This window comes from Sparus aurata, chromosome 6 (assembly GCF_900880675.1).
Source record: "Sparus aurata chromosome 6, fSpaAur1.1, whole genome shotgun sequence".
Classification (NCBI taxonomy): domain Eukaryota; kingdom Metazoa; phylum Chordata; class Actinopteri; order Spariformes; family Sparidae; genus Sparus; species Sparus aurata.
In genome coordinates, this window is record NC_044192.1 from 18,573,642 (window position 1) to 18,645,730 (window position 72,089).

Genomic DNA, 72,089 nt, shown 5'->3' on the forward strand with positions numbered 1-72,089 from the left:
TTAACGACAATGATGAGTTTGCATTTCTGCGCAGTCCACTCTGCAAAACCCGACGACAGGTACAGCAGGAACTTTAATGGCTCTCACCTTTAAGTGTCTTCGCATATTTACCTGTTGTGCTGACATCCTCGAGAACTTCAGAGCAGTTCATCTACTGTCATTATGGACCTACAGCTCAGTACATTACAGCCCGGTCGAGTTTAAAAAAAAAAAAAATTAATTAAGCCCCGAATTAGCGGGGAAACGACTTTATACACACGTTTCCTGCTCGACTTTGTCACCGCGACGAGTCAAACGCCATGTTTGTTTACGTCGTCGTCGCTCTCACCTGTCGCGAAAAGTTTCCTCCTAGCAGGAAACGTCACGTGACATTTAGTCGTGCGTCACGTGGTCCGTTCGAGACGCATTTATACATAAAAAAAAAAATAAAAAAAAAAACCCCAAAACATTTTGACATCAAGTGGAAATACGCTGTTTAACAGTTGCATTTTAAGTTCGACTATTTTTGCCGGGAGAAGAGTTAGTCGTAGTAGATCATCCCCTTGGAAATATTCCCAGGAAGTATTTCTACAGTTGTTCTGGAGGGTAAACCACCAATGTTACGGATTAAAGTGTGTTCACATGTCTCGGGGAGGAGTTCTGCATGTGGTGGCAAAAGAGGAAGCTGCATGTGTGGAAACAGAGGAAGCAGCATGTAATCTGATCTCTCTCGCCTTCAGTGATGCCCCACGGTGGCTAAGTTGCATTGTGGGAAATGTAGTCACAAAGTTTTGAAAAGCAGGTCCCTGTAAACCATTGTGAATCTGGAACAGTGTTAGACTGGATAGTGACAGCCTGGAGACAAATGATCAAAATTGATGCGGAAGAACCATAAATATTGCCTTTTTGATTCCAAATGTTTCCTCTTGAGCCACATAAGGCTTTACACAACTTTTTAATTTTAATTTTGTAACATAAACAGTGTTCCTCCCAAATACCTGCAAACACTTTAATATTGTGCTTTAAGAGAAACATTAAGATCTTGTTTAAAAATCAAGACTGATGCACAGCTAGCTAAGCATATGATGGCTGCTTAGCTAGCTGGCTGGCTACTATAGCTTATACTGTGTGTCTTCCTCAGGGAAAAAAAATATAAAAACAGTTTTTGTGGCATTAAGTTAATTCAAATGTTTTTTTTTTTAAATAATATTTTTGGGTCTAAATCTTCATTTGTATCTCCCAGATCTTGTTTGGGTAAGTCATGGCTTTCATTGTTATTAACAAAAATGCTTGAGCTCCTGTTTGTTCAACACTGCATGTAATAACACACTCAATGAGTTATTAACTATATTTCTTTGACAGTTCATATAACATAATTGCGTACACCCTCCACATATCAGTGTTTGATGAAATAGCCCACCCTCTGAGCTGAGCAGTCTGCTGGCTGAATGCTCAGTCCAATGATCCAGTTGGTGAACTGTTTGATTAAAACAAGTGGGATTCACAGTGTGACGAATGATTTTCTTTTTCTTCGTTTGTTTCATTTTTGTCTGCCACTGTGAAGCAACAGCTCCTCTCAGGCTGAAAAGGATGAATCAATCTCATATCACCTGCTCATCAGGTGTGATGAGTGTTTTGGCATGACTGATGGAGAGACCTGCCAGCCCCGCGAGCTGCCCGTCTGTCGATACTGACGGTTATATTTGCAGGCCCGGCTACGGCTTAAACTGTGAATACAGTTAGGTTGTCAAATTAGATACAATGCTACTGTAGAACAAGATAACGACGCTATACATCTTTTTCCAAACCATGAAAAATGAAAGAAGAAGTACTGGCCACACAAAACAAGGAACATTTTACCTGCAGACAATGATTGTACAGAAGCAAAGTAACTGAACACATTTCAACACATAATAATGTGACACCAGAGGAAATCCAGGAACTCTAAAAAAGAAAATAATAAGAAACATCGGAGGAAAAACTCAAAAGCCTTTACTGTCGTGACTAAATCATTAAAAGGGCTATCACGTTTGGTCCATCGGGTCTTTATCAGGGCTCCCCGTATGCAAAGTGCGCACCAGTCGATGGGACCTTGTTTAACCCAAACTCTCTATGTTACAAACATGTATAAATCACACCGCCACTTTTTGGAAAAAAGTATTTTTATTCAATAACAAGCAACTATTTATTCAGCAATATTGTAAAATACAATCATTGCATTTAATGATCCTTGCTGTGAACCCCCTCTCGCTTTCGAGAAAAGCACCAAATATATTCTCTGGTGGTTACTACCGAAGCTCAAAATATGGTTTTTTGAACAGCTCTACTTTTTAAAACATAGTATCAAATGACAAACTTAACAACTATGATTAACATTTTTACATAGACAAATAACTATTTAAAAATAATACATCTACAGAGCTTGCAGAAAGGTGCAGAATTAAAGTATCCAAAAAAAAAAATGTTGTTATGTTTGTGAATTTATAATTTCAAAATGTTTGACAGGTGTAAAATTATTGTTTTGTTTATCTCTGTGTACGAATTCTGACGGTTGGTTCCAGCTCCTAACAGGGTTTTCCAGCCAATAGTCTAATGCTGTTGTAATTACATGGTATCTGTGTTTCGACAGCATCAACAGTCTTGGCAGTAGCCAGTTTATGAAAAAAAACGTAAAAGTGGCTGAGTTATACAGTATGCACCCAAGTGTTAGCAGTGTTAAACTAGCTAGTTAGTGTAAGCAACATTAACATTAGCTAGCACAGCCTAGCGCAAGCAATGGTAATGTTACCTAGCTAGCAATAGCAGTGTTAGCCAGGGTGACGAGATGACTCGAGCAGCTGTGTTTTGACATGAATGCAATCGTAATTTGGGAAAAAGGAAAGTCACATTTCGTGGCTGAATGTTATCAATATGACCTTTGAAATACAGGTATTACAACAAGGGACAAATATACATGTGTAAGACTCATCAGATAAAAAAACATAAAAAGTAATTGATCTTCGGTTACCACTTATGCTTGTTGTCCTATTACATACGGGTACAGCACCTGGACATTTTAATTAAAGGCCACACATGCATTTAGCAGCACCTTCAATTAAATTATAATTCCAACAATATAAACACAAATCAGCATGTTTTTAATGACTTTAAACAAAACACTTTCACACAAATTATGATAAATTAAGAACATAATGACCTACACTGTTGAAACAAATCCTGGCAACATTTCAATGTTAGAAATCTTCTGAGCCAAAGAAGCTCCAGGATGTTCTTTCAAATAAATTACATAGTAATTTGCTAGCCAAGACTTCTGAAAAGACTCTTTCTACCATCAGATGTGCCAATGAATGGGCAACAACTCTATTTCTCGCGAAAAGCATTGATCTGACTTATTGAGCCCCTCCACTCCTTTACACGCTAGCATGATGCTACTCATGGCGACACGAAGCTCCCGTTCATCTCTCAAGAACAAAAGCAGCAACATGGAGGGGCTTTTGTGAATTGGCCCTTCACTACTGATCAATAAGCATGGCCTTAAAAAAAACCTGAAGGCATTCATCTGCCATCAATGATTTCTGATTTATTAATCTGGATTCTCTTGAGCTTTAGATTCAAGCTAATTCATAGTACTTCCCCGTCTTTGGATCAAAATAGCAGTTGAGGCACGGATCATAGAGCAGATTCATATACTCGTCGTCATCCTCTTCATTCACCGACTCATCCTCTCCTGTAATAATGCAAGAAAATCACTTTGCAGCACTCGGAAGAAATTGTTCAAAACATACATAGATAAGAGTGCAGCAGTGATTTTAAAATCAATTAAGATTGCACAGATAAAAAAAAATATACAAATGTAAATGTACATTGTGTCTTCCACAGTAGCTTAACCAGGCCGTATATGAATAAGGGCCACCACTAGCAGCTGTTACTGGAATAAAATGAGCAGCGTGAATGGCGAGGTAACCTTGAGACTCAGGTAGATTTAAAAGTTTTCCGCCGCTGCCATTTTTTTCTCTCATCAATCAAGACCTAAGACACCCAGTCCTCTGTACCACATTATAAAGCCGTAAAGAGATTCTCTGTAATCCCCACTACTTTAAAGCGCGTGAATTTAGCTGTTAAATTGACAGGCAGTGAAATGCTAAAAAGGTTATGGAATGCTCCGGGAGGAACATTTTATCTTATCAGAACTTCGGCGACGATAATGAAAACTAATTATAAGACATACTGTGTAAGAGGTTTTAAAAAATGATGTTGTAAACTGAAAAGGTTTCATCAATTAACCTTGTCGATGTGTCTAGGGGGTGCAAACCTGTAATGAGCCTGTTTCTTTTGACCTATGGAGTTATGTGAAGGACAGAGAGCTCCACTCTCACGAGGTTCTTACCCTTAATTAGATACCATTTCACATGTTTTTTCCCCTGTGCAGAGTGCAGTCTTCGGTGGAAGCTTGACATTTTTGTAAGCTGTGACACTTCTGGATGTTTCCATTAGTTCAATGCATTCACACAATTAGCGCGGCTAATGTTAAAGCATTGTATTGTTTGCCGCTTGCCCGACTTTATAGGACATGAACGATCGCTGAAGTGCAAAGGGACAAACATTAAGGTTACTGTACCTTCGATTAGATTCACCCGATTGTTCCATGTGTTGCCTGACCTTCTCTGCTGGCTGGGAGGCATAATAGGAGGGCTGAGCACATCCATCCACTCCCTAGGGAAAAGACCATAAAGGCACAGTCATGACAACACATGCCATTACATTCGCCATCCTCCTACTGTACCCCTGCACATCAAATTGCCTCTATATGACATTTTAACAATGAAGTCCCATCATCGCGAGCTCTCAGAAGCCCATCTAAGCTTCCACCGTCCTTGAGCCGCATCCTCCTGCACACTTAGCCTCTCCGCCTCACAGTTTTACCTGAAGGATCATTTATTAGATTCTGACTCAAGCTGTGACTTCCAAGTGTCCGCATTCTGGCCCCGAGTAGGGGTCTTAACCTTGTCTGTGTCTGCGAGAGCAGGACTTCCTTCCACTCTAAATGAGTTTATCTTGCCGGTGCTGAGAGGCACACAGGCTACAACTGTACATCAATCATTTGACAGTGAAGTAATGCACTGCTCTTTTGCAGGGTGGAAGAACAGAAAAAAAAGAAAGAAAGAAAAAAATAAAACACCACAAGATGAATAACTACTGGGAAGCAGTATCATTTGTTGAACAGAGTTCATAATACATTAGTTGCATAGTTACAATTATCCGCGTACATCTTTTTTGCCTCTGGACATAACATCTCATAAAAGCACTACATGGCATATTTAATGAGGTTCTTCTGTATGATATTCATCCGACAGCAGGCAATTCAAACGTTCATCTCAACTCATCTCAAATGATTGATCACGTCACTCTCTCTGAAAACAATCGACGCATTCACTAACTGCAGTATAGTGTGTTTCCTATGCAAATGCATTGTTTACAAAATCATTTGTATTGACTTAGAAGAGACATATTTTGCAAATTTTCAGATTCATAATTTCATTTCGGGTTACTACTAGAATAGGTTTACATGTTTTAATGCTCAAAAAAATAATACAAATAAAGAAAATAATCAGATTTCTCATACTGTCCAGTGCTGCAACACTGTATTCCCCCTTTGTCTGAAACACCCTGTTTTAGTTCCTGTCTCTTTAAGGCCGCCCTCCCCCTGAACACCAAGTCTGCTCCGCTTGGCCAGTTCGAGCAAGCCTGAACTGCTAACAACGACAGAGCAGCTGTACTCATTTAATTCTTACGTGCCAAATCAGCTAACTAATGTGTAAGATGGTGATGTAGTGTGATGTCACAAAGTCACAGAATTGAAGAGCAGTGTTTTCTGTTGGAGAGAGGAGCTTCTGTGGGTGTTGACTCTCAAGATGTTTTACATGAACAAGAACCTATATAAAACCCTGAATGAATGGAGAAAAAAAAAAGAAAACGCAGTATTTCTCCTTTCCAGATCAGTAATGTACCTGAGAGGGAGCTCCGAGTTGAAGCTCCGGTCAAACAGCTATCATGTTGATTTAGAGGATGAGGTAATCACACATCAATGATAGGAGTGTACACGGTGCAATCTGAATCGAAGGCTCTTAAATGTAGGTAGGTCTCTCGGTCATTATGTTGGTTTTAATGAATGCCAATGAAATCTTTGCAGGTATTATTACAGTAAATACAATAATGAAGTAGGAAGAGCTACCTTTACTGATGAGAATCTTGCATTTGATGCACCAGAGAAGCAAAAAAACCAAAGTTGTCGATACTGCCTCAAAGAACTGTTTGATATGATATCAAATAGATTATATCTTAACACCTGCAGGAAACATTCATGTAAAATTCAGTTTTTAGTCGAGTAATAGCTGAAAGAGGCCTATTCATACACACTGAAGCACTCTGGTTACCAAAGATTAAATTCAATCCTGAGAAAATATTTTTAAAAAAGTGATGAGAAAATGAACTCTTAAAAACAGGCAGATTAATTTTTATCTGATCTTTCTGTGCATTTAAGCAGGAATCAGAAATTTCTTCATTCCCAACCATTTGCCTTTGAAGTGATCAAGCATACTATCTCTATTGAGGCTCTGATTTTTCTTTCTCACAAAAGCGCCCCACTCCAACAACCCCCTTTGAATATGTGATCGGCAGGAACATAGCACAAAAGTTAATGGAAGCAATTTTCGAGGACAAAGGCCTCTGCTACAGAGCTGCAAATTGGACTTCAAATTGTTAAAGGGGACTTGGCGCAAGTGATTAAATTCTTAGATTTTAAAGTCATTATAATCCAGATACAGTAGAACCTGTGATAAAAGGAATAAATTAGGCTGATTTAATTTAAGCGGGACCACTGTTTTTGGTGGAGTTTATTGAAATTAAGCTTTCCACATATCTCCCATTGACAAAGTATCGAGGCAACTCTGTTTGTCTGATACCCTCGCAATGGTGCTGAGATTCACAATTGTGTTTATCGTAAAAAACAATTGAATTGCTACTAAAGGTCTGTCTGACAGCCTGATGTGTGGTTTCGCGTTTTGTATGCCAGCCAAAGGCAGGCACAAGAATCACACGCGAAGGAACATGCTTAAAAAAATGCATGAGAAGCCCTGGCAACGTTAAGCACAATAACAGGAGCGTTTTAGTTGTTAAGAAAACTGGAGCTCTCAACAGCGAGGAAGCCTCGCAGTGATGCCAGGATGCTCAGAAATGATAGAATTCAATGTGAGGCTGTCTCAGAATGCAACGCCTTAAAGAAAAGGGGCGAAAACAACGACAAATCCTGTGCAGCTGCTCTTCAATATGTAAATCAGGGCTTGCTTCGAAGTCTAATTTCAGTAGTACAGCTGCAGATGCTGTACTGCTTTGTGAGACAAGTCGGGGAGTGTGTTTGAGGTGTCTGTCAATAGCAATATTCATCTCGGTGGACATCCAATCACACAGCATAACCTCACTGAATATTTCAACAGCCCCAGAACATGTTAGCTCTGATATGTGACAAGGAGCAAAAGCCAAAAAATTAGGTCCCGCTTGTTCTCACTGTTGATCATATGTAATCAATTTAACATTTTCAAATCAGTTTAAAAACAATAACACCTACATATTTCAGTGCACGGGAGTCCACACGTGTTCGCACCTTGCTTTTCATCAATAAATCACTAGTGTTAGAGAGGAGGTGGTGGCATAATTTGAGTGGTGGAACTATGATGCAATGCCTTTGTCTTGTTTTGTAACATGCAGCACGCATGTGTACGCCCACAAAGAGATGAAGATGTGCAGAGACAGGGCTCTGCATCAGCGGGCAGAGAGGCGATGCAGGGTCTCCAGAAGCCTCTGAGGGGGAACCAGGGGATCCGTCCATATACTGACATGGTCGGGTCTTCAGAGGAATATGCAGTACTTGAAAGACTGCCCAGAATTCAGACTGCACTACACACTGTAATACGCTTCAATGTGTGATATTGTATTATTAATAATAGTATTGAAGAAGTGTGTCTACCTCCCCCTCTAAATCAACATGACAGCTATTTGACTCGGGCCTCAACTCAGAGCTCCATCACAGGTTTATTACTGATCAGAACTAAGTGTTAATTAGGGTCGCATGGAACATAATTCCATTTCATCTTGCCTTGAACACTATGAAGGCCATCTTAACTTCTTTTAAAGGAGATCTATTATGCTTTTATTTTTTTTTTCTTCCGTCAAGTGTTACAAAGGTTCTTGTGCATGTAACAGAACTTGAAAGTTAAAAAGGTCAAAGTTGGCACCGACAAAAGCTCCCCTCTCCCGCAGAAAACTGTGCTGCTCAAATGCCTCGTCAGTAGTCCAGCCTTGAATTCTGTGACTTTGTGACATTACACTATGTCACCATGTCACAAATTTGCATAATATATGCCTAGTGGATAGTTTGGAAGAGTGGATTTAGCACAGCTGCTCTGTTGTTGTGAGTGGTGCTGGGTCAGGCGTGTTTGAGCTGACCAATAAGAGGAGACTGTGAATTGAAAAAAAGGGGGTAAATCAGAGTGTTTCAGACAGAGGGGGATAAAGTGCTGAGACACTGGACAGTTTAAGAAAACTGATCTGTTTTTTGAGCAGTAAAGCACATAAACCTATTCTAGTAGAGAGCCAAGATGAAAATGAGCATAATATGTCTCCTTCGAAAACCAAATTCTGCTCTTACTCAAAATTAAATGTTCAACACACAGACAAGAGAAGGGATATTTTCAGTGTTTTAATTTATCTTTCTGATGTGCCGACTACCTCTAGTTCATTTGGTGGATTTACTGGGTGTGCAGGTTTATTATCATTGTACACGCCCGGAGTTGATATTGGACACACTTTCCCAGTTACTGAAAATAGCAGCTGCAAGTTCTTCTGCTTCCTCCAGTAATTTAAGCCCATTCATCAATATGTTTTCTTTTTGAGGTTAGAACGTTTCACTTTACTCTGGTTTTTACCTGTGGGCAGGCAAAACAAGGTGGAACATTCACTGAGGCTCTCACCGAGCAGAAGTCGGCCTTTGCTTCATCAATGATGGATTTCTCCTTGTATGGCTGCTGAAAGTCAGAGCTAAACAGACTAACCCTCGCTTTTGTTTTATAATAACTTGAACCATCAGCTTTATGTCTAACATTAATCATGCAGTATATAAGAAGTGTTGTCCGACAGGCACAATAATGAGTGAAGAATAATCTGTGCTTGCAAAAATGACAACAGCAGTTAAGGGAGAAGAAAACTACCGTACCTGGCACACTCTCAATTTATTTATACTCATCAGTGAGCAAGATAAGCCCCAGCCTGCATATCTATCTGACTGTTGACATTTAGCTTTAATTCTGCAGTCACTGGTTACCATCTGATTAGGAATTTCAAGGCGAGTTTCATGTTAATGCAGCCAAATACAAATGCAGGCTACATAAGTCCACTTTATTCAGGAGATTTATGAAATACTTCTGTAACTATGGTTACTAACAACCCGGTAGCCAAAAAAGTCAGATTTTTCGAGACAGCATGTCAGTATTTTTTAACGAAAACAACCCTCTTGAATCTAGTGTCTAAGGACAAAGGATGTTGTTCACAGTACAGATTGAAAAAGCCCTCTGAGCAATGCGATTGGGTTTTTGGACTGTATGAATAACATCGTCTTGACTTGACTTTACCCTGGGCCGTAAAGTATACCCCGCAGCCCCTGCGGGGCGGGGAGGCCCTGCCCCCGCCTGTGAAACAACTATCTTTTTTTTAACCACAATGCGGGGTTCTCTTCATGATATTGTCTGTTTTTTGAGCATAAAATTAAAACAAATATTTAAAATACAATAAAAACTTTACTGGTCCATAAATCTTGCTCAGTCATTGGGTATTCCGCCTTCATTTCCACAAAAAACCATGCAAGGCGCACCAAAAGACATTTTGATGAGTTATGCAAGGATGAAAGGCTATCAAATGCATGCATATTTTACACAACTGTAGACACAACCATTGCGTGGCACGGAGGTTTGTGTTTTTACGCCCACAAGAACTTTTGTTAAAATCTGATGGTAAACTGTATACATCAGCAAGTGCTTTAGCAGACCAATACAAAGATGACTTGTCTGCGGATTTGCCAGAACAAGTTCTTTCATTTAGAAGCGCAATCATGTCCACCATAAAAGAAATCAAGCTTGGCTCAGTTCAAGATTTGGCACACACTCATAAAGCACCACTCCATATTACCAAGTGTGCCTGATGTAGCCACAGCTATTAAACTATTTCTTACTCTACCTGTACGCAAGCGCTGAAAGATCCTTCTCAAAACTTAAACTAATTTAGACATATCTGAGAAGCACCATGGCACAGGAGAGACTGTTAGGGCTGGCCACACTGAGTGTTGTAAATAAACACGCACACAGTCTGGACTTGAAGAGGGTGTATGGGATTTTGCTCACCGATATGCCAAAAGATCAAAGCATATATACTCGCCTGCAAGCCTGTGAGAAAACATGTTGTCCTGTGAACGTGTATTCACAATTGACAATTTATTGATCTGTTTGATTAAGTGATTTGAAATCAAAATAATTTGGTTGAAAGGGAAAAGCTTGTTTTGTCCTCACAGTACAGTTGTGTAACAATCTGAGTGGGCTTTTTACAGTACCTTTGATTATGCGACTTATCACTCTGCGACAATGAGTAATGAGGAGGAGTCAAATGCGCAGGACCATGGACAGTGTCACAGACAGCTCCTGGCATCATTAACGGCCGCGCGCACTAATGATGTGTGTGTTTATGTGTAGCAGTGGTCGCAGTTTCCCACATAAAAAAATATAAAATGTGGTTAAATGTGTGTTATCTAGCAAGTGTTGGTCGGTAAATTTACCAATTACAATTCTGTCCCACCAGTCTTGACATGATGTGCGTGTTGCATTTGCTTATCAGTGGGGAAGTGAGATCCAAGTGGTCTGTCAAGACATATTTTAATGCCTGTTTGAACAGATGTACTTTGAGCTGTCCACTTGTCATCTGATCACAAAGAAAATAAATAAGGTGATAATACCAGGTGTAAAGAGCCTCTAAGACACATGTTGTAGGCAGCAGACTGCCCCCCACCCCGACAACCCTTAAAAATAAAAAAATGTTTTTAATAGGGGCCCACTCAAGGATAGTCGCAGGGGGGCCCTGCACGTTTACGTTACGGTGCTGACTTTACCCTTTTCATAGCCTGGCCTTCATGCATTAACATACACATAAACTATACAAGACTCGTGTTTATTTTCTTAAGCTACATCAACCTTGTCTTGTACTTAAAATTTTATTGTAATTGTGCACATCTAAAGCTCAGAATACGTGTGATAAATGTGTGTGGCTTGTGCTTGCTCACCTTGGGTTTGACTGCAGGAGGGGGTTCATTTCCTTTTGATAGTGGTGACCCTGATTGGCTGGCTGGCTCAAGTAAGGGAAAAGTTAAAAAGTTAAAATATCACATAATTAAACTTAACAAATGTTTCCAAAAATCAATATTCAGTTTAAAAGACAGCTTGACAAATGATATTTGTCTCTCACAGAAATTGTGTAATTTTTTGGACAGATAAACTTTCAAAGGCCATTACTGTTCTGTATATTGCGTAATTGTTGCAGCATAAGTGGATTTTAGTTCAACTGAAATACAAGCTGCATAAGGAGTGGAATTAAATTCTACAGCAGCTGAGCCACAGAAGTAAAAGATGGTATCTAATAGTTTTTCTCAGGTAGTTTTTCTTTATATGCAGGGTGAAAAGTAACATGTCTTTTGTGGAAAGACTACTGTCCAGAACATAACCTTCCTTGCCACAATATCACATTGAAATGCTTCGACAGTTTATGGAAATCCTTGAGCGGCCTGTTCAGGTCTGGACAAAAAGTCCTCTCCTATGTTGTGCTTACTGGCTTAAGAGTCTAGTATGAAAGATCATTGCATGAAAAAAAAAAAAAAAACATGGGTGAACAGTGAATGGTGAACAAGCCAAGATCAAGAAATCAGTAAAATCTTATAATCTATTCAGAAACTCAGCCACTGTAGGGTAACAAAGGATTGTAGCGGGCTTGTATGTGTGATTGGGGCCTTTTAAAACACTAACAGCTACATTCCTTGTGAGCTGTGAATATAAGCGGTAGCAGATAAGGATGGTGCCACTTTCAATATATAGTAATTTTCGGCTGCAAAAAAAAGCAAGAGCATTACCCTCTCCATCTTGTCAAAGCTAAAGGACCATATTAGAGCCTCAGGAGGCTATTTAAGCCTAGTGCCTGCTTAAGGGCTATTACATTGCATGACGTTGATGAAGAAGCAGTTATGTTGAAGCCGTATTCCCTGCATTGCTTAAGTAAATTTTAGCTATCTGTGTGCTCCAGTCCCTTCTTTATGTAATCCTCTTCTAAAAATAAGACAGGACCCAAAATTGTACCCTGTGGAATTCTGCAGGTAATATGCGCTGATGATGATGAGTTACTTGTGGGGTGATGGAGAAAATCTTGTAGGGAGGTAGGAGCTGAAGCACCTCGGTACTCTGCCTATAATATTAAACCCAGCGCCTCAAATGGTCATTTAAACTTACATGAGCTGCAGAATCAAGGTCTAAAAGAATTAGAGTTACATCTGCTGCTAACAGAGGGAACATTCGTTATTTTGAACAGATATCACCTATTCTGACAGCAAAACGTGGTCAGGAGCGTGCAAACACAGAAGTACCGGCTGCCTGTAGCAGAGGAGCGAGTGTGTGACTTGGATGAAATACTAAGAAACTCTCAGAAAAACCCCAGGATAGATGTTGAATACAAGGTTGTTACACATCAGGGGTCTCATTTATAAAACTGATTTACAACCAGTTTTGATTTTAAGAATGACTTAGAGAACAAAGATAAAGAAGTTATTTGGATGCATATGTGAACTTAGCAAGAGCTTTATAAACAATGTATGTGTGTGTTCGGCTTTGTTTGTCGACCCACTGTTAGGTCATCCAAATAACTTGCCTGGCATCAATCTCCTGTCGAGATCTAGACTGCCAAAAAGTTTGATTTTGTTTTTTCTCTGTCAGTCTATTCCTGAATAAACCCGGATTTGGATTTCTAAATAGAAACCGCAAGACAAGCGCAATCCATTTAGGTTAATTTGCAATGCATACGTTACATATAGTAGTCTTATGCTGTGTTCCTGACAACTTGGAACTCAAAAAAACCCTTCAGCGAGAAAAATTTACAATGGAGCAATGGAACGCTACTTATAGTTGGAATTAATCCTGCTACCCCGACTTCACTATGGAGCAGTTCTTTAATGTCACACAACAATGGCAGCACCAATTGACCATATTCACATACCGGCAATTTTCCTTTGGCTCAAGGTGGGAAGCTCAACTGGGGTACTGCTGTGTTTCAGATTTAAAGACTTTTAAACAAAGAGAATCTAACAGATCATCATCATATCACTACGTCCTGTTTGATCAGTAACTGAAGAGGCAATAGATAGTGAAAATGTGAAGGGACATCAGGCCATTTTTCAATGTCCTCTATTAGGCAACAGCTACCGTCAGTATTCAACCACTTTGTAGCTAACATTACTGTTAGGTAGTATTACACTACACAACAATAGAAAAAATGCACAAGTTAGTTCTAAAATTTCAGCACATATCTTGGACACTTATCTTTAGGCATGGAGGTGAAACACACTGGATGTAATCACACAGTAACATTAGCTTGGAGGTGGTTGACGCTGGCGTCTATTACTGGAGTGCTTCGAGATCAGATGTCGGAAGAATCAACTAGGAAATTTCAACCCTTTGACGTTGTCTGGAACACATTATTAGAGCCTGCTGAAGCAAGTTTTTTATGCTCAATATCCAGTGTTGGGGAGACGTAAACTACATGTAGTTGAACTACATAGCTTAACTACAATTTGCTGTAACTTGCTGGTAGTTAAACTACATTCATATTTTGTGCTGCATCAAGTTATTCAACTACTTTGGGTAATTTTTTGTAGTTTAACTACTCAATTTACAAACTACAATTTGACCAATAACATAAAATACATTTTATTTAAAAAAGACCTATATAATATAAATTTTATTTTATTTTTCTTTGAATAAAGGCATGAAACATGTCGTGGCATGCTAAACCAATGCTGCCTCTGATCGGCTTGCCCTGTCAGCACTCAAATGCTTCACAGAGTGGGCGGGTCTTTGTGCCAAGGAAGGCAGTGCTCATATGGCACAAGCATGTCATGGACAACCCTCCCGCTACCACCGATGCGCCCCCGAACGTGCCAGCCTAATCACGGCCATATTTGAGCATGTACATGTTGGATATAGCTGCATTTACAGACACGACCTACGTGTTCACATGTGAGTCCTGCAAGCTGAAAATGACAATAATTTTGCCTTTTTCGACTTTTTCCTCTCGAGTTGAGAGGCATACTTCTTCTGGCATGTGAATTTTTTGTAGGCTATTATATTTTGTTTCACATACACCATATGTTGATTTATTTAACGCTGAGTTAAATGAGTATAATGAGTATAAGTAGTTGCTAAAGCTACTTTTTTTTTAGCAGTAGTTTTACAAACTACATTTCTCCAGGGGTAAAAATGTAGTTTGTTCAAACTACTACCTGGCTGAACTACATGTAGTTTTACAAGTTATGCTTGCAAAGTAGTTTCCCCAACACTGTCAATATCAATGAATCAAGTGTAAGGGCAGTCAGAATGATCTTCAGTTCCTGTCTAAGAAAATTTTTAGTTAAAGCTGGTACCTCTGTTCTTTGACCAGTCTCCTTGACTGGTGTTCAAACATTTATCTATTCTGGTACTCAAGCTTCACTACACCTCCCCCTCAACAAATCCACCCCTGTCCAGCATCTGTTATGCTGTGCGCTGGGTCGAATGATGCTACAACTATCTTTTAACCTAAAAGAGCTCCACTTGTCCCTGATCAACATCATTTCTTTGCCTGCCCTCTGTTAACAGGAAACAAAACAGTTGGTTGTAAAACCATTCTGCATAGCATTTCTGGGCTGCACGAACATGTTTGGCGTTGATGTTCAAGACACACAGCACCAGTGCCAGATAATTTCTTTTCAACATCCATCTTGCTGCCTTATTTATTAAGGCAGTTTCAAGGTGATGGCTGACGGATTGGCTCCACACTACTGACTGTTTTCCTGCTTTTTATTCGGTATCTGCTATTCCTGTTGTTTACCCCTCATTGTACAACTACCTTGGCATCATCGAAGGCCGAGGAGTATTAAATAAATTAGTGACGCTCATCCCTTCTCCTAACATATTGGATGTTAATAACCCTTCCATGATTCGAAGAAATATCTTGGACTTAGCCTTCACATGAAAGGAGCTCGCTTCCAAAATTGGGCTTGTATTATTAAGTGAAACTATACCAGACAGGCCTCACAGACACCTGGCTCAATGCCAGCTGCTTGATAAAACTTGCTTGGGAGTGACATTAAAATTAAAGGACAAGTATTGATTTATGTAAAGAGTTGTTTCATTGTATAATTGCTTTACTCTTCCTCAGAATACTGACTGCACTGCTCTGAATGTTTATGCTGCAGGATATACATTAATTCTATACTGTATGTACCGGCCCCTATGGGAGCTGACAGTCAACGTAACTTGGTAAAAACTCCTCCAGGGTGACTTCCAGATTAATATTTTTCAAATAAACCTACCCACATTGCTGGCAGTCATGGACGCACAAATAATTTACAATAAAAAAACAGATCAACTCCCTTGTTTCCACCCCTTAATTTGCTCTTGCTGTTTGAACCGGAAAGATATACTGCGAGAGCTTCTGGCACTAACGCTGACTGGCAGAAGCACTGTCTCATCACTTTTATATGGACAGCTAAGTCTGACAATTATCTACTCTAATTTTGAAGGTGCCAATCCCAGATTCGTTATTAAAACCTTAAAAACATTTTGAGCTTGGATTTAGTCCTTCACGTGGCTCTCATCAGTAATTAATTGTAAAAATCGTCCGCCTATTATGAGAAATGATGTGGTTGAAACTTTTAATTAAAGTTTCAACCACATCAAAAGATGCATTTGATGGCTCACCTTTATGTCGAAACCAACTATTCAGCATCACCACTGAAGTTCATTGTGGCTGACACAAATTCATTATGAAGGAGAGATATCTACTTATGGAGCCAAGAGTGGCTGAGTATTTCACACTGACAGATTTCTGTATGAGTTTTACTTTGTGAGTGTTTCTTATCTTGGCTTCAATCTGTCATCTGTAATCAGACATCATGGTCTGATAGAAGAAAATATATCTACTCAAATATCAGTATCTAATCTCTAGCCACATATTAAGGTGGATATTAAATCTAGATTTACACAATCATACAATCTATAAGGTGATTATTTTGTTTTCGACCTAATAACTGGAGCTGGTACGGCAACTTCAGCCGCAGAGACAGTAGCAACGGCAGGGCTACTCGAAATCACAGCATCCTGGAACAAGAAATTACCTGTCAGTCATGGAGGAGTCAGATCCCCAGAAACTGATGATTCCCTTCCTAGATCCCATTCTCATTTCCTGTTTTTTTTTTTACTTTCACAGACACTTGAGTCTTGTAAAACTTTTATTTGTAACAATATCATTAAAACTATATTTGAAAAATTACTTCCTTATCTCTCTTCCTCTCTCTTTACTGGCAAGCGTTTCCTTAATATGCTGATGGTGGTGCTGTTGCCATATGTATTTAGAATTGTTAAGCACTGCAGCTGATTCTGAAAACATCACTTCAGGGTTTGATGAAGTCAGATGTAAATCTCATCCCGTCCCTGTGGGAAAACTCTACCTACTGCTGCAAGGCCTAATAAAGATACATGTTTTTGTTGGTGACCACATCACCGTGTCCTCAGAAATAGGAACCATGAGATGATAAACCCTGCGGTAATACCACTGTTCATCGTTTCCTGCTTGAATCTCAGCATATTAACGGATACCTGCATGTGTGGAAACGGTAACAAGCCTATACCTCGAGCATCTGTAATTAATGTATTCACAGGGGATCCTTCAGAGGACCCAGTAGGACCAGGCGGGGCGGTGCTCTCTCTTCATAAGTGCACTGTGCTTATGCTAATGGACCATAGATCTACATGACCTTCAATAGCCAAGAGCAAACTATACCATCTTTGAATTCTAAAAAAAGACTTCTGGGGATAATTTCAAATGACCTAAATAATTTTTTTTGTCACTGGGGGAACGGTGGATATTATACCAGTGTACGTTTAAAAGCTGTAAGAGGCCAATTAATGTGTTTCTATCTCCATAATCTTTTGTAATGCAGAAAACACGCCGGAGAACGAGGTGCATTAGCACTTTATGGTAGCATAAGTTGGGGGCTTGAAATGGAAATTTGCAGGGGTGAGGATCAGTCAGGGTCAAAAAAATTATTCCAGATGGGAGATATAAAGGCAGACAACCAGCTAATTATTGTAAATAGTAGATGAGCTGCGCATAAGTGTCAGTAGTGAGTGAAGAATCAACAAAAAAAAAAGATCAAGAGTCGCAGAGTATGGCGGCACAGACCATGAAGATGTGGGTCCAGGTCGAGGCGTCGTCACTGCTCACGCTGATGCTGACGTTACACTGGTGGATCTGAGATGCACTGAAGCCTGAGGCTCTACATTCATCTTCCTCCTGCTCCCTTTTTAGACTTGCCAGCATTCGAAGCTCCTCATCATCGTCCCCATGAACTCGTAGACTGTTGTCTCCTTCCTTTAAAACGATCACCCGTGAAACAGAAATTACATACATGGAGGTAATCCCAATGACAATGCCTTGCAAGTTGAGGCAAAATTTTTTCTGTGCAACCAACAAAATAGTGTGAATAGTAAAGGAGCAGACAGTAGTCCCAGACAGAGCTCAGGGCAGAGCTGCACATAATTCATTGTTTTGACCCTCTAAGGAATCTTTTTAAGAGCGGGATCTATGGAGCAATATGCTAACTTGATTTGTGACAAAATGCAAGGAAGCCTGCTGTTGCCCTGGTGCTGAATCACTGGCAGTCAGTAAAGCAGTGCTGCAGGGAGGGAAACAAACTCCTTGTCACATTTCTTTGACAACCTTTCAGTCAAAGCTTTCCCTGCATGCTGTCTGCCGGAGTTGGCACAAATCGACAGTCAGGAGCTGCACTGATGAAGGATGCTGGGATATGTCTCAGCAGTGAGTTGTGTAAATGCAGAAAGTAGCAGCCAAGTGACAGATCTCACTTCAGGTCTTATGATCTTTCCAGTTGACTATCCTCTGATCCTGGATCTTTTCAACCAGAGCAGCGGCCTACCTCAATTTGTAACAGACCAAAGTCTGATCCATCGCAGAATGGCATTAGAAACGTTTTCGCAAGTCCTCCATAGCTGTCCAAATCAGCAGTGACCGCACATTATTTTGGGCGAAGCGAGACAGCTTGACGGGGTAAAGTCAGAGCTTTTAATAAGCTGCACATTTGCCACAAGGCCTCCAAAACTGACTTGGCAGCTCCCAGCTGAAGATGAATATAATTGTAACGGTAAATTATGAGAATTGAACCAAGCCCATCTACTGAAGACTGTAAACAAACACTTTCCGATGGAATTTAATCAAACTAATGTTTATTTAACCAGGCTGCATTAATCAATTTTGAGGGAAGAAAAACATCAAAATATTCACTCTATGTTTATTCTGTTGTGATCTCTGCCAACTTCGACAATAATATCTGGCTATTTGGTCGATCCTGCTCTTGTAGATGTACACATTTTTTACGATCCACTCAGTAACATTGTTTGTCTGGTGTTTGATGTTGGGTGAATAGTGTGTTTATCAAAGCTTTTTTTGCCTACAGGGATTCTTGAGAGTGGTTAAGACTAAGAAGTAAATTTGCCAGCCATAAAGGAAAAACATGCACTTAATGAAGCTTAAACCTCTGTAGTTAATTCTCCTTGATTATTCGGACTATGAGCATCCCCTTTTATTTCACGCATTTGATTAAAATATTTCATAAATGTTTGTAGTTGAAAGATTATATCTTTTTCGCCAGGACATAAAACAGCGTGCTTACTCTCACTCTCTCCCTCAACGATGACATTAATCGTTAAATGAAAAAGCATTAATGATACAAATTGATAAAGTCAGCTTACCGCTGCAAATATAGGAGGCGTTTGTTGGGATGTCAAGCTTGTTTTTTGTGGGTGAATGTGACATCTACGTGATAAATAATGAGAACGTTTGCTTTGTGAGTGTTGACACAGCGAGAGGTTATCCAATTTGGCAATGTCTTTTGTGGGAATATAATGTAGCATCAAACATGGGCATTGCAGAGTGGAGGTAATTAGGGGTGATGGCCAATCCACAGCTATTTAGTTAACTATGAGGTTCAAAATAATAGTCATTTTATATACTTGTTTCTTTGTCCTAAAAAACCCTATATAGAGCCATAGCACTCTGGATGAAGCCTGTTTTGAAGCAGTACCTTGTGCCGTGTGTCATCCAATTTGATTTCTCGCAGAAGTTTCTGGGAGAGTGACACTCTGCTGTTCCCGTCCACATACCGGTTTACTATCCCTTCACACTTTCTGTGCTCCTGCCTGCTGGCTGTCGCGCTGGGTGAAAGGCAGCGTGTGGGGACAATCCCCGCAGGTTCAGTTCTCCCACTGGGTGGAGACTGCAAACTGCTGGGGGCCGCACTGAGCTCTCTTTGTGCTGTTTGAGACTCAGGATGGACATCAAAAGTTGTATTGGGAGATCTGGGAGTAGCAGGGTCGGACTCACTCTCTGTTCTCTGATGCTGGAATGTGGTGTAGCTCTCATCCTGAAAGAAATACAGGGACTAAGTGAGCAGTATTGATTTAAAATGACTGGCACGCTGTAGAAAAGATGATTAGTCATGACCCAAGACTAGACTAAGAATATACAGCAGTCTGTTTGGAAAATTCTGGTGTTAGCTGAACAACTTTGATGTTGTGTTCTGCCCTTTCGATTGATGTGTGCTTAATGGAACATGATAATGAGATGGCATACAGTCATTGGGATTGACCAGGTGTTGGGGGCTTTGCTTCAAATTAACCTTTCTTTTAAAAGGCTAATGGCATTTCTCCTTAAGTCTGCTAATCTTTCTAACCCTCAATTTCAAAGTAAACACTTATTGATGTAGTTAAAAATTTGTCGCCTACCAATCAGGTAACATAACACACTGTACATACGGACTCAGCGCATGGTTCACCCTCAACATCAAAGGAATACTCAACCGAAAACCAAAGTTTTGAATATCAAACACTCATCCCTGTAGGCTTGAAAAGATACGTGATTCGGATAAGTTTGTAACTTGCTCCTTTTTTGAGGACGGCACCTGGATCCGCAGCAGTAACAATGGATTCCAAGTCTGACCCAGTTTCACTGCGGGTAAAATAAAAAAAACATCCAGGGAAACTTTATTTAAAAATTCCTGCAGCAAAAACCACTTCTGTCACTCAAGACACAGGTAAACCAAACGACCATCACACAAATGTGAGTGTAGTAGGTGCATACATAAAAGCATGCTCGCGGCTTCCAAAACCTGGGCAAGAGGCTATACTGGGGAAAATATGATTGCTTTGGTTTGAGCGTATGGACAATGAAACTTTCTTTCTTTTTTTGCAGTGAAATTGGGTCGCAGTTGAAAACCACTGTAACTGACGAGGGAGAATGCTATAAAAGTTTTTAGAGCCACCATTCAAGCCCACAGGTGGTAAATGTTTTCTATTCAATTCATACGTTCATAGTAGAGCACTCCTTTAATGGTGTTGTTCTGCACATTTTAGGTAACGAATCACTTTCAACTGCATATCTTTGTTACAAACAGATATAGAAAGTTTGAGTTAACACTGTACCTTCAAATTGTTCATAGCAGCTTTTAATAATTCTCTATGGGATACAGGGGCTTACAATTGCAGAATATGCAGAATACTTACAACCAGATTGCCAGTAAATCCTAAATTCATTATATAGACATTCTCTGTCTCTCATGAATTAAACTGCTTGAAGCTTCTTTCAGAACTCAAGTCTCTCTATTGCTTTATTTCTTCCTTCTGCTGACTCTTTTTGAGGTGTTTTCTTTCATCTCAGAGCTTTGTTTTGGGGTGAAGGGTTATCATAAGCCCCTAGAGGTTTTTTAGCTCATCGGTGCCATCTGTTATTTGTTTTCTCTTTTCTTTCCACGCTTTATCATTTTCGTAAGTGCAAGTGAATAAACAATGGGCTGCATGTTTTATTGAAAAGCCTGATATGGGTGTGGCTGTGGGCATGTGGAGCTGCAGTGTGTGCGTGTAAAAGTGTGTGGAGCAGCCTGTGCGCTAATGGCACGTAGCTGTTTGGCTAGCGTTAGAGTGGAAGTGTCATGACAGCTTATTATCATACTCCTGCATACTCCATTCTTTTAGTTATTACTGCATTAAAATAACTACGTTTCGCTGAAAATATAACCCACGTTACCTCGGTCTACTGTATCTCATATGACTCAGAGTAGTTCAGACAGTGAGCGTTCATTGCCTTGTTTTGCTTTCAATATTTCTCTATGTTTAAGAACAAACGTTTGCTCAAAAGAATTGCATGAACCTGATGCAACACCTTGAAAGATGATATTGCCCCGAGTTGAGAAATGAGCAATCTGCCACAAATGAATAAAAATCAAAATCAGGCCAACTTGTGTCAGAGGGCTACTAAACACATTCTGATTTATCACTATAGCCAGCGTGGCAGAAGATATGGTTTTTCCAAGCTAAGCTTATAACACTGCAAAGCTTAGGGGATATTTTAAAAACTGTGTCATCACCTGTGTTGCATATTCTGCACTTAATACCGTACAACTATTTGAGCAGAGCTGGAATCAATAACCTTAGAAATATGTTGCATGTTACAAATTTGACCTTGCTAATAACTTAAACGTTATTTTAGTCAAGTCGACACAGATAAACATTTAAACATTTTACTTTCTTTCACATGTGCTCAGTAAATGATTTCCTACTGCACAGACAATTTGTTGCTCGATCTCCACTCAGTTTAAATTATCACTGTTGTCAAGGAGGTTACGTTGTTTCCAGTGTGAAAATTGCAGTGGTAGAAACTTAATTCCATCGACTGTGAAAGTGGAAGTGAATGGTCGGGGTAGGAGCGATAGCTCTTTTTCTTGGACTCTAAACAGTGGACACCAAGAGAATGCTAACATACGGCTAAGAAACACCAACAGGACTAGTTAAAAAAGGGAGGGCTGTCTGTCATGCACCAAGAGAGTTCAGGAGGGGACAACTACTCGCAGATTTGTTGCCAAAGAATAAATCAATTCCCTGGGACATGGCGAGACGAATGACAGCCGGGACCCAGCAGCCCAAGATTTGAGATGCTACTTGCTGGTCTGCACTACCATTCAGGCAGAGAGCCTCATCAACCCCTGTGCTCAGTAGGACACAGCCTTGGACAGCTGAAAAAAGGGAGAGTTAGCAACCTTCCTGACAAGCAAGCGTACAAGTTGAATTTGATTTGCACCACTGCTGCAGCACTGTGGATCTCTGTCAGATGACCAGGATAACCTCTTATCCTCACACAGCAGGGTACAGACTTTGAGTAATTCTCAAAGCAAAATGCTACAAGAAACTCTGTCTTTGACTCACTTTGCTATTAAAGATGTAAAAGGCATAAGTAGTGTAAAGGTAAAAAAAAAAACAGCTTTCCCAAGGATCTGGTCTCTGACATAATAGAAAGAATCCCACATATTCTTGCTGCATACACACAACTGCGAAAAACATTATAGTGCACATTGGGACTAATGACATTATGAAACAGCATCAGTAGCAATGAAACAAGACTACTGATTTATTGAACGCACCCATCTCCTTGATTGCCAAGTTGTTCATCAATGACCCACTACCACCAATCAGAACAGGAGTCAAGAGATTGACTGACACAACTGAACACAAGGCTTTTAACTGCATGTACTCTTCATATAGACACCTAAAACACCTCTGTATGATATAGCGGATGACATTTGCCTCTACAAGTCAGGAGATAACCTGTTCATCTCCAATCCATTTTACTTCCTGTTTCATCCATTTGCTCCCTCTCCCAAGGACAAGAGACGAGAGGAATCAAAACAAGACAAGACAACACCACACACCAGAAACCTCTGAGGACAGCAGCAATTTCAGCCTGAAGAAATGACCTGACTTTAAAGCATGGGGGATGTCAGAACGAAGAGAGTGAGTCTCCATCACACATGTCTACTACCACCAGTGAGGATTCACTTTCCTCAACCTCCTCAAACTCTATCCAGTTTTTCCTCACCAGTCACTGCTGCCTCCCCCTTTACTTGCCTCCCGGAGCTTAGTGTCTAAATGAAAGAGGCTGGACACTGCTGGAACCAACCATACCCCTCTCATCCATTCCTCCATTCTACATTCCACTTTTTTCCTCCCCTAATCATCGTTAGTACAACTGGTTGTGCACACAACACAGTTGGGTCCAGATTACAAGGACAATGGCACTCATGAATGTTCCTAGGACAAGCTGGAACTGTGTGTGCCCATGGTTTTCTATTTCTGCTTGGATAGGTAATAGAAGGAGAATTTTGCCCTCTGCTCAATCGTCAAATCTGGCTAATCTGTTTGTTTTTTTTTTATATTGTGGTGTTGTTGTTGTTCCTGGATTAGCATAATTAATGATACTCCAGGACCATCAATTCAATTTACACTATGGTGATGAAAACCACATCATGGGAAAACTATAGTATAGCATTCATATTCCATGTACGGAGTTTTCTCCCCAGACAGCTTAACAACCATTCACACCTGGGCTCACCTAGCCTCTAACCCACATGAAGGCTAGTTAAGTCAAGGACAAGGGGCCCTAATGATTCTGAAACTCAGAGCTCACACGTGTCCTTAACAACTCTGTAAGGACACTCCCACACAGAGTTTAAAAGCCTGCAACTCCCCTCCTGTTAGTTAGAAGTGAAGAAGCCTCTTGGATGAGAGGTGAAACGTCTTCAAGAAACTGAAACAGATCCAGCTGTCCATGATACAGCACATAGAGTTTAAATATAACCATTCACACAATAACCACGTGTTCGGAATAATAAATTCTCCCATGCACATATTTTTCTGTGAGTGTCTAATCTGTGACAAACAGAAAATGTGATTGCTCAGTTTCAATCAGTACGTTTACAGCCATAGTTCGACTACGCTACTCAATCAGACAACTGCGATTGTCCAAGTATACATGCCTGTAAGAAAATCAAATTATTGGCCGAAGCATGTCATACCCCGGTACGATAGGTGGCGCTGTACCCATTTCAACAAGTGCTAACAGAGCCACCTCCGGCTTACCTCTTTACATCACCAGCAACAACTAACTCTGCCTTGGCATTTCGAGAAAGACGGCGTACGAAGAGCGAGATGAAGCTACATCTTTGTACATTTCGTATATGGTGTACATGATAATTACACAAACTAGATGCACAATGGCATTATTGTTTGCGGTAATTTTTGAAGAAAAAACACCTCCGCTGCTGTCCTTCGACTTCCGGCTCACAGCCACGGGTAAAAAATCTCGAGCCTGTGCAGAATGCAAAATCCGAATCCAATCTGATAGAACGTATACAGGCACGAATAATGCGACTATCAATTGAATAATCTCGGTGTTTTAATTTGACTATGAGAAATATGATCCGGTCTGATTTCAGTCAGACTAAGGTGAATACATGCATCTTAAAAATCTGATCATAGTCGGACTAACCCAGTAATTCGGTGATGTCCCTGGACAGTGCTGGTCAGTACTTTAACTTTTTAAGGTATATCCATATATTTCAGAAACAAGGTATAGTTTGAGATCATAGCTTTTGCTGACACCAAATTTGAAAATTCAAAAATTTCAATGGACTTACTTGACACTTTTATACTCCAAAAGAGACAATGAAGTCCAAAAAAGGTTAACTTATAACCTATTAAATGATGTATAGTTTTTCTTTGCATGTTTTGTGGCTGTATATTTTCAAACAGGGAAGGCTTTTCTTACAACTGAACATTCAGCCTACTTTGCAGAAACAAGATATGTATCATTTATTGCCATTCAGCCTGAAAATACAGGGATGAAATTTGGTCCACATCTCTCAGCCCTAGTCCTGATGCAACTTGATTATGATGTTCCAGGAACTACTACAACACGGCGTTATCAGATTGGAAATCTGGCTTAGTTTATCATAGCTTGACATTGTCAGTCAAGTTCTACAAAGGTAGCTCTGCTGAATATTAAATCTCTTACCAATAAATGTGTTTTAATTGATGATCTGACCACTACATCTGAAATTTGTGCTTTAAACTGAAGCCTGGCTAGATAACAGAAGCAGTTTATTAATTCTCATTGAGTCAGCCCTTCCAAGCTTTCATTTTATGAATGCTTGTAGACCTGAAAGAAATGAGATGATGGCATTGCTGCTTAATGTAAGGGCTAATTTATATGTAAACAGTTATGTGAGAATCTTGCCTCCTCCAAATATATCCGCACTGGGTTCTAAGGCACACCAAAAACCCTGCTGTTAAGAATTTACGGACCTTGAGGTCCTCTATGAATTTTTACTGATAACATGACAGAGCGGCTTTTTGTTATCTCTTGTCAGGGACAACAGTGAAACCGTTTAATGTAAGCAATGTCTATGTCAGTAAGCTTAACATCAGAGTCTGTTGTTTTGCTGTTTGATAATTTCAACAGTAAGCGCTCTGAAAGACATTAAAGCTATTGCACCTGAAAAGGTACAAAACATCTCTGCCAAGCAAAAGGCACCATGGAGAGAAACACCCCAGCTGTTACAAGTCAGTGAAGAGAACATAGGAAAGCTGAGTGCAAATGGAGAACAACAAATCTTCACATTCACAACTTTTTTTTTCAAGAGAGGCCTAATATAAGTCTATAAGTCTGATATACAGTTATGGTGGCCAAATAATCCCTCTTCTCTAATATGATTAACAGGAACATTAACAAATACTTCAGCCTTGTTTACCAATGTTGAAATGCTAACTAATCCCCAGCCCTGACCTCTTGTCATCTCGTTGAAGTGTGACAACTTTATTTTTGGGGGAACAAGAGTAGGTCGAAATGTAATACAAAGCTGAATCATATGAGGTCAATTTGCAGTATTTAGGCCCCATTTCTTATTTCTTCTTCTTCTTCTTCTTCTTCTTCTTCTTATTATTATTATTATTATTATTATTATTTTTACAGTTTTTCAGTTCATCTGCTATTTTGTAGTGGTTTCAATAATAACTTTTTTTAAAAGTGTAATGCAGTAGCAGATCATGTGACAAGGTAAAGCTACGTTTGAAAGAAAAAATACTTTACATGCATATCTTAACATATTTGATGTAAAAGAGAACTTATTCTAATTCTAACTATTCTTATTATCAATTAACTCCTACTGCTCTCTCATTCACGTCCAGCTATGGATGCCGATGTCAATGACTCACTCTGTATCGAGTGTTTGTTTTTCAGAGTGATTGTTATTCGGGGTGCTCTAACTTTGCGCTCTCCCTCCTGCCTCTTAGCGCTTGGAGAGCTGTTTTCTCTCCTACTCTGCTCTGACTGTTACAGCGCGTAACCATCAGCTCCACTTCTCACAGCAGTAGGTTTTAATGTTTTTTTCTAGTTTCATCCCTTCATGGTAAATAACTGCTGCTGTTGCTGGTCTCTGTGCCGCTTGTGTGCAGATGATGTATTGTGATGCGCTGTGATGCATCAGGGAGGTATGGAGTGGATTGATTTCTCGTAAAGTGGTTGTGTGTTATGTGATTGGTTTCCGTCTTGCATTTTTCCCCCTTTATTGAGATTGAAGCATCTTAAAAGTATTACTACACTGTAACTGCAACTGTATTTCTGGTCTATTATATATTTGTCTCTTTGTGTTTTATTGCATTTGTATCCTATTTCATTTCAACTAGTTTAGGGTTTTATTGCTTATTGATTTTGAATGTCAGTCCAATGTAAAGTAATTGTAATTGCCTGTGTCTGAAATGTGCTGTATAAATAAAGCTGTCTTGCTTTGTACACAGAATAGTGATAGGAATCCGTCACAATTTATGATTTGATCTATCGATTTGGACTTGTGAGCCAAGAAGCTTATCTGCAATTATGTGCTAAAATATGGTAAACTCTCTGAAAGTAGGTCAAATTATTTAAATATATCTGATGATTTTCTTTCTTTCTTTCTTTCTTTCTTTCTTTCTTTTATTTTGTGTTTCTTACGGCACTAAAAAAAAGAAGATTGAAAATGGTTTCCTCTTCAGCAGGACATCAAGACACAAAACAACATATCAGGTTGGACGCCATATACATGGGATAACATAGTTTAACACGAGTCACCGCAGCTGCTGATGTTTCAATGATAATTTATCAAATATGTCATGGTTTGGGTTTTTGGTTTAGTTATTGCTTCCTCTTTTATTTTGTTGGGTTCTTCCTCTTGTGTCATTGTGTTATTTCCTGTATTTCTCTTGTTTTCTCTCCTTTGTAATTGTCCTAATTAGTATCCTGATTAGCCTCCTGTGTACTTTGGTCCTTGTCTTTCCCTGTCTCTTCGTCAGTTTGTCTGTTTTGCCCCCGGTGTCTCTGTGTTGCTCCTCGTGTTTTCTGCCCTCCTGTTTCTGGATTCCTGCCTATATTCCCTGAGCTTCTTTTCACTTTTGTTTTTCTCTTTGGTTCTTTTGGTTTTGCCCCAGCCTGTTTTTGACAGTTTTGTTGCTTGACTTTTGATTTTATGGATTAAAGCTTACTTTATTAAAGCTGGCCTTTTGTTCCCTGCCTGCCTCAGTGTGTCTTGTGTTTGGGTCCTTATGTAAACTATAGCCCCTTTCACAGTCCGCTCTCACTCGCAGGGAGGGATGCTGTTTTCACTTTTTCACTTTTACATGTATGGATGCTGTAATTTGTTTCCTCACAAGATGCCAAAGACACTACCAGTTACCACACTACTGTTGTTTGGTCCTGTAACTTTGTGGGTTGAAGTATGGTACATTTCTCTTTTATGTGATGAGAGAAGGATCTGTTTAGCTGAGGCGGATCAGATCCAGAGTGAAACTGTCCCCCCTCTCCACATCTGTAACTTTCATACAGAAAGTGAGGCAGACTATCAGCAAATGATTCCCGCATTGAAAGAGCAGTGTGATTGGAACTTGTGACAACAAAATGTGTCTCATGATCACAGAGAAAATAGGTGACCTTCCCTGTTGATATATAAAATCTTTTGTCATTATTTGCTAATAAACAACGACATTTCATTACTAAACTGGTGTCTGCGTAACATGCTGACTGTTATTTACACCTGAAATCAAACATACACATCTCCCAACCATGCTACCCTGCCACAGTTGCTGTTATTGAGAAAACACATATTTTTGTTTTATTGCGTTGCTGATGTTGTTGCAAATTAGCAAAAATCCTAGTATAAATTAAAGTCCCTTCGGTCTATTTAAAAATAACTCTTCTGCGCCTGACCCAGAGCGGATTATCTGATCAACAGTACTGTTCAGTGGTGTTCATATTGCTATACAGAGTTGTTTTGGTTTGAAGTCTAAAGCAGAAAGCTTGTGCTGACTTTTCTTTTATTTATACCAACAGTATCCTACTGTTTTTAAAAAGGTTTTTCTTGTTGGCAGGTGGTTCGACTCTGGCCAGTGAGACACAGCATTAACAAAGTGTTTAACCTACTATAAAAAGCCTAAAATAACCTTTGAGAGAAAAATGAAAGTATTAAAGGCACCCTGAGGAGTTTTCTTGTAAACAAACAAAACTTATGATCAAAACACAATTTCATCCTTGATGTCTGACATATGTGTTGAATCCATTTCCTTCATCATAAAACACTCTTTTAACTGTATGTTAAACCTAGCAGGAGATCGAGAGAATGGGTTGACACCATTGGCAGGCCCATGTATTGTGTCACCCACCCTTGGCCCTGTGGGCATGCACGAGATGGAATAAAACAGGGAGTCACTAATAGAAAAAATGCTCTATACCACTACTGCAGGTTAAAAAGAAATCCACAGGGAACCTTTAAATGAACTTATCTCAGCTAATTTTGGGGAACGTGAATGGGCAGATACAAAAATAACTCCAGTTATCCACAGTATGTTTCCAGCTTATCTGAGGTAATGTGCAGTTTGCAGCTTTGTGCTCCACCAGACATTGCCTTGCTCCATCGTTGATCATAAAAATCCACCACAGCAAAACATTTCAGCATTCCTCAGCCCGTTGAAGTGTAGTTTATACCTCAAAAAATCTCTGGTTATCAAATATATGAATTGTGTAGACACCAGTGGGAATAGCCATCTTGCTTTCTTAGAAAAACTGTGTTTTGCTTGGATATTACTGTACATACAGGTGTGGCTCTTTTATTTTCCCCTCTGAAGAATAGTCACTTCCAAAATGACCGTCTCACATAAAGCTGGAGTTAAGCGAGGACATATAAAAATGCTCATCTTTCAGCAGGCTTTGCCATGCACTAGATCAAAGTACTTAAAGCTGTGCCCACATACCGTTTCTTTCTAGCAGAAAACTGTGGCAGTGAGGTTGGGAGCACTGGGTTAAAGTGCTTGTGTTTTGAAAGAAGAGAACACTGTACATTGGCTTTGATTGACATTAGCTAGCGCTATTTTAACACAGGTTGACAGCACAGCTGATGACAAGCTTACAATGGGTAGGGTGATAAAAATACAACACTCCCAAGCAAATTTAGAGTACAGACGATCTGCTCACACAAATGGGCTTCTTACTTTGTTATGATCGTTCCTGTCAGATAAAGTTCAGAATAGACTTACACAGCCAGAGCAATTCTTTCCTTCATTTTCCTGGTTACTAAGGTGACAGATGACGAGTCCCGCCCAATCTAATATGTGATAGGTTGCCTAAAAAAGAGCGACAGTGACAACCGCAGCACTATTCTGAAAACCTCAGAGATTTTCAACTTGAAATGTTTGGAGTGCAACACTTTGAAAGAAGAGACATTGTGTGGACACAGGCCCTTACTCTGCTATTACAGAATGAAATGACATGATACTTTCTCCCCCTTCTAATCCTAACTCATACAAAGTGATGGCACCTGATTTCAATGTGTTTACTTGAAGAAATGATCCATCAAACATCTTTTGGTATTATTTCAACCTTTAAATGTGGCATTTTGTTGAGGTGTGTGCATTTTGGCTCAAACTTAGCTATTTCTACAATGAAGCTGATTTAAGTCAGTTGTTTTCCCAGCATGCCAATGGTTTAAACAGTAGGTGTTTAGGAAACAAGAAAGAGACAAAGAAACACTCTGTACGCTATATTCTACAAGTGTAGGGCAATGCTTTTCTATGTGGTTGTTGGTATGATTGAAAGTGTTCTGATAGGCTCAGTATAAGGCAGTGTTTGAAAAGGCAACATTTAAACACACAGCAACACAACCTGTGTGTCTGTTTCTAATACCTTTCCAAAAGTAGCTCAAAAGCATTCTCCTTCTCTGTTTTATTTGGTTTCGAGATGTAGTTCCAGGAGGCATTGCTGATAATAGGCTAATAATAAGCTACGTCTGGCTTGTAAACAATGTAAAATGGCAGCCAAGGAAATTGAAAAGGTTTTACACATTCAACAGAGGGGAATACAGATATAAAACTATTTTCCGAGACAAACAGAAATGCAAAATTGGAAGAACACGTCAACTCGGGAGAGCAAGGACCATAACGGTAGTTTACAAAGGTCACATTTTTTCCAAACAGGAGCTTGTTTTAAATGGAAGGTTTTTAGCAGATCAGCCCGGTTTGACTTCTGCACAAGCACATCTTTACATGCACACAATTTTAGGCGAAAATAGTGAGTCTTCAGTGAGTGCCTGAGTACTGGAAACCAAAACCTGACATTTAGTGTTAATATCTTAGAGTAGTTTTTCCCTCATGCTTGACCTCAAATTGACTGTTTTTCTTCAGTTTGAGTTTATTAGGGGGGGATTTTGTTGTAAAAATTCTGCAAAGGAATCACTACTTTGATGCAAAATGAATTATCTTTAACCTAAAATAATCAGCTTCAAAACAAAAATGAGGTTCCACAGTTTGAATTATAAGACTTATTATGAAGTTTTTAATAAGTAAAAGTAATTATCTAAATTTCTTTGAAGATAGTCATCTTTACAATTTTCCTGCCCAGCATAAAGAAGCAACTATTCGTTTTTATATGATTTGGAGACATTAAAAGTTATCTGATAATAAATAACCCTGCTGACCAGGGTGGGATTTTCCCGGCAGCACCACACTTTCGGAATCCAGATCAGCCCCCAGTTGGCTGTCGCCGTGGTCGCGCCGCTGCTCATTTGCATAACATTGAGCGTCTGTCAACTTTCGTCGCTCGCGTCGCTGAAATCGTGTCGCTCACGCCGCCGGTCGCTTCGGTCGCTCCTCGTCACCAGCGTACATTGAAAATGAATGGCAGCTGGTCGCCATAGTCGCTCAAGTCGCTTTTGGTGTGAGCGCTCTGTGAGCTTCTCAAACAGCAGCAGCATCTCAAAACGGAAGAACGACACTTACAGCACAGGTAAACAAGCGAGCTAAGCTGGTTTTGATATGATACATAACTGACATATGTGGTAGGATTTAGTTAGATAAAGTTGAAAATATACTAACATAGTCGAACTTCCCGGATCAGTAACTCATAAGCGTAACACTGATAAAACACAAATGACTACTCTTTCCTACCGTAGAAAGATAGACATTGAGCTACAACCATATTTTCATCAAAACGGGCGGTCCTCCAGGTCTGTGTGACGTGGGTGCAGGGACAGTCTGCAAAGTGCAACACCGAAAAGAGGTACTACAAAAAATATTCAATACCTTCACTTTTATTCAGTGTAGTGTGACCAAAATCACTGCACACATCAGTGGTCTCCTGTTGGTTGTTATACAACTGTTTGTTTGGAAAAATGTGCTTTGCCATAATTTTGGGGAATTCTATTGGGAGAAATATTCAATAACTTTACTAATATTCAGTGTAGTGTCACCAAAATCATCTAAACCTAACCCTACTTTAAAAAACCTGTTTTCTAATATAACATTAACTTGATATTGGTATTAAAAATGTTGTAATACATAATCCATGTCTTATTTTAAATTAGGATGTTATGGTATCAATCTGAAAGGTAAAACCATCGAATTTTACTCAATGGCCTTTGTGCCCTGACATGTGGCCTTGGTGCCAAATGGCCTTGCCCCTAAACTGACGAAATTCCAACCCTGCCGCTGACCTTTGAAGTTAAAGCATACTGCATGGGGATTGACTTTTAAGGGGACTTATTATGAAAAACTTACTAGTGCATGTGCACATAATGTAGAAGCGCCCCCCAAACTTCAAAAACATGGGATTCAGCAAGCTATTCAGACTCTGGCCTCCTTACGTAAAGTGGATGACCATTTAAATAGTACTGCCCCCCAATCTGAGTATCTCCACCTATGGCTTGAGCGCTGCCTCTGCAAAGGTACTGCAATGTTTTTTCTCATAGGTAATGGTCCACTTGCATTATGTCAAAGGTAAGCGTTAGGCACAGCTCTGTTGTTGGCTGCACAGACACACACAAATCACTACATTAGGTGCCAGGATCGGAGGACATTAGAGCTGAGTGGATTAAATTTATTGTTGATATAAACATCCCCATAACAGGTGGAAAACTCATGTGTGTGCTAACCATTGTAGTTCAAAGAGCCTCTACAAAGCTAAAAGCTTAACACAGGAGCTGCTCTGTTGTTGGCTGCAAGAATCAGCACACAAGTATTCTTCTACTCCCATCTGAGGATGTCAAGACACAGTGGATTCACTTTATTTTATAAGGAATCCCTCACAGCAACTGGAAAACTATTAAATTGTGTGTGTATGTTTTTCACTTCACACTGCTCCAGCAACTTCACAAGCTCAAGGATGTGTGAATTTTGAGACAGATTTTATCATAAACAATGTCCAGTTACTGTGTAAACTCAAGAATGAATCGATACTGTCTGTCAGTCTGACCCGATTAAAACTTGGAATTTGTCAGTTTTGCCATGTTTTATGTTATTTTACTGTTTATGTTGTATCTCCGCCTGTTGAACTAGGTGTTAGCATGTTGCTCTGCTAATGTGGCTACTCCCAGTGGGGGGCAATTTTGGACTAATGTTGTCATATTAAGAGACAGTCAAGAGAAATGCGTGTGAACGTTAAGCTGCATTTGAACCTCACTAAATAATGAGAAGTAGGACTGATACCCGTAACTGTTTGTTTTTGGTTTTTTGCTTTCTATGTTTGTACTGCAGCACTACCTCAGCTAGCATTAGCTTTTTTGAAAAAAAGGAAAAAATTCTATTTTGCTCCAGGATCTCATTGGTGCGTGTGTGTGTTGTGTGTAAATTTACTTAAATACTTGTGAAAAATAAGTGGTCAAACTATATGAATGAACTGGCTTGGCAGCTGTGTGTAACTGTGGTAAGTACCCAGCAGTTAGCTTGTTACTGTTGCTGTGACTTTTGACTTGCTGAATGCCAATCGGATCATATTCCTTCACTAACATCCACTGCGGTTTTTTGGTGTAGAAACGATTATTGTGATTATATTCAAAGGAAAAGTGCATTTAACTGGAAGCTAAAATGCGGACAGAGCTGATTGCCGATGCGTTGAGCAGTGTCTGCCTAACTTGTTTGAACTGACTGATCAGAATATACTGGGACATGAGATAAGGACATGAGTGTTTTACACAGAGGAGGAATACAGTGCTGCACTGGACAGTATGAGAAAAATCTAAACCTATCCTAGTTGTAACACAATTTAAAAGAATAAGCCTGAAAATGACGAAGTCACCTTTAAAATGGACAAATCATATTTTTGAAATCTGATGCTCGTCCATCCATGTGTAATGTAACAAACATTTGCATACTTAAGGCAGATTATCATTTTTTCCAGAGAAAAATACTGTAAGATGCAATTCACTGTGGATATGTACAGAGAGAGTGTGAGTCTTCCTCCCTGAGTGGAGACATACCTCATCACTTTCACTGCCGATAAAGTCATCTTCAGGCTGGGCATCATGCCGCCTCCCACTTTTGCTCTGAACCTCATCATTTCCCATCTCCATCTTCTCCTGGTCACCCTGGCCTTGCCCTCGTTTGGGTGAATGTGGCTGGGATAGGAAAGTGAACACCTCCTCTTGCAGAGTGAGCTGGGGCTCAGACCCCTCATTACTCTCCCAGCTGCTACAGACCTGCAGGTCACAAGACAAACCTGGCAAGACCGAGCTGTAGAGCGACTCTGCTGTTGTGGGAGAAGCTCCTGAACTTTCCTTGGCAGGACTGCAGCTAAACTCATCTAAAAAAAAAAGATCATGGAGGAAAACAAAAACAAGTCAGTTTAAACCTAAGTAGGAGTAAATTCTCTCTTTCAAACATCCATTTTACGCATGAATATTGATGAAGCTTAGGGTTTTCAGTGCACAAACTATGTAATACTTGAATAAGTCTTTTAGAATACACACAGAGGACTTTACCACAAAGACTGGGTTGAGAATAATGATTTGAATCTAATTAGAGTGAGTAATAAATCTGTTTTAAATGTCTTCATCATGTGGTTAATGTCATTCAAGTTCATTTGATTATGTGCACATAAAAATGTATAATAACAATATGCAGAATTGTAATGAATTCCGCTGCTTGCCAAACGTGAACAGTAATTTCTCCCGCACTGACATTTTTGTAGCTCTTGTTAATAGCTCTGCTATGCTAATACCTTAATGAGAATGTAACAATATGAACAACATAATCAGTAGAACACCAGTTTACTGCAAAATTGTCACACATGAAATGACAGCTCTGTAAAAACATCCTTAAAGATGGAACTGGCTCAGACACCTATTTTCCAGGCAGATATTATCCTAATCTTTTGGTTTTCTGCTTTTGTTTAAGCAGAAAGAAAAAAAAAATCTAAGGAAAAGTGTGACAATAGCTGACACTATGTCCCTAAATGTACCATGTATCCAAAGGGTTATAATCGTTTTCAACCTTAAGTCACATCAATTCATGTGTGCGTGCCAGAAACGCTGAGTCCTTAAACTCCTCGATAGGCCTGAGCTCAAAGAAAAGAGGCACCTCTATCTGAATGAGTGAGCACATTTGAACCTCTCGACAGTATAATCACTTCCTCTAATTGCCCACTGTGTGGCAAACCCTGGGCCCGGGAGATGTCCCTGTGACTTTTATTTAATGTGCCACATTACCATTAATGAACTGACTACTTTCTGTCAGTGGGCAGGGCTGCAGCACAGGAGTTTATTGCGATGGAGAAACATCCATAAATGAGCTTTCAGAGCACGCACACTCATTTTGTGAGGACGATGCTGGTGTAGGTGTGCGTCCGTGTGGAGGTGGTGGGGGCAGGGAGGTTTTGTGAGTTCGAGTCAGGGGTGCTCCGGCAAAAAATTCCTAGAAATGGCCTTGACGTGGGTTATGCAAAATTTAAAAAGGGGGAACAAAAGCGATGGTGTACGCAGCATAGAATGAGGCTCATTAAAATTCATGCAATATTTTGAAGTGATCTAATTCATAAATTAAGAGTAGGTATTATTCTCAAGTATAAAGGAGCTAAAAATCAGAAAAAATCAGAACATGCAAAGTAGACATCAATATCACTCAACATGCATATTATTCTCTTTTGTCTTCCTACACTTGTCTAATCATCGTTCAGCCTGACAGCGCGCCTCTTTCTCCTGTCCTGCTTCCTGTCTACTCACAGTGGATGTGAACCTCACCTGCTGTTAGGTGCTGCGTCCTTTCTGTTGGGGTGAGAGGTTGCTGCCTGTTCCCTTGACGACTGGACGGAGGAGTCCACCTCTCCCTGCTTTTACTTCTCTTCCTGTGGCCAGCAGGAACGGCATCTGAAGGAGCTGTTAACCAGAATTAAACACCTCACCGTTTAACCCATACGGTCATCAAACCACACGCTACACCCTCACAGAATATCAGATGCAGTGAACGCAGCTCACTTGATGCTGCTAGCCTCTCTCTTCCAGCACCGTAGACCCGTAGCTTCTTCCATCCAAGCTTGTCAGACACTCTGTCTTTTGGGGGATGGGGCTGTAAACTGCCAGGTGTCCCTGCATGCAGTATTTTAACGTTAGAAAAGCTTTAAACACGAAACAGCTAAACAAGAATGCTACTGAAGCTTGCCAGAAGCATATCTGCAAACTGATTATGCACCGTGAAAATCCCTATTAATGAAGGCATTTTAGTCACTGAGCTTCTTACATTCATTCATTGCAAAGAGAATACATCCAGCTACATTATGTTCAGCTGAATTAAAGAATTTTAATAATCTTTTTTTGCATTCAGTCACGCTCAATGGATAGAATATTACCGGCTGTAAAAGCTGTTATTAGGTGCTTGGAATAACATGGCCAATCACAGCTGGACTTCACATGTCTTGCTTTTACCGATGAAGAGCACACTGAAGAATAACCATGTTCGCTCTTATTGCCAAGACGAATGTAATGAGAGGAACACAGTGTGCAGTTTTACAGCAGGCAGTGCACTTCAGGTCACACACCAAGCTTTTAAGCATGATATTTACATGCTAAAAAGAGGAAGATGAGTGATTCTACTCTGTGAGGATGTTTATAGCTGGTAAATCCGAAGCAACTATGCTTACGAGCTCCTCAATCTCTAAATCAAGTGGCATTATTTGGATTTGCATTGTGTTTTACAGTATAACAGTGTCTATGTTGAGTTGAACATAAAAGCACATCTTAGTACTGCTCAAGTTTAGAATTTAATATGAAGGTGAAATTGTGATATTCACTGAAACCAACAGAAGCATTGTGAAACAACTTTGCAAACCTGACACTACATGGTCTTGATTTGCTTTGTTGGCAAATGGAATAAAAAAGGGGTATTTAAGCTCTGTACTGACAAACCAGCATGGGGGCTCCAGTGAATTATGAACTAATGAGGGTTTCTGGGCAGTGGTGATATTGGTATCTCTTTAATAATTGATCATGATTGCTGAGAACTCGCGCAAAAAGTTGAGCTTTAAAAGAAGGCATTGCTCTATCCAAATAATTTTAAAGCTACTGGATTCTACTGTAGTTTCTACAGGAGGGAATTTTCCAGCAACACTAATTATAAATCATATATTCATACACATGTTTCTGTCCATCTTTTTAGTTCATTTTCACGTATATCTACCAGTCCACCCTGTCACCTTATATGTTTACACCTCCTTTGCAGTTTCCTTCTTGGCTTTCTTTGCCTTCGCTGACTTCTTCCCTTTTCTCGATCCTGCTCCTCAACCCAAGTAAACTGCCCGTTAACGATTACTGCTCTACATCTGCATTCTGCTTTTGGGTCCACATTATAAAGCAGACTAAAATGTAATGATGTCTTTGTTTCTTTCATCTCCCATTATGTGCTTCCAGCTGCTTCCTATCAAGTACTGGGAAGAAGAAGCAACCCATAAGCCATGTAACCAGACGATGGTCAGCATGACTACCCCATGCACCATAAGTGGCAACTCAATATATGTTTGCTTTGGTGCAGAAAGTGGAAGATAAACTCAGTCAGTATGCAAAGAAATGAACAAATGAATAGCTGGGTGACCAGGGCATGTTTAGATGTAAAAAGCACACTAGATAAAACGACTCTGAACTTTTATTCAAATTTACCCTCAAGAAGAATGTGGGAGGGTTCCCTGTGTAATAAGCTCCTGCTCAGGTTGGCAATGCTCTGACTTTCTGTGGTAATTTGTTGGTTCGTTCTACTGGCCGCGGATCCCTGTGGGGCACAGCGAAAGGAGAAAAACATATTCTGTTTTGAACTTAGAGTACTTTATGACATGATGGTTCAAATCATTCAGAGGAATATGTTTTATTAAGGGAGAAAAAAACGTTTACCTTGTTTGAGATAAAGGGTACACTTCTATCAATCCCAGCCGAGACGGCACTGCTTTTTCTTCCCGTTTGAGTGGGTGGTCCTGAAACCCGTGAACCTGAGGCTGTGTGTGAAACTCCCTGAGGCCTGGTTCTCCGATGACTGGTTGATCTGGCAGTGGCCGGCGGATCAGGAACTGCAAAGAAATCCCCATTAATCATTAACCATAATTGATTTCTTTGAGGATTTTTAATACACCTTATGCTGATGCGTATTCTAAATTAAAATTAAAAGACTTTACTTGACTTGTGGTACAATACTACTAGGTCCTTGGAACCTCCAACACCTGGCACGTAGGCCATCAAATTTTAAGCAATTTCCTTATTGTCAATCACGTTAATGATCAATTATCTACCGCAACTTCCCGAGGTTACGTTTCAGATTTACAAGAGTCACATAGTTCAGATAAAATATGCAGGCTTGCAGTCAGTTCAGTGTGAAGGACTCAGAACAGCATTTTTTTAAGATCAGTGAAAAGCCGCTTCTCCACTAGCCACAAAGCCCTTTGAAAGTCACTTTTTTTATGTGAATATAAAACTTTAAAAACATGCCTTCTATGTTTTTGAGCTGTGTTGCAGAGCATTGCAAATACAAACAGTCAGACATTACATGAATTTTATATCAGGTCCAGCTGCCGAGCTGCTTTTGTCAGTTAAGTATAAATTATGTTTTAACCATGATTCTGCGGGCTGAATTACAAGGTGGTTGAATATAAAGTAGACTCTACTGCTGAATTTACTGAGCTGATGTTTCATTTTAATCCATCAATCTGCTCCATAACATCATGCAAAAGTAGCGGGTTTTAGCAGGAGTCATGACCTGACCCTGCTGCATCTGTGCCAGGACTCATTAGGACCACCTCTGCTGAAGCTAACAGCAAAATGCACTTCCTCTCTGATCCTCATCAGAGGGAGCAGACACTTCTATTCCACAAAACACGCAGGATCGTAAAGATGATACAGGCAGAGCAGAGCTGGATCTACTTGGAGTGAGGAAAGAGAAAAAGTCCCTTGATGCCGCACATTCACCACTCAGAAAATGACCCAGGTTTAGGGGTGACTAAATTTCAGCGTGCTTTGAATCTGCTGCAGCACATAAAAAAGAAAGTGATGGGAATAAGGAAGACAATGATATATATGATAGCTGACAGACTTAAAAAACATTTGATGCCCGAATGCCTTTGGTGTATGATATTATCACTGTTTGTTGCTACGTGACAGAACTGGCTGTAATCTTTCCTTTTAACAGTTTCTGACAGTTTGGGTACTGAAGCAACAATATTCACCAAGCAACTCTGTCACAGTTAAATTGTATGCCCACTTTAATAGCAATCGTTTTAATTATGATTAGGAATGTTATGCTAATAATGCAGATGCTAATTATGAAAGCTATTTCTTGTTGCTCTTTCTATGGGCATTGCCGGTTGACTCAACATGACTTAGACAGCTGTCAGAACAAATAAATAAGCGCTGATAAAAAAGGCCACAGAGGCGGTGGAACTGGATTACTGGTGCATGTCTTTTTATACGAGCAGATAATTGCAGCTCTCTGAGAAGCAGGTGAGCTGCAAATGAACACAAAAATAAGGACCACAGGATTTTTCACATGAGGATAACAAAACAGTTATTATCACAGTCTCGAGGTAGAAAGCATTTTCTCTGTGTGTATATTTACCGCTTTATTAGTAGATTATAGCTGCTATTTTGTGTAATTGTTTAAACTCAAGCCTCCTGTCAAAATTTTACCTGAGAACAACAAAGACTATGAACTTGCTGTTATGCACATGAGAAGAGAAAAGCTAAAAGGAGAACATTATGTGGACACCTGAATATGACACTTATTCCAAACCCATGGGTATGAAAATGCTGCTATGCTCGCCTTCCCTCCTCTTGGAGGGCTTTTAACAAGGTTTGGAACCTGACAGCAGGATTTGGCTGTCCAGAGTTGAGGCTTGATACTAAGGGTGACCGCATCAGGGCCCCTCGACTTTGAACCGAGCACCCTGAGGAGATAAGGCTTAAAGTATCAGTAACTTCTTTAAAAACCCACATTAATTGACTTTTATGTCAAGTCACCCTTTTTAGATTGATTTTTTGTCTGCTTTTTTTTTTTTCCATTTGCTGTCTTCATCGTCTGTCTGTTTCTTATTTTTCTCTTTTGTTTTCTCTTCTTTTTCTTACTGTCCCTTATTCCTTTTTTTTGGTTTATTGTTAATTAATTTATTATTATATCTTATTCTTTTTACTGTCCTTAGTTGTATTTATCTGTTTTTAATTCCTCTGATCTGATGTCGTATTTCTATCACCTTGTTACTGTGTTCTTTTTTTTATCTTTTTATCTGTATGGGTTTCTGTCCTTGATTTTACCTGTTTTAGCGCTTTTATTCCTTTAATAATGACAATTTGTGTTACTCTGTGTGTTTGCCTTCTTGTTTTAACATCTGGGCAGCCTAATGTATGATAATACATATACATTAATACATTATTTCCATTGGATTGTAGCGATGGATGTGGATGCATTCCTTAAATGTTGCAGCTGGTGAAGGTTAGGCTAATTGTAATTACTTACACAGCTGGGTAGTCTCCTGCATAATAATACATCAACATTTAAAATGACACATTCTCTATATATTGACAACTGTACCAAATATATGCATATATATATTTCATACAGTTTAAACAGAAATGGAAATTTCCAAATAAAAAGTAGCTATCAATATATGCGACATATAGCTGAAATAATATATTTTCAAATACATAGGAGAATATATCACCAACGTATAATCAAAATGTTATCCTTCAATATAATAAACTGTATTTTTCATACATTACATGATATTCTTTAAGTGTATTTCAATATATGCTTGGTCTGTAAGAGTTTGAAGTAAAAGTAGTAACAGTGCTTAAGTAAAAATCCTGAATTCAAAAAGTACAAACGTATTAGCATTAAAAAATTCAGAGTACTAAAGGTATTCGTTATGCAGAATAGCCCTTTTTAGAATCATATATTATCATCTCATACATTTTGATGTGTTATCATACATTAGACTGCCCAGCCTAATATATGATAATACATATACATTAATACATTATTTTGTTGGATTATAGCTATGGATGCATTAATGTGGACGCATCACTTAAATGCTGCAGCTGGTGCAGGTTAGGCTAATTGAAATTACTTACACAGCTGGGCAGTCTACTACATAATAATACATCAACATTTTTGAGCTGATTATATTTTGGACAAATATTTTTAATCTGGAACTACTGACTAAAGCTTCTAGGGAAATGTAGTGAAGTGGAAAGAGCAGAATTTGTATCAGAAAATGGAAGTAGTTAAATACATCACAAGTATCTCAAAATTATTGTTAAATACTTGAGTAAATGTTCCTAGCTATTCTGCACCACTGTTTACAGATCAGTTTACAATTCTGTGATCTGCTCTTACCTACCACAGTCAGCGCTCAATAGTCCAGCCCTCATATCTGCCTTCTGCACATTCTCCATGTTCAACACCTGGGTGACATGACAGACATCTGGTGGGAACTGGCAACTGCGAGGGATTAGGTCCATGAGACTGTCTCCGCTGAGAAACATATCTGGATTAAAATGAGAGCAAACTCAGATTTATCCTGATCGATAGAATAAACAGAAACACATCATCACAACATAACATCACACAACATAAGTAGCACTTTGATCATCAGAAAAATACAAAATGACAAGCTGTCTTTACTGGTATGTAGTGTAGGTGTGCACTGAGTAGCCACGGCTGGGTGCAGCTGTTTGCACTGCTGAGCCATATCTGAATTAAACAAAAACACCAGCTGAGCTGTAAGCCAACTACCACAGAAAACAGCCAACTGTTTGTCCCTGTCTATCTCTCTCTGCACAAGCTCACAATTTCACATAAATTCACCTGTGTCACAATAATTCTCCGCTTATTTGCTTCAATGGCAACTGCCTAACTATTGTATGTCTATAATAACCAGTCACAGCGGGGACTTTTAGGGTCAGCTCATAAAACTAATTTGACATTCATCATTTATGTGTCATGAACTCCATTACCATCATTCAACATTCCAGCTGGCTCTGTTTTCATGGTGAAGATTCTGCGGACTTTACAGGTAGCGAACAAAGTGATGACATCCAGTGTCAAAAACCCTTTGAGCAGTTCACTGGTGAATGAAACAAGGTCGATGCACAGAGTAGTCCACTGAGACAAGAGAAACAATATGATTTTGTCGTTACAAAGATCCCGCAGAGATATAATACAAAAGTACATAGCAGAAAGCAAATACTAGATGAATTTGTCAAGGAGAGGTTATACACTCACAATATTACGTTTCAGTCCCACAAAAGGTATTTTTGCATGTAAAAGAGTGACAGACACTTCTTTATGCACTGTTGATAAGTGAAGCCTTCTTTTCAGGTGCTCTGAATCAGTTATCCTGTGAATAACAGACAACAGAACAGAGCATAAATTATCACCAACATCTTTGGTGTCACTAAGAAATCCTGACCATAGAATGCCACTTCATTGGTCTCTTCAGTAAGCTCTTAAAGGTGTTTTGTTTCCTTTCCTTTTGTTCTGTGAAATCCGCTGTCACGACACTCTCTTATGAAAAAACAGCGATGACAATATTTCAAATAGTGAAGTGCCTGATTTTATAAGTAGGTAAGTACTTTAATAGTGAGACATTTATTCTAGTGTTGCAACTAAGGATTCAAGCCCAAACTGACTACTTCAATGTAATTTTATTTTCCAACCAATGCAAGAATCCTTGCAGTTAGGATGCTGGAACCAGCAAATGTTTGACATTTTTTATTGAAAAACAATGACTTTAACGAGTAATTGACAATCAAAACAGTCGGTAATTAATCTTATTTTGATAATTTTGAATTCTTACAGTATGTCTTCCTTGTTTTATTTGCTGTATGGTTGCCATGAATCTAAACAACATTCCCTATACAGCTTACCTCAGCCTGTTCCTCTAAAAAATTTACCTCGTAGACTGTACCGTGGCTGGCAAGACAAAAGCCTTCTCTGTAGCAAATAGCTCATAAAATACCTTATCATAAATGGTTATTCAAACATTTATAGAACAATCGTTGCTGATATGATGCACTCAGTTTTTCAGGAAGCTCAGAGGGTTTTCCTGCTAAATATAATAATAATAATGATAATAATATAAACTGCCTTTTACTAATTTGTTCAGTGGTCTGGGGGGAATTTATTGTGATACAATAACTATTCTCTGCATTTCACTGTGTGTTATACTGTTCCATATTCTATTATGTAAGAAAATGTTTACTGATTCTATTGAACATCATTGTGGCAACCATACTGTGGCTCAATAATAGCAATAGAATTTTATAATCAACCTTTGTCGAGAAGCCACATCAGCCCTCGGAAATGTTCAAGGTGAGTTGCCATATATAAAGTACAACAAAAAAAATGTAATTGTACTTACACAAGCTCAACAGAAAAATCTTTTCGCTGAGGAATATTCACTTGAAGGACCAAGAATCGTTGGAGAAGACCAACTACAAGAAACAGGCAAAGAAGTCTACAGCTAATAAAATTTAAAGTATAATTCTAAAATTGGTGCAAGCATGGTCGTGTCTTACGTGACATTTTCCCATTCTCTGGCATTTGCATCTTGACCGTCTGGCTGCTACCCTCCAGACAGTAAACAAATCCTTTGACTTCTTTATTAAATTCCTATTGGGAAGACATAATAAAAAAGAGGCCTTGTTAAGAGTAAGACCTTGTTAAATAAGACCAGTGTTGTCAAACTGGAGTGTCACTGCTGTCAATGAGTGCAAATTGAAAGTACGGGTGTCAAGAACAGGTCTATGACATAATAGACATCCATTATCTGCAAGGGCAGATAAAATGTGGGCCATTGTTAGAGTGCAGCGCTTCTGGACAGAGCTATAAAATAATTACATAAAGTTAAAAATTAAGAGTTTTCTCTGTTGATGCAATTCAATGACAACATTAATTTTATCATATTTTATGAGTTTACACTGAAAAATGTGCTTTTTACACAACTAAATGTACCTGATAACTTTCGAAAAAAAAAGGTTAATTTACTTTTACCTGTACTTTTGATACTTGAGTACATGTATTGCCAGTAAATTCCATTTGATATTTAAGTACATTTATAAACAAATACTTTCAGACTTTTACTCAAGTAGCCTAAGATAGTGTTCATAGGCGACTTTCACTTTTACCAAACCAATATTATATGGCGATACCTTTAATAGGGGTCTTCTTTCAGTGCCAGTTAGAAGAAATCAAGCAGACTAAAAACTGATATTTGGACGGATAATCATTTGAAATAAAAAGACATTTGGTGTCAACTTTCCAACAAACACTGGTGGAATAAACTTAAGTTCAATTTACTCAAGTACTGTTCTTAAGTACACTTTTCAGGTATTTGAATATTCTCATTTTCTGCTACTTTTTACTTCCCCTCCACTACATTTATTTGATAAATCAAGTTAGTAGCTACTTTACAGATTCAGATAATTCAGTGTTTAGGGTATTAATTGTGATGCGTAACCAATCAGATATTGTTGCAGTTGGGACATTGTGTGAGAGGATGTTGCATCAGAGCCAAATTAGCACATTTTCAAATTAGTTAATTCTATTAGCAAGCTGACAGAAAAATCATAGATACTGATAATCAGAAAATGCTGAATAGCGGCCCTGATAGTCAGCCACAACCCAAATAATCGGTTTACCCCTACATTTACTCAAGTATGACCTTTGGGTACTTGTCATTACAATAAGGATGGCACCCATGGGAACTTGTACAGTGTTTAATTATGTAATTTATTTCTGGTTAATTGATCTCTTTTGTAAGACCAATAAATAAATAAATACATAAATAAATAAATAATAATAATAATATAAACCAAAATACTGTATGATGTTTGCTTGGTTGCTATATATCCAGACCCTGCGTTCTAGTTTGACTCAGATGATATGCAAGATAATAAAAATTTGACAGTGTGTAATAATAAGCTTGTTTAATAAACATAATAATGGCCTAAGATGAACTAACAGATGTAAAAACTCACCTTATGTATGGATGACGGCCCGCCGCTGAGTTTCCATTTTGCTACTGGGTCGTTTCCCTGTCCACTGAAGATCTCTACCACAGCGCCACCCTGCGACAATACACGGTTAATGCTCTGATCAGTTAGCCTGCGCAGCTAGTGTCAGGCTAAATCTCACATTAGCCTAAACAGAGAATTAATTACGTGTTGTTTACAATGAGCATTGCCTTAAGCCGTGAAAAGCCAAGCAATAGGTTACCTGATAATTATTCCTGAACATTTTGACGTCAGGTCAACGTAAGAAGAAAATTATATGACTACTGTTAAAATATTTTAGGTAGCGAGGCTTTTACATTACCCCAAATCGTTTTCAACGTTACACTGAAAAGAAACGTATCTTATTTAAACATTAAAAACAAGCAAGTAACTCTAAAGGTGTAAAAAAAACAAACAAAAAAACGCAGCTGCAGGTCAAGAGTTTAGCTGACACAAGACACGTCTCCATGGTTACCTGCAGCCGTTTACCGTGCGAAGTGTCTGGATGTGGTTGTATCGCGAGATCACCTGATGCGTCAGGTTACTGCAGCAAACCAATGAAGCTGCTGTATCCTAGAGTGCCTTGAGAGAGGGAGGAGTGGCGACAACGGAAGTTCAAAACGCTGTCCTGTCCGATCACGTGATCCACGTAGCCCTCCAAAAGTTCCAGGAAGTGCTTAGCGGGCAATAGAAAACAACAGGAAAACCACGATAATTGTTAAATAATGGTCAATACATGCTTTTCTTTGCCATATTTATATGCTTGTGTTAATTGCTTTGAACTCTGTTAAGTTTACTAAACCTGTATGGTCCTTGACAACAATAAAATCGTAATACTGTCTGTTTTTTTTTTTTGGTTTGGTTTTTTTTTTACTTTCAGACTTGAGTGAGGCAGACTAACAAGTGACTGACAAGTCTGGACTCACATCAGCATTATGATGATAACTGTGCTCTAATGGGAAATCCATGCAAATAAATGGAATTCTATCACTATGTGTTAACTATTCTTACTTATCCCAATCTTACTCTACTCATTGATGCATAATAAATCACACACAGTCTTGTTTTTTTCCCAATGCACTTAATATGAATGACAATGAATTCCTTCAAAACAGTATCTAAAGAAGTCAAACAGATCAGCATGTCAAGCTGTGTGTGTCCTTTCCGCTACGTTATCCTTGAATATAGTCGTCACCATGGGATGCTCCAATCGCTCGGAGAAAGGTGTGCGCATGTATGTCCTCCTCAAAGACAGAGACAAAAGAAAAGCATGGGTGGCTAAAGTCAGAAGGAGCAATTTAACCACCTGCAAAGATTTTAGGTTTAGATTTTGAGGTAATCATATTCAAACAATGCATTTGCACTTTCGCACATTTTCAAATACCACACCACTGGGAAGTTTAAGATTTGTTAAATTAAGAACAGAGAACACAGGAAAAACAATGCAAAAACCAAGGGAAGTTAAGTTGCAAATTGCCACCCCTCCCAAGAAGCCTACGATGTCATTCACCACATTGAGGAACTGTTTAGGACAAAGAGTGGTTCCTCCCTCATGGAGCTTCCCGGCTACCATCATTAACAAGAGACATGTAACATCCTTGTCATCATCACTCCTGAGCTATAAGATCTTTGGTCCTTACTCTTCAGTTTTCTTGATGTGCAGCATGCAGTTAACAAGTTAACAGCACCTCAGATTAGAGCACAGATGAATGCTACACAGAGTTCTAGTAGCAGACACATATCTACATCAACTGTTCAGAGGAGACTGCGCGAATAAGGCCTTTATGGTCAAATAGCTGCTAAAAAACCTCTACTAAAGAAAATAACAAGCGGAAGAGATTTGTTTGGGCCAAGAAATACGAGGAAAGGACATTAGACCAGTGGAAATCTGTGCTTTGGTCTGATGAGTCCAAATTTGAGATCTTTGGTTCCACCCGCCGTGTCTTTGTGCGGACAGAAAAGGTGAACGGATGATCTCTACATGCATGGTTCCCACCGTGAAGCATGGAGGAGGAGGTGTGATGGTGTGGGGCTGCTTTGCTGGTGACACTGCTGGGGATTTATTCAAAATTGAAGGCACACTGAACCAGCATGGCTACCACAGCATCCTGCAGCGACATGCCATACCATCCGGTTTGCGTTTAGTTGGACCATCATTTATTTTTCAACAGGACAGTGACCCCAAACACACCTCCAGGCTGTGTAAGGGCTATTTGACCAAGAAGGAGAGTGATGGAGTGCTGCGCCAGATGACCTGGCCTCCACAGTCACCTGATCTAAACCCTAATCAAGATGGTTTGGGATGAGATGGACCGCAGAGTGAAGGCAAAAGGGCCAACAAGTGCTCAGCATCTCTGGGAATTCCTTCAAGACAGTTGGAAAACTATTTCAGGTGACTACCTCGAGAAGCTCATCGAGAGAATGCCAAGAGTGTGCAAAGCAGTAATCAAAGCAAAGGGTGGCTATTTTGAAGAATCTAAAATCTAAAACATGTTTTGAGTTATTTCACACTTTTTTGTTTACTACATAATTTCATGTGTTCTTTCATAGTTTTGATGCCTTGAGTGAGAATCTACAATGTAAATAGTCATGAAAATAAAGATAAAACATTAAATGAGAAGGTGTGTCCAAACTTTTGACTGGCTGTATATATATATATATATATATATATATATATATATATATATATATATATATATATATATATATATATTTACATAAACTGACTAAACTGACGATGGTGTTGAGTCAGTGCAATGCGGTAGTGAGAGACATTATGAGCTTGCAGTACACAATCAGTGTCCTGAATAAACATTCATTCATCCCCCTCTCAATCAAGCTCATCAATGAGAAACGGTGATCATAACTGAATATAGGAAATAATGTATCCACATGGCTGAATGTGCGGGTAGAAATGGAACGAAAACATGTATATTTTTGTAGGATTTAAAATGCAGGGTCAGGGCTGAATTGAGAAATGGAGTATTTATATATGACTGATTGTAAACTAAACTACCCTCCTTGAACCGGCACCTTATCGTGGTGGAGGGGTTTGAGCACCCGAATGATCCTAGGAGCTATGTTGTCCGGGGCTTAATGCCCCTGGTAGGGTCTCCCAAGGCAAACAGGTCCTAGGTGACGGGTCAGACTAAGATCGGTTCACTCGCCCCTGATGAATAAAACAAGACCAAGGACGTGCACGTCGCCCGGATCGGCGTCACCGGGGCCCCACCCTGGAGCCAGGCCTGGGGTTGGGGCTCGCAGGCGAGCGCCTGGTGGCCGGGTCTCTGCCCACGGGACCCGGCCGGGCGCAGCCCGAACGAGCAACGCGGGCCCGCCCTCCCGTGGGCTCACCACTCGCGGGAGGGTTCAGACGGGGCCGGTGCAGAGGGATATGGGTGGCGGTCGTGGGCGGGGGCCCCGGCGGCCCAATCCCCGGATGGTGACTCTAGCCATGGGGACATGGAATGTCACCTCACTGGGGGGGAAAGAGCCTGAGCTGGTGCGGGAGGTTGAGCGGTACCGGCTAGAAATAGTCGGGCTCACCTCCACGCACAGCCTGGGCTCTGGAACCCAACTCCTTGAGAGAGGCTGGACTCTCTTCTACTCTGGAGTTGCCCACGGCGAGAGGCGGCGAGCTGGTGTGGGCTTGCTTATAGCCCCCCAGCTCAGCCGCCATGTGTTGGAGTTCTCCCCGGTGAACGAGAGGGTCGTTTCCCTGCGCCTTCGGGTCGGGGATAGGGCTCTCACCGTTGTCTCGGCTTATGGGCCGAACAGCGGTGCAGAGTACCCGGCCTTCTTGGAGTCCCTGGGAGGGGTACTGGAGAGTGCTCCAACCGGGGACTCCGTCGTTCTCCTGGGGGACTTCAACGCCCACGTGGGCGATGACAGTGTTACCTGGAGGGGTGTGATTGGGAGGAACGGCCTCCCCGATCTGAACCCGAGTGGTGCTTTGTTATTGGACTTCTGTGCTAGTCACAGTTTGTCCATAACAAACACCATGTTCAAGCATAAGGGTGTCCATATGTGCACGTGGCACCAGGACACCCTAGGCCGGAGATCAATGATCGACTTTGTGGTCGTGTCATCTGACCTCCGGCCGTATGTCTTGGACACTCGGGTGAAGAGAGGGGCTGAGCTGTCAACTGATCACCACCTGGTGGTGAGTTGGATCCGCTGGCGGGGGAGGAAGCTGGACAGACCTGGCAGACCCAAACGTATCGTGAGGGTCTGCTGGGAACGTCTGGCAGAACCCTCTGCCAGGGAGATCTTTAACTCCCACCTCCGGGAGAGCTTTGACCAGATCCCGAGGGAGGCTGGGGACATTGAGTCCGAATGGACCATGTTCTCCACCTCCATTGTTGACGCGGCTGTCCGGAGCTGTGGCCGTAAGGTCTCCGGTGCCTGTCGCGGCAGCAATCCCCGAACCCGGTGGTGGACCCCGGAAGTAAGGGTTGCTGTCAAGCTGAAGAAGGAGTCCTACCGGGCCTGGCTGGCCCGGGGGACTCCTGAGGCAGCTGACGGGTACCGGCAGGCCAAGCGTGCGGCAGCACGGGCAGTCTCGGAAGCAAAAACTCGGGTCTGGGAAGAGTTCGGGGAGGCCATGGAGGAGGACTACCGGTCGGCCTCGAAGAAATTCTGGCAAACCATCCGGCGCCTCAGGAGGGGGAAGCAGTCCTCCACCAACACTGTTTACAGTGGAGGTGGGGAGCTGTTGACCTCGACTGGGGACATCGTCGGGCGGTGGAAGGAATACTTCGAGGATCTCCTCAATCCCGCTGACACGCCTTCCATAGAGGAAGCAGAGGCTGGGGACTCAGAGGTTGACCCATCCATCACCCAAGCCGAAGTCACTGAGGTAGTCCGTAAGCTCCTCAGTGGCAAAGCACCGGGGGTGGATGAGATCCGCCCTGAGTACCTCAAGTCTCTGGATGTTGTGGGGCTGTCTTGGCTGACACGTCTCTGCAGCATCGCGTGGCAGTCGGGGACAGTGCCTCTGGACTGGCAGACCGGGGTGGTGGTCCCCCTATTTAAAAAGGGGGACCGGAGGGTGTGTTCCAACTATCGGGGGATCACACTCCTCAGCCTCCCCGGGAAAGTCTATTCCAGGGTACTGGAGAGGAGAATTCGGCCGATAGTCGAACCTCGGATCCAGGAGGAACAATGCGGTTTCCGTCCTGGCCGTGGAACACTGGACCAGCTCTATACCCTCCGCAGGGTGCTCGAGGGTTCATGGGAGTTTGCCCAACCAGTCCACATGTGTTTTGTGGACTTGGAGAAGGCATTCGACCGTGTCCCTCGTGGCATACTGTGGGGGGTGCTCCGGGAGTACGGGGTCGGGGGCCCTCTGTTAAGGGCCGTACGGTCCCTGTACTGCCGGAGCAGGAGCTTGGTTCGCATTGCCGGCAGTAAGTCAGACCTGTTCCCAGTACATGTTGGACTCCGGCAGGGCTGCCCTTTGTCACCGGTTCTGTTCATTACTTTTATGGACAGAATTTCTAGGCGCAGCCACGGGCCGGAGGGGATCTGGTTCGGGAGCCAATGGATCTCATCTCTGCTTTTCGCGGATGATGTGGTCTTGTTGGCTCCTTCGAGCCGGGACCTCCAGCATGTCCTGGGGCGGTTTGCAGCCGAGTGCGAAGCGGCTGGGATGAGAATCAGCACCTCCAAATCCGAGGCCATGGTTCTCGACCGGAAAAAGGTGGCCTGCTCCCTCCAGGTGGGAGGAGAGTTCCTGCCTCAAGTGGAGGAGTTTAAGTATCTTGGGGTCTTGTTCACGAGTGAGGGAAGGATGGAGCGTGAGATTGACAGACGGATCGGTGCAGCGGCCGCAGTAATGCGGTCTTTGAATCGGTCCGTCGTGGTGAAGAGAGAGCTGAGCCGAAAGGCGAAGCTCTCGATTTACCAGTCAATCTACGTTCCGACCCTCACCTATGGCCATGAACTTTGGGTCATGACCGAAAGAATAAGATCCCGGATACAAGCGGCCGAAATGAGTTTCCTCCGCAGGGTGGCAGGGCGCTCCCTTAGAGATAGGGTGAAGAGCTCTGTCACCCGGGAGGAGCTCAGAGTAGAGCCGCTGCTCCTCCACATCGAGAGGAGCCAGCTGAGGTGGCTCGGGCATCTGTTTCGGATGCCCCCGGGACGCCTCCCTCGGGAGGTGTTCCTGGCATGTCCCTCCGGGAGGAGGCCCCGAGGAAGACCCAGGACACGCTGGTGTGACTATGTCGCCCAGCTGGCCTGGGAACGCCTTGGGGTCCTCCCGGAAGAGCTGGAGGCAGTATCCGGGGAGAGGGAGGTCTGGGTGTCCCTGCTCAGGCAGCTGCCCCCGCGACCTGGCCCCGGATAAGCGGATGAAAATGGATGGATGGATGGATGGATGATTGTAAACTAGGAAGTAATACATTTTTCAAGGTTAAATGTATGTGGGTATAGAAATGGAGTAATGAATGTATATTTTTAGGATTGAACGCATGGGAAGTGATGTATCTGGACAAAGAAATGTATACAGAATGGACTGGATGTATGGATGATTATGTAAGCATGAAGAAGTGGTTGTAATGCATGCAAAGCAGAACAAGATGAATGTTGGATAGGTCTTTTGCATAGGCACATGGATGGCAATTTGCACAGTAGCCCTAATGTTTTGTGTATTTTTTTTTTTTTTATTATTTTTTTTAAATAGGTGGCTGGATGCCTTTGTTTGTTGAATGTGGTATGTTGTATGTTTTATTGTTGTTATTGATGCAGGAATTTTATACCCATGACAAATTTCTCCCTGGGGAGACGAAATAAAATGACTTTGACTTTGACTTTGACTCATATCATAAGCTTCACCCATCGTTCTGCAGCCTCAATGATAAAAAATTGATGTTTAAGTACAATCACACTCCCTACACATTAACCTCGCTACTAATACAAATTGACAGCATTGGATTAAGTTAAATCTAGAGAACAGAATTTACATTTATCAGCCTGTTGCATGTGTTGCTATCATTATCTAGTGTGCTAGCCTAAACTTTTATCTGTTCAAACTTTTATCTGTACTCATGTCTATTTAATTCCGCAATTCTGCACAACTGATACATAATTGTTATTCTTTAAACATTTTACCTTGAACAAGTGTTGCTCCGACCATCTGCTCTATAGGAATTACATTGAGCGGGCAGTAAGTTTGTGCTAACTTCTGGGAACTTTTGAGGGGCTCCATGCTCAACCATTGCTGTGAAAAAACTGAACCATTGCAGTGAACAAAGGTGGCGCCACTCTCTCTCTCATAAGGCACTCTAGTCTCAGCCAAGGAATAAAGAATTACTAACGGCTGAACAAAGAGGACCTTTCTACTGTCGTTTCTATTGGGATGTTTAAGTGCCTTACAGTGCATCAGTAAGATTACAGTGTAACAGAAACATAAGGTATGAATATATATTATTCACCAACATGAATTCAGCCCACAGCTCGCCTCCAGAGCCTTGCTGCCATATTCTCTCTGTTACATATGGGACTTTATAGTCATTTGCCTCTGCCATCAATTTCACTACAGTGACCTCTTTATGTAAATGTAGAATTATATTCCATATTTTCCTGAATAAGCCCCATCTGAAATGTGGCTAAATAAATACAATTCTGAAATTCAGTATCCTTGCACCGTAATGTTGTGAAATAAAGGCTAAAGCTCATTTTGCGGAAGTTTGAGGGCGTCATAAATACATAGGCCCAACAGTGTTGAATGTGAAGCGATCAAGCATTGTAAAATAAATTGGCTTATAAATAATAACAGACAAAATATATGATCTGACCATGACACACTTGAGTTCCAGAAGTATTGCCCACAGCGATGTAACTTTTCTATTTTTTTTCTTTCTCATCTACGGACTCATCAGGGAAAATAGAAGCGCTTCTAGTACTAACCAATCACGATAATGTTCTCAGAGTTTGAGATGTTTCAATAAACATAATACCTAAAGAAGCTGCTAAACAGAACAGTTAAAAATAGATGGGGTGTTAAAGTTGTATCTTCTCTTGAAATGCAAAAAATCCATTATTGTGTCATTGTCACTTGCTTTGTTTACCCTGGCAGCAGGGCTATTATGAGATCAAAAAGATGTCTTTTTAATTAGCTACTGAGGGAGACCACATCCGGATGTATGGCTTACAGCTTATTAACATGTTTTGCATGTATCTGACTTCAAACACAAGGTGGTCTTAGTTATTTATGGATATGCCACAAAAAAAAAGAAATCTGTCCAGTCACACCTAAGTGGGACTGCAGTGAGTTTAATTGATCTTGAACAAATGCCACTACAAAGTATATGTCACTCGCTCCATTTTCTATTTTATGTGCGTGCGTGCGTGCGTGTGTGTTTGTGTGTGCGCGTGTGTGTGTTCAGATATTGAGGAAAAAGGATATCTGTCCTTAAAATACTTTTGTATTTCAAGGACAGATGTGTTAGCAGAGATGTAGCCTGTTAATGGTGGAAAATAGTTTTGTATATAGTATCACTGAATCCAGCTTGTGTCGATTTATATTTTGAAACTTTTAATTTATCTGATAGTTCCTCTTGTTTATGGATTATTGAGTTCTCTTGGCTGCCTCCCCTTGACAGTTTCACATGTGGGGTTGTACCTCTCTGCAATAGCTGTACTACAATGTACCTCTGTGGAAACCTTTACTACTCAACTGTATTTCCTGTAGTTGGACAGACAAAAGCTAATGCTTGAACTTGATGGCCACATCGATCCGGCTGATTGTTGCCACCCCTGTCTTTGCAGAGGGCCTTTCCTGCTATTTGTTTCCCCTTACAAGAGAAGATGCCTTTACAAATCTGTGAATGACATTTTCAGTGCTGTTCATTGTCTAAGGATGACACGGCCTAAAAAATGACACGGCCTAAACAATTCTAATCAACACACACAAGGTTATGATGAAGTGTTCCTCATTTTGTCTGCAGTACCTTCATGGTCCACCAGCGGGCCACGACCCACACTTTAAGAATCACTGGCCTAAGGATTTAAGTATTATTGAGTGTTTTGCATAACTAGTCTCTGTCACTTGCTTTTAGTATAGCAATCCAAGACCACATGTAATAATATTGTAAACTAGACTGACACTAAGTAGAGTGCATACCTCCGCCAAGGCCCAACAGTCTTCTTTTGTACTCACTCAGCCACCCAATTACTCATGATTTTTCTCATCAGGATCCGTGCATCATTCACTGAGAAATTAACAAAAATATTGAAAAAACAGCCTTCTTGCAATGATAAAGAAAGTGAGAAAAAAAAAATCCTGGATTCATTCCTTATCCAGATCAAGATTTATTCTGGGTGGGGTTTTTTGGAAATCCATACAGTAGTATGGGCGAGAACATAACCTCCTTGGCAGAGATAATTATACCCATTGTGTCCTACTGTTAAAAAAAAACAAACAAAAAAAAAAAAAACTGGTGCACATGAAAACATTGCTACTCTTTACAAGGACAAGGTTGTACTACCACTAATACTACCACTGCTGCTGCTGCTGCTGTAGAAACTAATTCTTACAAGTGCATCAGTCCTTGACTTATAATCGTTATCAGGAGTGCCCCCTCTATGTCACTGCTTTATTATGACACTGTGCAGGACTGTGCAAGCTCAAAAGAGCGTGGCACACTGAAAGTTTGAAATTTGACTTTTCTTTTCCTCTACCGGAATGGCTTGACACTGATTAGGACAGACAACCTCATTAAAGCAAAGCCTGGCATGCAGTGAACACTGACGAAGCCGGTATGGAGAAATCAGTTAATAAATCAGTGCTTGTTAGCATGCTTAATTATGACTAATTATTCATTCATTATTTTGAAAAAAATCCATTCATTTGCATCAGTCAAAACACATCAATTAGTGTTGACAATGTTAGTTTTGATATACTGGAGAGTGACAGTAAGACAAGATGTTCATTTTATTGCTGTAATGACCTCATTTACGTCGCTGATCTTCCCAAAATATGAGTGGTCCAGATTTTAAATCCCAGCTACCATGAAGAAGGATCAGCACTGCATTTACCCGCCGTTTTGATTTCAGGTTTTCATAAAAGATATCTTTTCATGGGGAAAGAGGGGTGTGTGCGGGGAGTGACCCTTACAGATGAGCTGCCTGAATAAAATGCATCTCAGACTGTATCATACAGTACATGCAGCAGCTGACTTCTACTGTAAGTCCATTTGTATTGATCCAGTCTGTGTTTTTCTTCCCAACGCTCATCATCACAGAGACATATGCTTCTTTCAAATTAAAGAATTTAGTCATTCACTACTAGACATTCAGTACAGAAAAGACAATCCATGACAGAGTATACAGTATAGTAACTTTACAGTATATTACAAAAGCCCCTTACATCCATTGAATTGTTATTATTATTATAGCATAAAAGAAGTGTTTCTTCCATTGCGAATCCAAAACAGGAAGAGGCATTGTTTTCCCTGGTTGGAATCTCCAGGTAACTGTGGTAAATGCTGAAAATACACTTTAAAAGACAGTGAAGAAGAGGGAGAGTGATGGAAACAGGTAAAACAAGAGGGAACAGATGGGCATTTGCAGGATGGAGAGTGCTGGTGTTATGTCAAAGTCTGCTTCTTACCAACAGGACTTAGGGTGTTTCAAAACTGACATTCTTTCCTCTTGATCGGCAAGTAACAAAACCTGCCTATTTGATAATACTACTGAGCGTTTCACACTCCCTTTTCATGGCGCTAAAATCAGGAGGTACCCATGTTGTTAGCACTGTCTTTGCGTCAGTGGCAAAGACAGTAGAACCACAGGTAAATGTAACAAAACCTGCCTACTTATTAACACAAGTGTTTTACTGTGCCTTTTCATAGCATCGACATCAGGGTTTCTATGTCAAATTGGGATTCTCACGGGTTGTTTTTTGTTTTGGACAGTAGGCAGGCTGTCGGCAGTAGCCATGTTGTTAACAGCGGCGCCAACAGTTAGACATGCTAGGTTTATTTTGAAAAGTTAGCTTTTTCCGCTTTAAGATATGAGAAATATTAGTCCTATGGCAAAGGACAGAGGAAATTTAGATTCAACTGCTTCCACGAATCAGTTTTTTATCCTTTTTATTTCCTGATACGAGTGATGATTCAATAAATAGCCTCTGATTTTGAAGGACAAATTCATGTAAATTGCATATTAATACTTGACAGAAGCGACTGAATCACTACATCAAAAAAGTCATGGTAAATGGTAGACTTGTTAGGCTTTAACTGTATTTGTCAGCGTCCTTCATTATATGTCTATCGAAATTGTGACTTGTTATGGTATTGATGCAGGAATCTGAATTTTTGAGACGGTTCCTGCTGTTGTACCAAATCTGTTCTAGTGGTTTTGTCTGATTCCAACGTGACCACTGAGGCAAAGACAGTGCTGTTCAGATCTTGTCAGATTTCCCAGATTGTCATAAAATTGTATTTTTCTGAAGTCTGGTTCAGATTCAACATTCAACCATCAAGTATGAACCATTTTTGTAGCAGCTGCTTGTAACTGGGTAGATATGTGAGAGTTTGAGGACGTTAAAACAGACTTACGATAAGTTACATCCTTGTTTCACTTTTCTTTTTTTTCCTATATATCTGTGACCTACTTTAACAAGATTGAACACAGGGACAAGTACTGTTCAAGTCACCTTAACACTATCTAGACACGCAAATGTGCAACCTTGAATACGCAATGTCTATTTATAGAAACTTGCCCTAAGACTTCTCTAAGTTCACAAAGACAAACTAATCAAAGAGAGAAGTTCACTGTCGGGGTCATTACTGCCCTTCACAGTCTCACATCCTGTTCTCGCTGGTGGCAAGTGGGACAAATTCTCAACCACCATGACCTCTTTTTTGTATTCCGCAAAGCCACGATTGTAACCTTAAATAGAAACTAATTGGGAAAATCATAAAGCTTCTTATACCTTGTGTCTGCTCATATTCCCCAAGAAGTGTTAATTTACCTTCGTCCAGTAAGCCCCCGGTCCTCTGACCCACACCTCTTGAACCATGCATTTGTGTTAGATTGATGCCTCTGACTATTTGCTTTGTGAGGTTAGTTTAATTCATAATCTCTGCATCTGCTGCACAAAAAATTCAGACCCTTTTTTTGTGAGCTGTGTCAGTTTCTATTGCGAGGAGATCAACAGTGCACTCGGAGCTTTAGTAAATGGGCTCAACTTCTGGCCCGATAAACTGGATAACCTGGAAGGCCAATTCTTCTTTTATATCTGATGACATATTCGGGTCAGTCCATTCTGTGTTGGGTTCTTTATAGGCTTGTATTCAGCTGGTGTATTATGATTACCAGTAGCTCAAACACCTGCTAAACATTTTTTGCAGATATTTAACTAAATGTAGAGCTTTTTTTTGGTACAGCATCAATTTAAATTGCAATGAGTTGACAATGAGACAATACAGACGCAGCTCTATTTGTACTAAACAGGATTATAATCGCCGCCTGCAAGAGGTTGGGCTGTGTCATTGTGGCCAAGTGTTTACAGCATCTGTCCTGTAACTTAAATGTGACCTTGTGCAAGCTGAGAGGACAGCCTACTGTGTGATGCTGTCTGCTAACCTTAAACCTGCACAGCTTTTTGCTCAAACATTATATATCCCATAAGCCATTCAGGCCTTTTTCCACAGAAAACCTTCCCAAGTGCAGGTGTAAATAAATGATAAAATTCATGATAACTGAATTCCATTAAGCCGCTTCTGTCTTCGGGCTCCTGCATGGCAGTTTTCATGCTGGCTGTGGAAACAAATGCCTATTAAAATATAAAAATGAAATGAGATCACTGGTAAAAATCATTCACCAATCAAACGTATTCATTTTTATTAGTTAAAAAAAAGCCACTGTCTTAGGCTGTTTAAGCAAATGTCTCTATTGTTTGTGGTCTCTTAAAGAAGTTCTTGATTCAGTCGCTATATGTGGCATTGCACTTCCATTGCATTCATGTTACAACACCGCTGCTGTTAGAATTGTCCGCCCCATCATGTGGTTGACAGTTTGTGCACGAGCTAAAGTTAGTGTTTCTAACACTAACTAGCAAATGCTAGTATTACTAATCACTAGCTTATTTTTGAAACTCTAACAGGGACATAAAACAAAACAACCATTTTGGGCCTGACAAACATTTAAAAATCATTCATTACTAATCATAATAATTTCTTTCAGAAAAGAGACCTTAACCTAGATCGCCTAGGTTACGGTCCTATAAACAGACCGCCCATCCAAACCTAACCTCCTTTTCTGCAGACTTTCAGGCAGTTTTTACGACGTGCTTCTTTTGCTCTCATCATTATGACCCCCTGCTGGTCCCTTCATACACACGCGCTAACGGCAAGGCAAACCATCACTTTCACATGTTTCACTGTCCTCACATGTTGTTGGATCAGCAGATCCATTACTCTGGCGTGAGACTGGGCTGATTTTCTGCTTAGTTATCCTGCATTGCAGATGTGACCTTTTTATGACATTTTTTTTTTTTAATATTAAAATGGGAGGCATTCAGTGAATTTTAATCAGACAAAACGCTTCTCCTCAGTTTGAAATCTTGAAAGAAAGTAGATGACTAAGATCCCCTGGCCGATGAGGTATTTTCTGAAATAACCTTTGTTACTCAAAACTCTAAAGTAATTTGAGGCAGTTTTTAATGACTGATGCAATTTTCCACTATTTGACAGTGAATAACTTTGCACTGTGTAGGCAACTTTTCTTTGTCTTGGTAATTTTGCAATCTGAGCTCAGGTCTGTGCTGTTCTTACATTGTGGCACACATGCACTTGTAGCTTTATGTAGGTTTTTGTAGATCTGTGTAGTCTTCAGTGTATACTAGCTACGTGGGGTCGAAATGCCAATAAAGACAGTCTAAAGTCTATTGTGTACGAATTCCCTACTGTATGGAACAAAAGCTTTAAAATGATATATCAGTATTTAGGCACCAGTGTGTAAAGCCCTGAATTTTCCCACAATTCTCTCCAAGGATTTTTAATTTATCTTCTGCCATGTTATAGACATGCTGGATTAGAAGTTACTGCGATCCAATCAAGTACCACATTAGAGGAGAAAACCTGCACTGGAAAGCGAGCTAAAAACAGATAATGAGCATGGGACTGTCATTCAGTCAAATTAGCCTGAGGCGTACGCCAAAGTCAGTAAAATCTCTGTCACAAGGGAGAATGTTGATTAATTTGTCAAAGTGTGCCGTTTCCAAATTACATGTCTGCTCAGAGAGAATGGGTCACCTCTATGACAGGTGATAATTCACATGCATGGTTGCAGACAGACAAGCTGCTTTCAGTATTTAAGGATTTACGGGGCTGAATTTAGATAATCATGTCTGTCATGAGAGGGGGTTTGCTGCTCAGGCTGTAGGGAAGCAGATGAATTAAACAGAGCACACACAGTAGTACCTCTGAAAATACTGTTGCTCTGTGTATTTTTCATCTTTAACCCAACTGTGGCCTGAGTCGAGGCTTTGGAGCAGCAGAGATTGATGAGCATGTCAGCGAAATGGAGACACTAAGCTGGTGATCTTTGGATTGGCTGTGACCACGAGGCACATGATGAAAATACATCGCCTTTCTGATCTTTGTGAAGATAACCAGAGAGCTCTGCAGCAGGTTACACTAGCTTAGCTCCAAAATGGAAATTATGAGAACTGGACGGTGCCGCATTAAAGTCATCCAAATATACCCGACCTAGCCAGACTGAGATGTGGTACTAAAGTATAAAGTGAAGCATAACTTCTTATGATTCTCCTTTTGACCTTGTTCATGCATCTGATGTTGAAAAGGTGAGGGTTTCTTAAGCTAGTGTCTATCCTCTCTCTCTCTCTGATCTATATACACATCCTGACATCGTGGCCACGCAGGGTAACAGAGGTAACAGCTGAACATTTACAGCATTTTGCACTGCAAATTTACTCCAAATGTATCTACAGAGAGCACATTCTGATCTTTGCTGTCTGATCTTTTTTTCCCATTTATACTGCTTGATCAGTAAGACCTGCGCTCTAATATCCCACAGATGTTGGTAACCAGTCAACAAAATCAGGCAAAAGGCTTTTCAATGCACTGCCCCTTCTTACTGGAATAATCAACAGAGGGACCTGAAATTGTTAGTTGATTACTTCTATTACTACTTGGAAAGTCAATAAAAAAAAAAAAATAATGACCAGTTTAATTGCTCTTGAATTGTTAGTGGTATGTTTTAGAAAATTATACATATGCATCATTTTTTGCTTTCATTTTTTTTAAAGTACCTTCATCTTGCTTTGCATTTGAGCTGGATATTGAGTTTATTTGTAATGTGTGTCAGTTGCTTTTCTATGTCTGTGATGTATTTAATTGATTTTTATGCCGCCCATTTGGATAGCTTGCGCTTGAAAATGTTTTATCTTAATGTGGCTTTTGTATAAAGGATATATATATACAGTATATATCTATATGTATATATATGTGTATATGTGTGTGGGAGTAAGCTGACCATTCAGATCATACTGGGTGTTCAGGAGGCGGGCCTTAAAGAGACAGGAGCTACAACAGGAGCGTTTCAGACATGAAAGGGGAATACAGAGCTGCAGCACTGGGCAGTAATCTGATGTGTGTTTTATTGAACGTTGAAGCGTGTATACCTGTTCTAGTAGTAACCAAAAATAAAATTATGGACCTTAAAATGAGCTTAAGAAACAGTAAATTCATATGTAAAAAATGTAATAGACTTTCATTCCACTAATCCACATTTAGCAAAAGGTAACATAAAAAGAGAAAGTATTGGTATCTCTTTCCCTTACCAAGCAGCTGGTGGATTGGTAAAGGTTTTTTTTTTTTTATGAGACAGTGATGATCAGCGGTTTTTGATAGTCAAACAATATGCACGTAGCCTGTTTTACCTCTAAGCACTGCTCACTGGAAAAAGATTTCCACACAAAGCATCCGAGCGAGGAGCACAGAATCTGTTACCTTGGATAGAAAATTGCTTATCCTGTCTCAAACCATTTTGATGTCCAAAAAACGTGGTTAGAGCTTTTTTTTTTTTTTTTTTTTTATGGCACCGGCAATAACTGCAAAACCTCCCTCCACATGACAAGAGCTGGCATCACCAAACTTGTTCTCTGGCAAAGCCGACAGCTCATTCTCAGCAGGTTCTAATAATGATTTGGCAAGGTGGATGAATGGTGAGGCAGAGAAATGGGAGATTTACAGAACCTCATTATTTTGCGCTCTGATTTCTGGTTGATTTTTGCTGAAATACTTAAATCTGATCATTTGAGGGCTCCTCTTTGTTGACAATCCTTCGATCAACAAAGGCGCACCGTAACAATGAACTGTGTCCTTCTAGTCTCACTGGTTCAGGAACAGCCACTCTTTATAAGTCATATAGTGCAATCTTTAATGTATTATTAGCACAGCACAGTAATAAAGCATTACATGAGAATACTCGTGTAATATGTGAGGTTATATTCAGTAAGCTGCAGATAATAAGATTTTAAGTTGATTATAATTTTTATATGACACATGGTAGCCCATACAAGCTGTGTTCACAGCTATAGGGGTAGAACAGCCTTACGGTCCTACTTTGGTCATTAAAAATAGTCTGGCTACTTTTCAGTTCATGTTTGTTTTGTTCCAGTGTCCTCAGTGACACCTTTTTTTAATACTTAAAACTCCGGCAACTAAAGCAAAACACACATCAGGTTGACTTGACTGACAAGAGCAAATTGGTAGCCTCAAGATCCAACGCTGTAGTCTGTGCACACAGGGCGCTTTGAAAAGGGAAAATGACAGGCTGCTCATCTTCCTGATGTTATTGATATTTTATTAAGTGAATGAGTCGAGCACGCAGTCTGTCTCATACTGTAAGGAGGCTTTGTGCCTGTTTAATGAGCGGTGTGCTGCTGCTGCTGCTGGACAGTCGAGACAACTGAGGAGCGGTAGAGGGAAGACCAATTTTTCTAACCAGCTCAATTCTCATGTTGTTGGACAGCAGTGAATAGATTCAAGACCGGTCCATTCGTCCGTTCTTTGTTAAAAGGGGAAAAAAAAAAAAAAAACTTCTTTTGCAGCTGTGTGTGTGTGTGTTTTGGGTGTGTGCATGAGCTGGGGAAGAGAACAAATGGACAGAATAGCTTGTTTCCTGTGGAAGTTGGCATAGCGGCATTGAGAGCTCAGTGGTGGTTTTTGTTTAACCCTCATATGGCACAGTGGAGCCAACAGCTGCACATTACCGGCTACCCAGTACACACCTACACTACCTGCCAGTCATGAACTACGTTGTCATTTTTCCGCTTTTAAACTAAACACAGGATTAGTTTTACCCTGTCACTTTTTTGTTTTTAAGCCTATGTATAGTTTCAGGTTTCACGTGAGACTGGTCTCCTTTTAATTCAGACACGTTTCTCGTTGGAACTGATCTCTCTTATAGATGCCAGCTCGTGTGTGTGTGTGTGTGTGTGTGCGTGCGTGTGTGTGTGTGTGTGTGTGTGTGTGTGTGTGTTTGAGTATACCGCCCTGGAGGTGGGCTTGGCAGTGTGACAATGTTGTGGTTGTTAGTGTTTTCCTGCAGGTTGAGATAGCTCATATCAGCAGAAAGAAAAATAAAGAATCATGCATTTGCATTGCTAGCAATTTGGCTTTTGTGGGTTGCTTTCTTTGCTTTGTTGTTGTTAAAAACCTTTGTTGTGCATGGTACCTGGCCGATTTATCGTGAAAAAAACAACAACACAGAGTTATAGTATTAAGATTTTTGTATGCACATTGAGCATAAGAGAGGTATTAACCCTGAAGCACTTGTGTGCACAGGAGTTTATTTGTAATATGTGATAATATATGTAAATATGTATGTATATAACCCTTAACTGGATGTGGAACTGATTGCAATAGACTAATTTATTCATCCTATTCTCGTATTGTTGTACTTTTGATATTTTTCTAACTCATGTTTTTCATTGTACAACAGCATTTATTGTGGAAGGCTAAGGAAGAATTTCATTGTACAGGGGAACTTATGACAATAAACGCCTTTGACTGGACTTGAAAATGCTAAATATGTATATAAGTAAAGTGAAGCAGCTGCCGTTGGCTTGAAATTATGTCAATTATAATGTGCTTCAATTGTAAAAATTAATAAATAATAATCATCAGAGCAACCATGGTCTCCAAAACATTTGTGAAACAAAATCCACTTCTCTGCTGTCTATTCATTAGTAGCTATCATTAATAGTTTCTCCAAAATGTGTCTACGTACACAACATTTATCACCGTCCTCGTTCTTGATCCTGTCACACACCTGCATAAGTCCTTTTTTTATGAATAGTAAATTTATTTCAAGAATATCACCCTTAAAAAAATGGTAATCAGCCGCAACTCTCTTGCAATGTAAGACCGGAGGACTAAGAGCCAGTCTGCATTCACATCTATATTTTATCACAGTTTTGCTGTGTAAGCAAACACAGTCAATAAACTGCATAATTACAGTCAATACACTGAAAATGATACAACCAGCCATGGAAGCATTGATGAACAAAAAAACAAAAAAAAAAGAAAAGAAAATCAGGGGTTTGCGGCTCTTATATTATGGCAGGAAATGGTTGTTGTCAAACAGAGCTGGTTGCTACTTAACGCACTTTTGACGAAGAAGTGCTGAAATCATCAACACAACTTTGTTCTGACCCTGTCATGAGACCACAGGTACAGTTGTGTTTTCACGGTCCTCTGAGTTACATGTTAATCAAAACATGCCACTTTGTTCACATTACTGCCAGAAAAAAAAAAAAAAAGAAAAAAGCTTGGTCAACTCGGCTTGTGCTATTCTGTAATCCATGTTGGTCATTTCAATTTAATTTGCTACTGAGCGCGAGGCATTTGCTGAGGCAAGCTATATCTTGAAGACATGCCTGCACATAATAATGTCCAGTCCGCTGGGGGAATTTATTCACCTAATGTGCATGCATCGCCACAAGCTAAGATTGCTTAATGTAATATAGTTATTCCTAAGTGGGATAAAGTTGTGTAAGTAAGGAATAATCCATAAAGCACAACATGGTGGTGCATTTGTAGTTATGGACACACAGAACTGCCGACCACTATTCATGGATTGTTGCCGAAAAAAATTAACATATTGTTGTTGATCAATTCAGACTGCAGGGTATAAAGAAAAAAACAAAAACATTTAGGTCTAGAGTTGTGATCATTAACGTTGGAGGCTTAAATAATATTACCGTTGAGTTGCATCAGTGAAATAGCCAATTCTTACATATTGCGCCTTTAAATATATATATTTTTTTAATAAATAGATATCTGGTGTCAGTTTTCCTGGTTCAATACTTGTGAGCAGTGACGGATTGTTTCCTTGCAGACATGAAAATCTCCAGACAGAGAATCCTTCCCTGGACTTTCCTTTTGTTGCCTGATTGACAGGTCAGTAATGTGCTTGTTAGGGCTGCATCTCGCAGACCTCAGAGTCGTCTTGATAATGAAATTCAGGAGAAACCTGTCCATTTGGCTGGATTTTTCAGCATGAAACGCACAAGCAACATACTGCAAGTGTATTCCGGTGTTTCATATGCAATGGGCATATTCGGTTTGGTTTAGTGAACATGATATACTACGGGACACAATGGCTCCATTGTTGGCATTATGTAGAGCTCAGCACTCGGCGTTTGGGCAGACGTGTAACATAAAAGGGCACGTTGGCATCACTAAATTAAGACGCCCTGTTCCCTGCCTCTAAAACACAGGCACACAGTGGAATACAGACCTTTTTTTTCATTCATTGAGCTGTATTGAATCGATTCGGTGTGTAACAGTGAGCTGGTCTCATTTCTCTGGTGTATTGATACTCTGACAGCGTTCGGCAACAAAGAAACCTTTCACTGTGTTTCATCTTTGGCGGAATGTTGCTGAGTTTCTCTATAGTATTTTCAGTTTGTGCTATATCACACTCAAACATACAGTTGGTGGACGCCTCTGCTGTCTTTGTTGCTGTACCATGTTGCCATAGTAACCTCCGCCTCTTGGATTTGTTGTTGTGTGATGAGCTGAGGTCAACTCGTTAGCATTAGAAATGCGACCTCTCTATTTGTGCATCAAAAAATACAGAAGGGAAAAAATATTAATCTCAACTTAAGTTTGCCGAAACAGTAGTTTATGGATTAAGGCCCTTTTCACACTGGGGGCATTTTCTTGTGCGATTAATTAAAACCTCATTTTTTTTAGTTTAAAAATAAACAAAAAAACTGCTGTTTTGAGTACTTTCAGACGGAAAGCAAATTTTATTAATCGAGTCATATCAAAATATATTTCGATCGCACATTTAAAAACAACAAGAGTGGACCAAAGTGCTTTACAGACAAGGCCAAAGAAAATAACGTCAACACAAGAGACAATACAAGTTCATGCATAAAAGATTCAAGATAAAAGTTCAAGATAAAATCCCTGAGCAATGGAAAAGCATTGCAAACAAAGACAAAAAGATTTGTTTGTCGTCACTCTATATTATATGGCAAAGGAAACAAAGTTATAAAAACAACGATGACTTAGGATGAGTATCCTCGAGCGCTAACAGCACAGACGGACTGCTATTTTTGTGGGATCCACCAATGGGGAACTGAAGCTGTTGTATGAATCTGTGCTCTCTTCAACTCCACCAGACTACTCTGATATAAAACTGTAATTTTACCTTACAGCACATGGAAGTTACCGGTCTACCACTGCTTCGATTTGTTTGTTTGTAACTGTGTTCCGACGAATTATTACGTCTAACCGATACAGTCCAGACTGGAGCAGCTGACATAACTCTGATGAATGCGACCTCTCTCTGCTTGTCAGCGAGCTGATCACTGCTGCAGTGACCCCAGAGGCCTGTTGGGGCCCTCTTAGAGCTCTGCAAGCGGCACCTTTTTTTATGCCAGTCCTGTTTGGTCTGTGATTAGTATCATTTTAATGTGATAGTATACCTGCGTCGCAAATTTGCAGTTTGATGCAACATTTTCACAGGCTAGTATTGTCAGTATTCTGAACACAATGACAAAATATAGCATCTCAGTCAAATTGACCTTAAACTGGGATTGTTTTAAACACAGGATCGCAGTTGACAAAAAGCACCTGCAAAGGCAGATTTTAAATGTAATATAGATGTGGAACTGGCTTGCATGTAAGCTTATGAGAAAATTACCCTACTTCTCACTTGATTTCTTCCCCCAGTGAACAGTTTCTAAATTAGTTTAAGGTCTCAATAAGCAGTTAAAAGTCCCATTTACAGTAAAATAGATGACAAAGCAGGGTATGCTTTAGGGTGTGGCTACACTGTAATTGACAAGTCGGTACCTGTTCCTCTGGTTCTCAGATCCAATTATGATAGAGGCATATTCTCCTTCATTTCATCCAAATATGGTCACTTCTGGCTCCAAAAAAGCAAGATGGCGATGGCCATAATGCCAAACTCGAGGCAACAACATGCTAGTCCACAAACTTGTTTTCAAAGCTTTCCATCTGCTCCTATCTCTGTGCCAAGCCTTGGATCAGTCTCTGAACACACAGATGACACTGATGTTAAAACATTGATGTTATATCTAACTCTGGGAAAGACGGGCAAACAAGCACATATTCAGAAATGCTTGAATGTGACATATTCATTCGGAAAAATAAAGTAAATTGATTGGATTGCTCAAACGTGAGTGTAGTGTAATGAACACAGGGCTCCGGAAGAGGAGAGAGAGGAACAAAAATTAATAAATCGGAGCACTGGTGCATTCATTGTGATATGATATTTCTTTCAAATGAAATCGAAACACACACCACTGACCCTCAATATTCCTCTACTAGCTGCTAAAATATAACATGATATTGGGTGGATTAGGTAAAGCTCCCAAATTGCAATCGATTGGATAAATATATGTATGTGCCCTATGATGAGTGTAGAGTGAGTCATCAAACATATCTGAATATTTTTCAGACAGAATGAGAGGGATTCTGAGATTGAAATACAACACGATTATAACTCTGACCTACATCTGACATAGAACAAGAAATGACTGAACATAGAAACACAGGTAGGCACTTAGAAAATTTATTTTGATGTCGCTGTCTCTTTTAATCGTCGAATTTTCAATGAATTACTTGACATGATTGATATTTCTGATTCTCAACAACCAAAAACATGTTTGCAGTGATCAGAGAAACACTTTATCTCCTCCCCTCAATGCAATTTAGAACAAAGCTGGCCATTTGTTTAAATCCTCCATTACACAAATAGACAGATCACGGTTTTCACTGTGGCCGACTATAAACAGCACCAAACAGGAACTAGGACACTTGGAAAAAAATGCAAATATCCACTAAGCAAGATAAAGAATCAGAATTTGATCCTCGTTTCTATGGAAGCAGAAATATGCTAATGTTTGAAAAAAGGGAGAACAAAAATTGAATACATTTGATTGACTCATTGTTGAAACCGTTTCCTAAGTGACCAGTCATTTCTTTAAAACACTTGTGTGTAATCCCCTGCCTGCCTGCATGGCACCTTTGGCCACAGCCGGTGGCCCTCCTTTCATCATTAACCTTTACCTCACTTTCAAATTACTGTATAATAGAGTAAGGTAATCTTTTGCTCTGCTTAGAGGAGACCTTTTGCACTGCATTTAGTTCATCGGTTTCTACAGTGTTCTTAAGATAAAAAAGTAATTTCTAATACACAGAAAGATAAGACCCTACGGAAACTCTTTCATTTTCTGCTGTCTGGCATTTTGAACTTAAGGCAGTATCTTTACTTTACTATCTGAAAGTCTCCAGACTATTATCCGCTGCATATTGTCATTGGCCCAGCTCTTTTTGTCTGAGAAACATACCTTTGTGTTTGTCGTGAACGAAAAAAAACTGTCTTTTCCGGGCTACCGACTCTGCATCGCATGAGGTGTTAAAGTACAGCTACAATAACTCAACCTGTGTCCTGGATAAAAGTGAACTCAAATAAAAATGATTCATTCATTGTCATTTAATATTAGTGAGGAAGTGAGGGGGAGACTCCTTCCTGCAGCTCTTCAGGTTTAAGAACGCGTGGTTGACAATTCTCCAGCCCCTGCAGCCATAGCCGTGTTCTCAGATCTGCCTCAAAGTGACTCATCAGCCCGCGGGCCCTCCGACGCTCCTCTTCCCAAAGCAGGTCTGCCTGTGCCAACGTCTCTGCTGGGGTCGCAGATTTCTCCGGAGCCCCAGAGCATCACACTTGTTTTACTTCAAGGATGTTTTTCGTTAAGGCAGGGTAAGGTCATCCCATTGCCTGCTCTACAGACACAATACACTTTTTGCTTGTGCACTATTTAAAGTGATCCCATGGGCCATCTATGGCTACCTGATTCACAAATACAGCAGAGAGGTCTCATTCTGGCTAAAAATCTGAAGCAGAACATAGAATATATGTGATTAACTTATGGAAATGAACTAACTAAAGAAACTGCACTGCAAGGCCAGCGGTGGATACTCGTCAGTTCAAAACAGTTCAACTCTAATTGTTTCCATCGTCGGTAATTCTTCTGAATAGATGTACTCCTTGAACGTTTCTTTGTTCTCTCAAGCTCTTTTAGTCAGAGTATATTCGATACAATACTGACAAAAGAAGCAAGATGTGTTGACTTTTTTTGCAAAGATCTCACATGTCCAACATTTGGGGCCAGAAACAATATCCTCTATACCAAAAGGACATTTTAAAGGCAACTGTGTGTCTGTACGTAGGTTCTTGCAAAACCACAGACAAGTTCAAACTTATGCTGCAACTGTCTGATTTTTAAGGTTGATCTTTCTATGTTTCTCATCACAAAGTTGTGTTTATGCTTTGGTTAGGTTCCCACACCGTTTATTTGTCTTAAAATACTGATACACTGTGCGTTCGCAGACGGAGATTGTGAGACGTCCTTTTTTTGGCCTCCAGATGTCATTACAAATATCCAGTGGTGCAACACGAACCGCGGTCAGCCATTTGGTAACCCTGTTGGCTTGAAAAACGCCGACACGATCCCCTCCACCTCCTGATGCAAATGGTTGCTGATATAACATGATGTCACGTTTGGTACAATTGTCAACCTTGGGCGTAACTGTGGTTTGCAGGAATATAATGTTAATGTTAATAATGTTATAAGACGTGATCCTGAAAGCTCCAAAAAGAATAGAGCTCAGCAGCAAAGCCTTTTTCATGAGGCAATATTTTCTTTCAAGGGTAGGCAATAGGCTAGCTACCTAAACTAGCTACCGTCATTGCTCAGCCGAGGGGTTCTGAGCTGAGGGGAGAATAAAAAAACAATAATTTCACAACAAGGTCTGTGGATTATTTTGATAAACAGGGTCATGGATTCTACAAGGGGACTTTGCTGTTGAGTTATGTCAATATTTGGTGTCTTCTAGTAGCATTATATTGAAGAAAAGGCATCTCTACTGCTGATATCTTGCACCTTTCACCTAACGATCTGGACAGATGAATAGCACTGCAGTATGTGCTTTTTGACTCTTGGGTGAACTGTCCCTTTTTCCACAATGCATAATCATTACAGCCATTTCACCCCGTTCTCCCATGTCTTGTCACCTGGAGCCTTACCTTCCCAACAGATTTAATTGATATCGATGTTTAGCAATCATCAAAATGCATTCTCGGGATTTACTGCCAACGGATAAACAAACTAAATTTGAAAAGCAGACCTCCTCAGCCGAGATCAGAATAAAGGGTGAAATCATCGTCGATGCCTCTAAATTGTTTTCATTAAAACACAGTGGATGGACGAGCGAGGAGCAAACGAACACAAATGAATAAATGAAAACCAGCGATGTGGCAAGGTGAGTTATGCATTATCAATTCAGTGTGATGGCTTCTGCTAATGAAAAAATTATAGTTAATAACCGACTTGTTTGTGGAAAAATACGAAACTCTTCTGAGCAGGATATTACAATGACAGTACATGGATAAAGGGCTTTTCGAAAAATCATTTAGCTGTCTTTCTCTGCGTGGCTGAGACTATTTTCTCCAACTTAAAAGCTATAAATTCAAAGAGCAATTTACTACAAAGACTCTTAGCAGTGATCCATCTGCACATAATGTTTATAGAAAAGTAGGTTTTAATACAGATTCCCCCTCGGCTCGATTCTTCTCGATGGCTGATCCCATTTGTGTTGGATTGGTGGATGAGCTCTGTCTCCGTTGAAAACCGCTGAAGAGACCTTGATAGCATTCTCCATATGTTCGGCTTAATGAATTCAAACATTACGCAGTCACTTGAGTGATGAAAGACTCCATCACTGTTGAATGTTGTCAATGCGTCACTACAACAAAAGCAGGGTACTGCGTTAAGAGTAAGACGCAGAGCCTTCAATGAGATTATGTGTAATAGAGGTCGAGGCGTAATACGGGAAATGCATTTATACGTGTATTTGATGCGCTATTATATGACTGTACATTAAGTGACTGAAGTTAATAGATGAGAGTCTTCTGCAAACAAAATGAAAGATGATTAAAAGAGATTCATTATAAATCTCTGCCATCTTTAAGCTCACATGCATTCAGTATTACACATCAGCCGTATGGCACACATTGCCCTCATCCAGTCACATGGCGCAGAAAACAAACATAATTAACATTTGACTAGTCTCATTAACGTGTGGTCTTTTTTTTTTCTTTTCTTGATGCAACTTTTATAACTGATTCCAGGGGAAAGTATAGAACTGGTGAGAAAACTGTGCCAACGTCTGTTTGTTTGAATAATGAACATGACCTGCTAAGGTTGAAAAAGACGCTACTCTCGCTTTAATTTATGAAGCTTCACCCTCGGGGTAACAGAATATAATATTTCTCAAATGACTTATTGAAAAACAGCCGTATTGTAAAACAACAGGGAATAAATGTGACATGTGTGTGTGTGTGTGTGTGTGTGTGTGTGTCTGTTTATAGATAATACAACAGACTTCTATATATGGCTTGAGTGCAGTAAAATGTCATAATTTACTTGCATAGAGGCTGTTGTCTTGCACCAAGTTCAGTGTGTATTATTCTGACAAGTCAGTCTTTACTGGGGTTACTGAAGGACAAGAAGCACACGCACAGCGAGCGAGCTCTGCAGAAAAACCCAATAAAACTGTAAAAAGGAACATTAACAACATTACCGATGGTATATGTAAGCACTGTTTACTCAGCTGTTAATTTACCCACTTAAAGCTGTGCAATCCGCTCATTTGAGTCACTAATCACCCTCCAGTCACACATGATGCCTGTAACAGCACCCTGCTGCCACATAACCTGACTAAACAGCATGCTGGGGAGTCATCCAGCCAGTGACCAACTCCCCCACCGCCCCACAGAGCAAGAGAAAAAATCTGCCACCACCATGTGCAATGCTCCGTGCACGCCCAGCTACAAGCCTTGTGGCCCACATCAAAGACGAATGGGCATCGTTAGCGTTAGAGGGTTCCACTCACCTGATGGCCACACACAGTACATTGTGGCTACCTTTGTTGTAGCTGCTTTCCTTTCCTTTAATATAAAGCATCAAGGACGTATTTTGTTGATGAGATGTTGAAAAGTGACGGTATCGGTAAGTTGAACTTTGCAGAGAGCTGTTTTTTGATTCCTGGTTTGTGGAAAAAATGGAACCATTTCAGTCAGAGACACTCTAAACCAAGATATTGGCCATTTATAGAAAATGAATTACGTAATATTTCCCAGAAAAAAGGCTCTGCTCTGTGAGGGCAGCTCTCAAAACACGAGCAGCGCAGAGGATTCTGCTGAGAGAGCTGAACCCCCATAATAAACACATTCGTGAACATAATTCTTTGTTAGGTCAGGAACATGAGGAGGTTTTGGGTGGTGGAGGGAGCTGCAGCAGCAAAATGGAGTTGATAGGTGCGCTACAGTGATAAGTCTCAGCTTGCAATGTCTGCGCTGTGAACAGTGGCGGACTTGGGCTGTCCAGAGACTGACTAAAGACCGTCACAGTTTAGACAAAAGTACCCAA

At 40.3% G+C, this 72,089-nt stretch overlaps 1 protein-coding gene across 5 annotated transcripts; it reads right to left on the minus strand.

The window, feature by feature from the left end:
- Positions 1-3,095: 3,095 nt before the first annotated feature.
- On the minus strand, positions 3,096-45,637 carry cfap20dc (CFAP20 domain containing). Of its 5 annotated transcripts, none has more exons than XM_030418771.1 (17): positions 45,555-45,637; positions 45,065-45,154; positions 43,604-43,697; positions 43,447-43,519; positions 42,309-42,423; positions 42,041-42,188; positions 41,425-41,571; positions 37,937-38,109; positions 37,709-37,817; positions 36,035-36,145; positions 35,801-35,935; positions 34,043-34,365; positions 19,472-19,810; positions 17,554-17,742; positions 11,357-11,418; positions 4,598-4,692; positions 3,096-3,706 (listed from the first exon to the last, which is right to left on the minus strand). In XM_030418771.1, exons 3-17 carry the CDS (start codon positions 43,632-43,634, stop codon positions 3,591-3,593), a joined length of 2,166 nt encoding a protein of 721 aa, XP_030274631.1. In that variant the 5' UTR covers positions 43,635-43,697; positions 45,065-45,154; positions 45,555-45,637; the 3' UTR covers positions 3,096-3,590. The 5 variants fall into 5 exon arrangements, 4 of the variants coding, with proteins under 4 accessions (XP_030274631.1, XP_030274629.1, XP_030274630.1 ...); XM_030418769.1 differs by lacking the exon at positions 45,555-45,637 and adding an exon at positions 45,303-45,548; XM_030418770.1 differs by lacking the exons at positions 11,357-11,418; positions 45,555-45,637 and adding an exon at positions 45,303-45,548.
- Between the last annotated feature and the right edge of the window lie 26,452 nt (positions 45,638-72,089).

Bases quoted from the DNA above. Each gene is read 5' to 3' on its own strand.
- cfap20dc (XM_030418769.1), bottom strand. From the start codon at position 45,323: ATGTTCAGGAATAATTATCAG. The intron at 41,572-42,040 runs GTAATGGAGTTC...ATTTTAATCCAG, and splicing joins AGCTGGAATGTTGAATGATG to ATATGTTTCTCAGCGGAGAC. The intron at 36,146-37,708 runs GTAAATTTGAAT...TACTGCATGCAG, and splicing joins CTCCCACATTCTTCTTGAGG to GGACACCTGGCAGTTTACAG.